General features: G+C 32.3%; 1 protein-coding gene across 2 annotated transcripts; it reads right to left on the bottom strand.

Annotated features, from left to right (window-relative positions):
• Positions 1-40,390: 40,390 nt before the first annotated feature.
• LOC143045777 (wings apart-like protein homolog) lies at positions 40,391-71,763 on the bottom strand. 2 transcript variants are annotated; one of them, XM_076218525.1, is made up of 17 exons: positions 71,664-71,763; positions 66,352-67,999; positions 64,687-64,770; positions 61,205-61,393; positions 58,888-59,024; positions 58,298-58,409; positions 56,528-56,776; positions 55,761-55,872; positions 55,105-55,208; positions 52,243-52,319; positions 48,493-48,635; positions 47,334-47,449; positions 45,465-45,605; positions 44,204-44,450; positions 42,785-42,873; positions 41,126-41,221; positions 40,391-40,711 (listed from the first exon to the last, which is right to left on the bottom strand). In XM_076218525.1, the coding sequence occupies exons 2-17, from the start codon at positions 67,990-67,992 to the stop codon at positions 40,646-40,648; spliced, it is 3,603 nt and encodes a 1,200-aa protein (XP_076074640.1). In that variant the 5' UTR covers positions 67,993-67,999; positions 71,664-71,763; the 3' UTR covers positions 40,391-40,645. The 2 variants fall into 2 exon arrangements, with proteins under 2 accessions (XP_076074640.1, XP_076074641.1); XM_076218526.1 differs by having other exon boundaries at positions 64,705-64,770.
• Between the last annotated feature and the right edge of the window lie 326 nt (positions 71,764-72,089).

Genomic DNA, 72,089 nt, shown 5'->3' with positions numbered 1-72,089 from the left:
GTTTGTGTAATGTACTAAATAAAGAATAAAGGGTAATCATGCTTTCATGTATTATACACGTTGCATGGATGCTTGGGTGTCAAACTAATGTGAAAAATATAAACATTCACAGATGCTATGTTTTTATGATTAAATTATTCATTGTGTGTTCCAAACTTTCTTCTAAGGCGAACATTGCAAATCACATGGCGTGCAAGGAAAACGGTACAAAAACCCTCAGTCAAGAGTCATTCAATGACGGCTTTTGTTGTTATATTTAGGCCTTTATGTTTTTTATGCTATCAATTGATTCATATTTTGCTTTCCCAAACTTCCAGTCTCGAGTGTGCCTGGTAAAGGTAATTCGGAATCACGTGTTGTACTCACGGAAATCGATATCATGAGTCAGCATGGTTCTAAACAAGACCAAAACCGGGTCTGGGCTTCCGTAGCTGCATGCGACTGATTGAGGTTATATGTATACTGGAGCATACATTAATTATTTCACTGATGCCAAGAAAACGTTGACGAACATTTCGATTTCATGTACAGTGAGTGTAATACAGTTTCAAATAAAGGCAACAGTAGTATACCGCTGTTCGAAAGTCATAAATCGATTGAGAGAAAACACATTCGGGTTACCAACTAAAACTGAGGGAAACACATCAAATATAAGAGGAAAACAACAGAAATACTAAAGTGCAACAAAAAAACAAACGACAATGCAACACACACAGAAACGAACTACAAGATTACAATTGCCATTTTTCTGAGTTGGTACAGGACATCTTAAGAAAAAGATGGTGGGTTGAACCTGGTTTTGTGGCTATCCAAACATCTCACTTCCATTGCAATGTTAAATATAACACCAAACTATCGCAAACAAGAAGTGGATGCACGGCAGATGTAAAAGTGCCTTACTTCCTACAACTCAAAATCATAAAGTTGCATTTAAAAAATCGGTCCTTTCATAGAAAGCTGTGACGAAAGTTTTTGTCCGGGCGGTAGGACGGAGTTGAGTGGTTACTAGACATGCCTTCTCCTTTATGTCCCTATTTAAGAATTAGAAATTTGATATGTTGCCATAGTCCATATAAGGTAAGGAAAAATGGTAAAAGGGGTTGTTTTACCAATAGAAGGCCCATTATGGTCAAAATATGTACAATTATCAGCATATAAAACGCATGTTTAGCATTCTTGCAAGCTTTTTTATATTTACATAAATGGTTCTACATAGACATTTTAGTCTTTTAAAAAGGTATGAGTGTGTCTGATGGCTATATATTACTTTGTTAATTTGTCCAGGCGTGAAAATGAACGGTCTGTTCGTCTTTGTATGGAAATAAATTTTCCCACCTTGGATATGTGTGTGGCCTCATCATTTCATATACAGATATGTTTGTTATTGTAGAAGATGACATATTATGATACTGAAACCTTTAGACATGGCTAGTAGGAAAGAATCTATTATCCAGTACATTATTGATGTGTTCTGTCATGGTCCTCTCTTTGTTGCTGACACAAGGGTTACCAGTAATTACATCTGTTATCAAAGTGTATAAAATGCATTCATCACAAAGTCGTGATAGTGAAATATATATATTTGTTGCACATTTTGTTAGAAAAAAATCAACCAATGCAAAAAATCCGAGAATTTCCAAGAAATTACGACAGAAAACTAAAAAAAAAGTATGAAGAAAGATGCTTATGTGTTATGCTAGATAGCTTAAAGTTACATACTTCAAATGTTTGCGTCAGTTAGTTTACAGTGTAGACTCTCAAAGTAGGAGAGCAAACTCAAATAAGGAAGATCGCCGCCAAGGTAAAAACCAAAGACTGCAGTGTGCTTCCCCACTAAGAATTAGACATTTTGGAGTAACATTTTGAAATGGTTATGTAATCCAGTAATTAACCCAGAGATTCGTGCAGCCTTTTGCTTGTGAATTTTATTAGGATTTGCAGAAAAAGTAAAAGTAAACAGCAACAGCGTCAATATAATGAAATTACAATGAAATCAATCATTTAAGGTTGAGAGTAATGTTTTGTTTGCATTGTTGTGCAAATAGTACGGTTTAACTCAAGTTTTCTTACATCATGATTTGTATCTTTGAATATAATATTATATTCAAAAGCTACAATTTCCCCCATTTTTCGACCATCGTTCGTACCTTTCGAAAGTATTTATCCTCATTTGTACCTAGATATAATTTAGTGCTGATTCTGAGTCACATTACTCTATTTTGGACTGAAATGATGCTTCATCTAGGGACATATACGTACAGATATCTATCAATCAATTCCTTTTATTTCAGTCTAGAAATATATTGTAGCATGATATACGTTTGTAATCATCAGCAATATTCTATTGAATTTTCCATCGGGAGACTAACTGCGTTTGTTTTTACCTTTCCTGAGCGCGATCAGCTGCCAATATAATGACAAAATACCAATAAATTATCTATAAACGTCTATATAACTTCTCCACTTTCCTATCAAATGGAAGACAATAAAAACAAAACTGACATTAAAATACAAAATTAATGAAGTAAGATGATGTATGGCCGAGTAGGAGACAATAATACCATGATAATGAGGAATTGTCAAAAGACAAATGTACATTGATATTAGTTTTTCCTTTGCGGCACAAAATAATATAATTTACATGCCTTTGTCGTTATTTGTGACGTATCATTTTGTATCTGAATCTTCAGGGGAAGTCCTTTATAGTACATGGTAATAAAAAAACTCCACATTTAGTATATTGCTGAAAGCAAGAAAAAGGTTTTATGGTAAAATGCACTTGAAAACATATATATAATAACAAATACGCAATGTTTCTGATTCATGGTTGTTTTGTGGATTTCCCAGAAACTTTGATTTAAAAAAAATACAAAAATACTGAACTACGAGGAAAATTCAAAAAGAAAAGTCCCTTATCAAATGGCCAAATCAAAAGCTTAAACACATCAAACAAATTAATTGATAACAACTCTCATATTCCTGGCTTGGTACAATCATTTTTTTACGTAGAAAATGGTGGATTAAATCTGGCTTTAGCGTAGCTTAACCTCTCACTTGCATGACATTCGCATCAAATTGCATTATATTGACAATGATGTGAGGAAAAAAAAACAGAGATAATAGTTAAAAAATGTCAAAACTAGGGATACAGCAGTCAACATTGTGTTACAATCTTAATCACTATAAAAACAAAAATATATGCAGCAAATTAGCACAAAATGGTATATAGACCAAGCATATTAGCAAACATTAAAGACAAGAATACGCAAATTTACCATAGAACAATAACCAATGGTGGAATGTATAAGTACAGAGCCCTGGCATATTTTTTTAAAAGAAACATAAAAAGGCATATAGACATAGCACATTAGCAAAAAAAAATAAAATCGTCTCTTTTGTCATAGATTCTGGCATTGATATAACCGTGTATGTTAAATTCGAGGTGTATGGCTAAAATAAGGCTGAGGAAGCTCTGGGGACATATCAAATGAATCCAAGTTAAACCATTTAAGATGTTCTATTCTTCTTCTGTATATTCTGACTCGCAGCTCATATGGCATAATTAAACAATTCAGAGGTTTGTGAATTCAGTTTCTGTGAAGACGGTCATTTTGTTTTATTTTGTATTTTCTTTAATTAAGCGTAATGTGAGCATAAGTACTCTCTTAATATGCTCATAGTAATTTCGGTTAACTGAGGTATCTGATGACAGTGTCTTCAATCCAAAATGGCTGCCAATGCATAAAATAAAACAAAGAACATAGGAAAAACCGTTTTCGAAGAAGAAAAAAATTACAACTGCAAATATGATTAAAACTTTAAGATCCATACATATTGTTCACCAAAATTGTTAGACAACTCTTTATAGGAGTTATTGACATTAATTGACTATTTTTTTTTTATATTTTTGAGATGTTGACTTCATTCTGGAAAACTATTAAAGTTAAAAAAAAGAAAGTATAAAAAAATCCTTCAAGTTAGTCAAAATGACCTATATCGTTAGTCGATTGCTTTATTCGTCCCTAAATGATGATTATATCAAATTTATGTGTATTTTCAAGCAAATGTATCTATAGTACATAGAGAGAGAGCTAGACATCATTTTGGCCAATATAATGTCCCTTGTATTGTATCAATTATATGCAAAAATGGTAGGTGATGGAACCATGCAGGCACCATGAAGTCTGTTTTTTCTTGTTAATCTTTAATTTTCTGTTTATTGTTCTTTTTTCGTCTTTTTCTATGTTACCGTGTGTTGCCTGTCCTTTTTTCTTATGATTATTATTGTCCCCAGTGGTTTTGTCTTAATTGTATCTTACTGTTATTGAAAAAGAAGACAATATTTAAGTGAAATTGATAACGTCTAATTTCATTTTATTGTCGCCATTTTATTCCTATCGTGATACTTAACCATTTGACATATTTACTTTTATTTGCACTTTCGTTCTTGTATATTGCAACATAAGTATTGTTCAACGGCTACTTTTTACCAATTGTTATCAAAGGTACCAGGATTTTAATTTAGTACACGCGTTTCGTCAATATAAGACTCATGTACGATCCAAAATTCCAAAAAAGTTGTGCCAAATATACGACTAAGGTAATCTTAGACTTTGCCTGGGATAAGAAAATCCTTAATTTTTCGAAAAGTTCAAAGTTTAGTAAACCGGACTCGAAATTTGTAAAATTACCAAATAATTGATATTCATGTCAACACCGAAGTGGTGACTACTGGGCTGGTGATATTCTCGGGGACGAAACGTCATCGACCCAGTGGTGTTAATAGTTATCAAAGGTACCATATTATTATTTAGTACGCCAGAAGCGTTTTTCGTCTACATAGGACTCATCAGTGACGCTCATACCAAAATAGTTACAAAGCCAAGCAAGTTCAAAGTTGAAGACCATTGAGGATCCAAAATGCCAAAAAAGTTGTGCCAAATACGGCTAAGGTAATCTATGTCATGGATAAGAAAATCCTTAGTTTTTTCGAAAAATTCAAAGTTTTGTAAACTGGACATTTATAAAAATGACTACATTATTGATATTCATGTCAATAGTTATCAAAGGTACCAGGATTATAACACCAAAGTGCTGACTACTGGGCTGGTGATACCATCGGGGTCGAAACGTCCACCAGCATTGACATCGACCTAGTGGTGTTAATAGTTAAGGTAATCTATGCCTTGGATAAGAAAATACTTAGTTTTTTTTTCGAAAAAAATCAATGTTTTGTAAACAGGAAATTTATAAAAATGACCACATAATTGATACACATTCTGTCATAAGTAAGTATTAAAATTTGTTCAAATATTATGATACAATTAAAGTCGAACACGATTTAGTACTGTTTTGCAAAGCTTATTTGTCAGTTAAAATAAAACGACAGGAATACAAAAGTGGTCTGTAGTCTAGAGATATACGTTGAGAACCGTATGTGGCAAAATATGCATTTACTTTCTCTAAATTAAACTTTCCATATTTATGCAGAAATATTCCAACAGCACATGCATATGTACATACAATGAATTTGACGACACTCTAGCCTACGATACATTTTCCAATGTATATCTAAAACAATGATTGTATTATAGGCTTTCAAAATATATTTGCTGTTTACGTCTATACGATAAAAACAAAATGCTGGAACCTTGATATCGACAACATTTTTTTAGTTTCGGTTTTCATGGGTACTAATGGTGCACGAGAACTGACAGACTTTTTTCAGTACTTATATGCAGCAGAAATCATACCATACCTCCCTAAAAATGAAAAAAACTAAACATCTTGCAAAGTTCTTTACTTTCACTTTCAGATAAGATATTGATGACATCATGTCACTCAATAACCCAAATTTCAGTGAGTGCTTGCATATCATGTATCCCATTTATATCCCAGAAGTGTATCATAAATCTGAGGTTGTGATTTTGAATCTCGGTAATGGCAGCTATGTTGGACTGTTATCTTAATTGACTAAGATTATTAGTTATATAGTGTGCTAGTGACCTAATACGGTATATATGGGGTCAGTAAATTCCATATGAGGTGAGAGCGAAGCTCGCATATGGAATTTACTAACCCCATCTATACTGTATTAGGTCACTAGCACACTATGTAACGAATTTATCTTACCGACTATCTTAACGTGTGAAATTTATAACTATCAAAATGAGCAAGTCTTCAATACTGTTAGCATTAAGAAACTACTTCCATTGATCCTACATAAACAGATACCAACAATAACATTTTGTTAGGTTTAAATGTGTTTTATGAATTTATTTCAATCTTAATCATCAATATCTTCGTCTGTTGAAACCTTTACGATTTTTTCTCAGTACATTTTTGTTTTTAAAAAGGGACGTAACACCACTACTAACCGTGTATTTAATAAGTCCCGCCTCCCTACTACCTTATATGGAATATAAAGGGACGTAACACCACTACTAACCGTGTATGAGATAAGCCCCGCCTCCCTACTTACCTAACATGAAATATATACGTTTTCCACGAGGGCGCTTTTAACCAATTACATTTCTAGAAATGTATAGGAGGTAAGATAATTGTAGTTCTCATGTCGAATATTCTCTCTGGGCACTCCGGCTTCCTGCACTAATACAAACTGGCCTTCATGATATATAGTATGGAGCGCTGAAAGTGGCTTTATGTCTTTAATTTATATCGAACAATTATAACCAATCAATCAATCCTATACTCCATTGAACTTAGATACTGCATGTAAAAATTCGAAGTTCTTCTTCCTATATCTGGATCCTCAGTCTGGATCTTTTCCCTGATGTTATATAAATATATGCTAAATGTGAAGATTTCAGCTACTCAAAGGTATGACCAATTCCCATTTCTCAGCCGTCCATACCCTCTATCCATTGTATGCTGTTTACATATCAGTCTCAATTAAAAGTTACGTGCGTATGTAATGCCATTATACAAACTTCACAAACAGGTGTACGCTCCTGACACAATACTGCTACAGTACCTGGTGATGAAGAAGAATTTTCTATCTCCTGTACAAATTTGTTGACCGACACGATGTGCCATTGACACAACTTAAAGCAACGTGTGTTTCCTATTTTGTTTTATTCCCTATTGTATTTTGACATAGCGTTGATTCGCGTGGCGGGTGATACATACAATGCAGGAAATCCCTCCGTTTTGAGTTCATGTTAATCCTCCAGGTTTTTTAAATTTTTAAATTCTAAAAATAATCTACAGTTGTCCCCGATCTAAATATAGTATAACAAATTAATTCTAGAACTGCATTATTGCGCTAACACGAACTAGTTCTCTCCACAATTTTAAAACATGACTTTGTACTTACAAATTGAATATCCCATCCTAAATTTACAGCGATGTTGTTTATAGAGATCGTAAGTTGAGATACGATCCATATTAACTTATTGTTCCCTTGAATAAACTCATTTGTAAAGGTTATCAGGTAAGTATTGTAGTATTAGATTTTTGATTACTTAGCAGTAATTTCGTCAGTACTACAACATTGATTTTATGTTTCGTAGTCTAATACATTGCAAAACGTATTTTGTTTTCCAGGAATAAACAATTATGGTCAGACCTACTGTTAATACTTGATGTTGGCAGTGCACATGTTCATATTTTTTTAGATCCATCAGAGGTGTGCTTATTGACATTTGATTCTGGGAAAACATGGTTTTGAACTAGAGTAGCCGGAGAACATGTACTCTTGGATCGGTCTTTGTTTTTGTTGTTATAAGTTTTGTGCTAAGTTGCCAATTTGTTGTGTCAAGATCTTTTCAACTGATTTTCAAATTATTTTGGACTTTTTGTATTAAGCTTATACGGCACGTTTATGTTTTTTTCTTATTGTTGAAGGTTGTAAGGCGACCGGCAAATTCTAAAAATAATCTACTGTTGTCCCCGATCTAAATATAGTATAACAAATTAATTCTAGAACTGCATTATTGCGCTAACACGAACTAGTTCTCTCCACAATTTTAAAACATGACTTTGTACTTACAAATTGAATATCCCATCCTAAATTTACAGCGATGTTGTTTATAGAGATCGTAAGTTTGGTGGGGTTCGTGTTGTTTATTCTTTAGTTTTCTATGTTGTGTCATGTGTACTATTGTTTTTCTGTTTGTCTTTTTCATTTTTAGCCATGGCGTTGTCAGTTTGTTTTAGATTTATGAGTTTGACTGTCCCTTTGGTATCTTTCGTCCCTCTTTTGAGATACGATCCATATTAACTTATTGTTCCCTTGAATAAACTCATTTGTAAAGGTTATCAGGTAAGTATTGTAGTATTAGATTTTTGATTACTTAGCAGTAATTTCGTCAGTACTACAACATTGATTTTATGTTTCGTAGTCTAATACATTGCAAAACGTATTTTGTTTTCCAGGAATAAACAATTATGGTCAGACCTACTGTTAATACTTGATGTTGGCAGTGCACATGTTCATATTTTTTAGATCCATCAGAGGTGTGCTTATTGACATTTGATTCTGGGAAAACATAGTTTTGAACTAGAGTAGCCGGAGAACATGTACTCTTGGATCGGTCTTTGTTTTTGTTGTTATAAGTTTTGTGCTAAGTTGCCAATTTGTTGTGTCAAGATCTTTTCAACTGATTTTCAAATTATTTTGGACTTTTTGTATTAAGCTTATACGGCACGTTTATGTTTTTTTCTTATTGTTGAAGGTTGTAAGGCGACCGGCAACTTTTCCCTTTGGGTCGTTGGATAGTTGTTGATTGGCAACAAATATGCTATATATGGATATACATTATACATTTCGCTATCTGGTTGGTGCCTTTCCTCGTTTTGCTGATCTAGCTTTTGTTACAAAAACCATAATGTATAGTAACGCGAAGATGGTACCTTCTATTAAACACATAAATTTGCCATCATTCCACCATCCAAATCTTTTATACCTTCCAATTAACGTGTTAAAACTATAGGACACGTTTTTGTATTAGATAGCATCAGTAACCTGCAATTTCTTTTTTGAAGTCTTTAGTTCAGCCTAACAACTGATTTTCCTAGGATCCTGTGAAATGTTTTTGTTGTGACTTAGTTGTCAAAATACAAAGCGACCTTTATTGTGTGTTGCATAAAATATGACCATGAACTACTGTAATACAAGACTTAATATTCAACCTTTTAATGAGTGTTTTATAAGCTTACCGATGTTTTGTTCTGTCACTGAAGAACTTTTGGTTCACTTCTCAACGATTTTTTTATTTCTATTTTTTCTAAATTATTTTAATATGGATCGCTAAAAATAATCTGTTTCATAAAAGGATAATGCTGCATTGTGAACTTGTCATATTTATTTTCATTTTGTCTTTCTGATTGTTGCAATTATATTTATACATTTCAATTATATTCTTGTCAAGCAAATATAAAAACAGTTCTATCAATGAAAAAATACATCACTTTAATGATATAAGTTATTAGCCTGTGCTTTAACATTGACATATTTCAATACGGAATTTCCTTTCATTAATCAGACACTTAACGTATTGTCTTGTGTCATATTATTCAAAGTGAAAATAGAATTGTCATCAAATATGTCAGAAATGAAAATATCGACTTGTCAGTTTTATTTCAGGCTGTCGTTGGTTTATTCCCCTGGAGTGTCGTTTCAGTAGTACGGTCTTCAAACCAGTGACGGGTTGTCTATCAACGTTTTCCGTTTATTAACCGTTTTGAGATCTGTTTCACTGACAATCAGTCAATATGTAGTCCCAGTGGAAGGATATCATTTACTTCGTGATTGACAGGGAGTGAAAATTACATGTTGTCATATTTGTCTTGTCAGTGTATTTCATTGAAGCTGATGGCTTATTTGATTAATGACAACTCCCTAAGGTACGTACTCAGCACGATACGTTCACGGAAGTTGCATTTAAATAGTAGCTCCGCAGTAAATGACAAATGTCTGTATCGACAGCTTGTTAATTGTTTGTATCAAATGAAAGTAACGCACAATAATATCAGTTATTAAATAGAGATATGGCCATGATTTATGTCATTGTAATGATGATATAACAAAATTACTTCATCAACAATGATCTTCTCTGAAGAGAAATGAGGCATAAGCATATAAATCGATCATGTTGACGTTATTACTACATTTGAAAAAGAAGAGATTCCATTTGAAGTATTATCAAGTTGGAACTTAAGCGACCCATAGAATCATTTATGAACATGAAATACATGGAATTTTTAAAATCAAAGCTAAGCTTGGTACATGTCAACGGTAACATCGTAAACAAAGGGTGCTTATCATGTCTGATACAAAAACAAAGTGCACTTTATATTATAGGTTTATATATTACAACCTTATATATGTATAGATTATTTATATATTTGATGAACATTTGTATGAATGAATACTTTATTCTCTTAAAACAATTGTTACAGAGAACATATATATATTAACAATATACAAACTTATATAGCATGTGTGAATTACATATACATATATAAAATGATACTAAGAAGTTCTAACGACCTTCTCTTGGACGTTCTTAATAAATTTACATAATTTTTCTAATACAATTACATTGTTGGAAGTAACTAGCTTTTCAAACTTATAAATGTTAACGTTTTCGTGACAAAAAGGCAATACGTTATCTTATACAAGTTGGAAAAGGTCACCATTTTCATAAGGATAGCATAAAGTTACATTATGAACTCATTTCCTGAGTACATGGAAATCAAAAATCTGTATCATGACCATGTGATCAGATACCGGTACTAAATGTAAATATATAGTTGTGCCCGCTTTTTTCTTCATTTCAACTGATTGCTACTAATATATAAGTTGATTTTATATTATTAAACATGTGTGTTGTCGGGTTTAAAGCAGAAAGAATAAACCCTAGACGCAAAAAAATCCATATTACCTCAAGAAATGGATGACAAAAATCACAGTCACATAGAAAACAGAAAATTAGGCGTCAAGCACTCAACTTAAACCTGGAGACGTAACCTCCAAGAGGACATAAGCAGTTTCATTCCACTAGTTGCAACTGAATAGAATAAAAATGACTACATTATTGATATTCATGTCAATAGTTATCAAAGGTACCAGGATTATAACACCAAAGTGCTGACTACTGGGCTGTTGCAGATGACCACGAAGTTATTTCATTGGTATCCATCACTGAAGTATTACGTGCAATCAGTAATACGACATTATTGAAGCAGGAACAGTTTACTTCTCTTGCGCACATAACTTTACTTCTTCTTTTTAGATGGATTCTAGTTGGCATTTTCGCCTCTTTTTTCATATCTAAATAGATATAAGAAGATGTGGTATGAGTGCCAATGAGACAACTCTCCATCCAAATCACAATTTGTAAAAGTAAACCTATTATGTCAAAGTACGGTCTTCAACACGGAGCCTTGGCTCACACCGAACTGCAAGCTATAAAGGGCCCCAAAATGGCTATTGTTAAACCATTCAAACGGGAAAACCAAGGGTCTATCTAATCTATATTAAAACGAGCAACATTTATGATCAATGTCAACAAACGACAACTCTTGAACATCAGATTCCTGACCTAGGACAGGTGCAAACAATTGCAGCGGGTTTAATTGTTTTTTGTACAAACCTCCACCCTTATCTGAAACAATAGTGTAACATCACAACATAGAAAGACACACTATAAAATATCATTGAAATGGCTTAACTCAATCAAAAAACATATTAAAACAATTGAACATACATTGAAGGAATAAATTTTATCTATGATACAATGAAATACAAAATATCAATAAAATAAGGGGTGAATAAATAAAACAAACAGTAGTATACCGCTGTGAGATGTTAAACAATTTAAAATAAAACAACAATAACTGTGAACAAAAATCCGCAAAATACAATACTATACACAGGTAAATGAAAATAATTTAGTTATTCAAAGTACGAAGATGTGAAAAATTAAAGTAATACCAAACATTTATCAAAGCTAGTATATAGACGAGATATAACCCTGAGTAAGTTAACATTTAATATCAAAAAGCATTACAAATAGTATCAATAGGTCAAATTAACAAGAACGTACGATTTGAGAGTACTCACAGTTACTGTCAGCTAGTTAATAGCCCAAAACAATTATTAATAAATAAAATCATGCATCAGAGTCTAAAATCAACTAAAACACATTCCTGGGTTGAGTATTTCAACGTTATGGACAGTCAAAAAAAGACATGGACTGTGCAATGTCAAAAATAGATGTATCGACAGGCAGAATAAATGTTTCTAATGAGTTAACTTCTTTTTAGAAAAAAACAAATGAACGTGGATGTGTCTTTATACATCCTGTTTAAAAGGAATACAAATTTAGTTATGTTTTAATTTCCTGATGACAAAATCGATATTTGTGCCCATGTGAACTTTATTCCAAGATCTAATTATATAACATTGGTAAGATAACTTTTAGTAATACGTTTGTATAAAGGTTCGAAGAGTTTACATGGATCACATAGTGATTTGCGCTTTTAGATTAATATTAACGTAACATTTAGAATATAAATAAAAATATATTGATAAGGTACAGTCAAATTTACTAATCAAATCTTTGTATCTATGAAAGAGTTTAATAAAAGTTTTAAGTAATTAAGGATAAATTCTATATTGTAAAGAATCACTCTGATTCAAACAAAAAATTCTCTGAAACTGACATTATCAAGATGTTTGATTTTTGATTGACAACATATTTGTTACGTTTGGAGGACATGCTTTTCAACAGACAGTCGGAATTCTAACAGGAATCAGTTGTGCCACTCTTCTTGCCGACTTGATTATTATTATGAGGCTGACTAAATACAGGTACTTCTTAGAAAGAAAGATAAGAAGTTAGCAACATCCTTTAACTTTACGTTCCGCTATATGATGATGTTCTCACAAAATAATACAACATTTGGTGACTATAATAAACGAATCTATCCCATCGAACTAGAGATAAAGGATACTATTTTAAATATATGAGTTTGACTGTCCCTCTGGTATCTTTCGTCCCTCTTTTATGGTAACGAAATTCCGAGGTTTTTTTCTACATATAAAAGCATTACTTATCCTTTTTGTTCCAAAAATCTCGCTTTCATTTTAAATTGTTTCATTCGGTCAAGATATAGAAATATCATCTTTTCCTATAATAGTTTCTGTCATTCTATTCGTCCGTTCGCTCATCTTTTGGTCTACGTTACATACTCTGTATTGCAGTTGCTTGATTTATTAATAGGAAGGCTCTATGCTGGATTTAGATTTGACTTTCGGCTTCTACCATTGAATCATAATATCAGAATTAGTTATTTTAGAAAAAAACATGTACATTCAATTAAACTCATCAGAGATACCAGGAATAAAATTTAATATTTACGCCAGACGCACGTTTCGTCTACAAAAGACTCAACAGTGACGTTCGAATCAAAAATGTTATAAAAGGACAAATAAAGTTCAAAGTTGAAGAGCCTTGATGACCAAAAATTCCTAAACGTTTTGCCAAATACAGCTATTGTAATCTATTCCTGAGGTAGAAAAAGCCATAGTTTTTTCAAACATTCAAAGTTTTGTTAACAGTTAATTTATAATTATGAACATATCAATGATAACTCAAGTCAACACAGAAGTGCTGACTGCTGGGCTGGTGATACCTTTGGGAAAATAAATCTCCATTAGCAGTGGCATCGACCCAGTGGTTGCAAATAAACTCATCATAAATACCAGAAATAAAATTTAATATTTACGCCAGACGCGAGTTGTGTCTACAAAAGACTCATCAGTGACGCTCGAATCAAAAATGTCATAAAAGGCCAAGTAAAGTTCGAAGTTGAAGAGCATTGAGGACCCAAAATTGTTAAAAGTTTTGCAAAAAACAGCTAAGGTAATCTATTCCTGAGATAGAAAAGCCTTAGTTTTTCAAAAATGTCCAAATGACAAAATTTTAAGCATAAATATATAAATTAATACATTTGTTCTTAAATGTCCTGTAACAAGCCAGGAATATGGTAGTTGTTATCGAACAGTTCGATTCTATGTATGTTGCATTTTCTTCGTTAGTTATTTTGTTGCACTTCAGTGTTCTGATGTTTCGTTGTTTTCCTCTTATAGTTGATGTGTTTCCCTCGGTTTAGTTTTTAACCCGGATTTCTTTCCTCTCAGTCGATTTCTGATTTTTGAACAGAGGTATACAGCTGTTGCCTTCATATAGATATGAAATCAAGTTTGTTTTTTAAGGATATTTGTAAAACTTCTCAATCTTTATTTTTTTTTTTTTTTTTGGCAGAATATATTTATATAATTTGTAATTCCCAGTATAACACGCATCTGGTGTACAAAATAACAAGCCTGGTATCTTTGATGAATTTTTACAATCACTTGTTTGATGCCACTATAGGTGGAAGTTTTCGTCACCGATTGTATCATCAATCCCAGTAGTCAGGAATTATTAGAAGCAATAAGGTTCTCACGTGTCATTTTTAATTCTTTAAACAAATGAATTCACATGAAAGCTTTTGTTTCAATATTATTTTTTATGATGTATGTAATTGAAGCGCAATATCTATTGAACAAGGCTGTTGAATAAAGAATTCATGTAACATAATGTCGCAAACACAAGTTTATCGTTGTTTGATGAAGCCTTTTGAATCGAGATGCGTCTATCAATTTTTACACCTGGCATTTATTGAGTTTAAAAGTTCCTTGGTCGATGCCACTGATGATGACTGTTTCGTTCCCTATTGTATACCATCGCTCAGAAAGTGTTTTGTCGTGAAATTTTATTTATATGTTCACGTTTTGTTAATATACTGTTGTAAAATGTTGAACACTTCTCAACACTAAGATTTCTCTAACTCGTTGCATATACAATAGCCTTAGACGTAATTGGCACTTTCTTTTCAGAATTTTTGTTTTTATTCACTTATTGCTCTTCAATGACGCAACAAGGTGATCTGGTGTTTTGTTGTTGGTGATGCGGTGTAAAGCAGTCGCCAATCAATCAATCAATTTCGCATTTGATTTTACCTTCCAACTGATTTGATTCAAGCGTCGTCAATTACATTTACGATTATGATTCTAATGTAAACGAAATTTACATTTAAAGCCATGCATCTTTGATAAGTTTGTATAGTGCATAACAATTTGAGATATTTTGAAACCTTGTACGTAATTGTTGATTTTTGTAATGCTTGATATTTCCTTAATTGATTGAAATGCCTGTAGAATTGTAAAATGAGTGTTATGGAAATTGTGGATCCAAATGGTGGTCTTTATAATATATGTTACAAAAAGATCATTGAAAATGTGTATCATTTTTTTTTTTTGGAATGTGATACATATGATGATCTGAGATGTAAATGTATTCGTGAAAAGGGAAAAAAGGGTTTACGACCTTAGAGTATGGTTTATAAAATAGTTCTATACCATGTATGTATGCCATAATCAGCTTCATTCTTTTTTTTATTATTGTCTATAGAATATCTTAGGTAGCACTCCACAGTTAGAAAATAAAATTAAAAATGAGCAACAAAATGTTTTATTATATCCTATTCCTGGATTTCTAATACATAAACCTAACTGTTTGTGTTGTACATGTGCATATGCTTGTAATCAGTATCTACCATAGATTTGATTTTCAAAGGTTAAAAGGGTGAAAAATAATTCCTTTTATATGTATCCATGGCAATATTCTGCATTTATTTACCATAAAATATTGCAAAAAAGGGGTGAACATGTCACATATCCCCCAAAATTTGGAATTTCGATACCTTTGAGTGATACCTTTTTAGAAACTGTTGACATACATCTTCCTAATGATCAAATAAAAAATGGGTGTCTTTCGCCTCATTTTTTCGTAAAATCTAATCAAAAAGACCGTGCGATAAACAGTTGGAAAAAAACATTACAATAATTGCCGGACCAATGTAGCAATGTATGGTACGGACATGCAAATACGGACTGTCATACAGAAAACAGCCTATATTACATACATTACATAATCTTAATGTTCATATAAACCCAATACGAAGGCTATTTTGATACTCGGCTATCCAAAAATGAATTTTATGGCAGACTAGCTCTCATATTTGAAAAATCCACTGGGGCCAAAATGCAAAACTACACACCTAACTGTGGAGTGCTACCTAAACTCTATACTTTGTGAATCAATAGTATTATTATTATGTCTTTTTATTTTAGGATAATGCTACGTCAATTGAGTTGGTTTTTTTTTAAAGATTGGAAGATTTTTGCAGTTTGTGATTCACAAAGTATTAATTTCAACATGTATTGTAATAGTCATTGTTTAGTAAAATTCTTATTTCAATCTGAAGTAATTTTCTTAATCTGACATTTTAAAATAAATAGTTTTAACTCTTATGTATTATTATAACCTACAGAAAAAAATCACTACGTGTATATATACTTAGCTGTTTAGATTTTACGTTAATACGATTTGGATCCAAAAGATATATTGAAGAAGTGTAAATAATAGTACAGTCCAACAGCATTACTTTCTTTTCCTATGTTTTTATTATTTTCAATCGCACCTATATACAAAATCAGACAAACACATTATCAGACTAATAACGTACGGTTTTCCCCAAAGTAGCTATAATGGATGGGAAATAGTTAAGAAGCATTCTAAGGGAGATAATGATTTGCTTTTTGTTAGGTGTTGTCATAACTATTTGAGTTAATTTAAATGACATATATTTCGATATCCCACTGAGTTTTAAATAGTTCTCGAGTTAAATTTTAAATTTGGCTTTTGTTTATGCATTTTACTATCGAAAATTGAGTGGCATTTGTTGTGTATTGTTCTGAAATGGACGTTAATGTTGTTTTAGTCAGATTACTTCCAATACATGTGCGAGTTTCCTTGTTCGGTTATTTATCTATATATAATAGGCCTCCGTAATAGGCTTGCTTAATTATGTACTGTCCTACACATATTTATTCATTCTATTATAGATATTTGGATGCCTTGGTCATTTTATGTATGTTTGAATTACTTTGTTAATTTATCGTACTATGGATATTTTGCTTAACGTGATCCTTATTTACAATATGGTTTTCTTGGCTGTCTTATTCATTTATTGTTCTATTGGTATTTTGTTAAACTTTATCGTTATTTACCCTATGGTTTCTTTGGTTGCCTCAGGCACGTATTGTCCTATAAATATGTGGGTTAATCTATCGTACATTTTCTTATAGATATTTGGGTTACTTGGTATTTTCATGTCCTTTGCATGTTTGGGTTGCTTTGATCATGTATTGTCCAATTGATATTTTGCTAACTTTGATCATGTATTGTCCAATTGCTATTTTGCTAACTTTGATCATTTGTTGCCCTATGCATATTTTTGTTTCTCATTTTACATATTGCCTTAATCATGTTTTGTCATATGGGTTCGTTCGATAGGCAATCATGTTATTTATTTTAACAACTGATAATTGATAATAAATGTATTGTGCTTAAGCTGCTAACAATAACCTTACTGCAATAGCTTTAATTGATGTTTTGGTTGCTTTGATCTTGGATAAAACTTTGGATATATTTGGCGTTTTTGTAATGTGTTGTGCTAATTATGTTCGGGGTTGTCTTGGTCATATATTGGCATATTGAATATAACGATTTTTCTTCGATAAATTTCGATATATAATTATTGAATTGTTTTATTGATATTTTGGATGCTTTGGTAGAATGCCATATAGAATTTGAGGAGTGAATTATCGTCTGTTAATATTTGTACTGCTTTGGTTATATAATGAATTTTGCGACATTTTGGTTGCCTAATTGAAAAGTATTTATTAAGTGTTTTAGGCCTCCTTGGTTATGAGTTTTCCCATATTTTTTTTTTTTTTTTGGGGGGGGGCGTATATTTAATCATCTATTATAATATTTATATTTTGATACCTTGGTCTTGAATTGTTCGATTGATGTTTTAGCTGTCCTGGTCGTGTACTGTCACACATATTTTGAAATCGCTTGTATGTAGTGATCTACAATGTGTTAAAAAAAAATTGAATATGAAAAGCAATGTACATGTACTCAAATTCCATAAAATATAAAATAATCAGTTGAAAACAGGCAACTGCATAGCAATAGAAGTTAATGCTGCATGTGAGATAGGATCTGCTCATCTTTCGTGTTGCTCATTCGTTTATTTTCAAAGGTGAGTTTGGCTGTTCTATTTCTTTTTGTTGTGTTACGTTATCACTAACGAATAAATAAGTATTATTACCTGTTGTATTTTACCTGAATTCCCTGTCAATAAATGCGCGCAAATGTAATCAAAAGTTGCGTGCAAACGTAATGCACCGGTCAGTTTATCATGGCCTTTTATAGCCTTTTTGTATCATCTTCACTTCTTTTGTTGAAGAGGATTCATGCAAAAATCAGATATATTAAAAAAAAATACCTTGTATGACAAAATTTATAACCCTGAATCATAGCATAAGCCTTATAACACAAAAAAAAGTACACAGCGATATATACACAGAAGTTAGTATAACATGAAATTGGAATACTGAAATTATTCGAAAATATGTGGTTGGATGTGCACATAAAACTGTTTTAACATTGGTTGCCTTGTCATTTGTTGTTCGTGTTTTTCTTGTTGCTTGTATGTATGTTTTTCGAAGGAATCTGGTGTTGGTGTTTTTTTTTAATTTTTGTATTTGCTATACTATTTTAATTCTCTTAATAACTGTGGCATGTTCTTTCAAAGGGTATACTTTTTGTGTATAAATTATTCTTTAATTATCGAGCATTTATTCTGCAATCGAAAACCGATGTATTCAAAATGTGTTAATTTTGGTTTTCATTTATAGGTTTTTGTTGAATTTTTTTGTATATTTTTGCTGTTGAATTCTTGAATTTTTATCTAATTTTATTCACATATAATCCTGCTGGCCACGTTATTACACATATAACACACATATAATCCTGCTGGCCACGTTATTACCGGTGACCTCAACATGGTTAATAACACTTCTCTACGAAATGTGTTATCGAAAGGTCCGAAATATCGTGAGCCTAAATCCATCAATTGGAAATACAACTTTAAAATTTTGATGGATTCAGTTGAGGATTATGCCAGGCAATGGGCTAAGCGCGAGAAGGAAGACGTAGACACTCTTTCCGAATGAATTAAGGCAGTGAGGTCGTTGATACAAATCAGAATTAAGAAACTGAATGGGTCTATAAATGCCCATGCTACGTCAATCTTTAAAGACCCAAATGTTGCAAAACACCTAACCTACCTCCATGACAAATATGTTGTTGGCCCCGCAGATAAAGCCCCAAACAACATCGTTTTTGTGTGTAAAACTCATTACATTAACTGCTTGATAAACGAATTAGGTATTGACAATTCACTTGGAAACTCAACATATACTCTCACGACACTTACCAAAGAGGAAATCCTGGATAATCATAGGTCTGTTCTGTGTTCCTTTGGAATTTCAACCAAAGATGAAGAACTGGATCTTCCATCACTGTATTGGATACCTAAACTACACAAGTGTCCTTACAAACAACTGTATATTGCTGGGTCTTCCAAGTGCTCCACGAAACTTCTTTCTAAATTATTAACATCTATTTTATCAGCAATCAAAGACGGGCTTCAAAGTTATTGTGAAACTGCCTATTCTAGAGGGGGCGTGAATCAGATGTGGATACTTAAAAATTCCAAAGATCTTTTAAAGTACATACAATCTAACTCTCTTTCATCTTGTAACAGTATTAAAACATTTGACTTTTCTAGTCTTTACACAAGTATTCCACATTCCAAACTAAGAGACAAATTGAAAGAGTTGGTATTGCTTTGCTTCATAAAAAAAATGGCCAACGTAGATACAAGTATCTTGTCTTAGGGAGGGATAAATCCTACTTTGTAAAGGACCACTCTGATTCAAATAAAAAAATTCTCTGAAACTGATATTATCAAGATGCTTGATTTTTTGATTGACAACATATTTGTTACGTTCGGAGGACGTATTTTTCAACAGACTGTTGGCATTCCAATGGGAACAAACTGTGCCCCTCTACTTGCCGACTTGTTTCTTTATTATTATTAGGCTGACTTCATGCAGGAACTTCTTAGGAAGAAAGATAAGAAGTTAGCAATATCCTTTAACTCTTCTTTCCGCTAAATAGATGATGTTCCTTCACTAAATAATTCAAAATTTGTTGACTATGTGGAACGCATCTATCCCATCGAGCTAGAGATAAAGGATACTACAGGTACAGTTAAGTCGGCCTCATATCTTGACTTACATCTAGAAATAGATGTGGAGAAGGATCTGCTTACCCTTCCGGAGCACCTGAGATCACCCCTAGTTTTTTGGTGGGGTTCGTGTTGTTTTATTTTTTAGTTTTCTATGGTGTGTCATGTGTGCTGTTGTTTGTTTGTCTTTTTCATTTTTAGCCATGGCGTTGTCAGTTTGTTTTAGATTTATGAGTTTGACTGTCCCTTTGGTATCTGTCGTCCCTCTTTTATTGTTTGGTTTTTTGTTTTTTTTTTGTTTTTTTTTTTTGTTTTTTGTTGTTTTTTTTGTTTTTTTTTTTGTTGTGTTGTGTTGTCTTGTTGTTGGATTTTTTATTTTAATCTAATTTTTGCTGTTTTTTTTTTTTTTTAATATTTTCAATTTTGTTTTGGGTTAGGGGCGGTCATTTTTAAAATCCTACTTACCAACATCAGATTCAAGGGTTTTTATGCAAGCAGATTAATAAATCGGAACAATTTAAAGGCTTCAATCGAAGATATTGAACTTGTTTTTTTTATTTGCATCCTGAAGACATTTTTTTACATACTTTATCCATTCACGATTTTGTTATGGGTTATCTGGTTTATGATTCACATTACCGATATTTTTACAGTTGCATTTAGCGTAATGCCATGGTGAACAATGGACAGCATATATACTGAATTGACACGGTTGTTAACCCTCAGAGTGTTAACCAGCAATAAAAAAAGAACTGCGACATCAAAAGAGAGATAACTGAAAATGTCTTAAATAGGAGAAAACGGTGGTAAGATTTTTATTGTAGTTCGGTACATCATTTGATAAGAACATCATAAGTTACTTAATTATTTTTTTTCCATTGTTCATACTTTTCCATTCTTATCATTACCTCAATTCCTTAGTGGTGTTTTAATACTCTGTATAATTTTTTTTTGAAAAATCTTATTGGGATCGTTTTGCTTTGGTATTTGTGTGTTTAAAAAAATCTTAAAGGGGCATTAGCTACGAATTCGATAAAAACAATAGCATATGATTTTATTTACCATAATATTTCGTTATTAGCAGTCAGTTTTGGTTCAATTTCAACAAAATGATTTTAAAAATGAATATCACTGTTGTATTATTATTTAAATATTCAAATTATTTAAATCCATAATTATTCAACCTTTAATCTGAACCTAAGAGGAGATGGTTTGCGCATATATTTAGCATGTAGTGGTCAATATGTTTATTCATTGTGTCGGCATTGAAAAGTGAGACAATAGGAATAACAATTTCGTTGACTAATCTTGCCCACAAAATTCATTCTAATACAGGTGAAACTATTATTTACACATTGTTTAACCTCAAACATTAATTCAACCATACATTTAAAAATCCGATTGCTCGTGCTCGCTATCTATTTGTATTAATATTGTTTATATCAGGTTATATGACCGTTGGTAGTCTTCTGATGTCATTCCAATGTATATTTAGATTGTGTCTGGTCTGAAATACATACGAAATAAGTGTTTCTTTAGGACTTTTTGTAGCTTTGATATACGTTTCAGTATATTATAAATAAAATATTATAGTTTAAGTCAAATCAGTGAACATGAATTTGACAGCTAAACGTTTTTTTTCGGGAAAGACCAAGACGAAAAAAGATGAATGGTGAAATGTATATAATCTAATGTGAACAATTCGTTATTACCGAAATGTTTTCTCTTCTTTTTAGTCAGTTGCTTTTGTCAATTACCTCAGCTATCAAATAAAGACAATATATAGTTATACTATGTATAAAATAACAAAGACGTGTGTGATTGTTCAAAAAATGAATTACACAGACATACCATCTCCGAGCTACAAAACACACTTCTAGTGTTATTTGCCTGTATAAGACGACCGGAAAGTTAAAGATATAATGAAATTCTTGTACAGTCGTAGCTTCGACGAAAAACATGATTTGGTGATGATAGTCCTAAATTAATCTGAAGAATTTCATCGTAAAATTATCTATTCTTTAGAATTATACAATAAACATTGCAAGTTTTGTTATTGATGAGTAAGTATTATCATTATTTTCAATATACACACATGATTTGCGAAGTTGTTATATACAGGCAACAATACAGCATGCATAAACCTATATTAAGTCGACGAAAAAACGCATCATTAATCTATTACGAAAAGCTATATTTGATATCTGTCAGTTGCTCGAGTGGTCCAAGGCGCTTAGCTCGGTACGGGTGGTGTAGATTTTATATCAGTAGGGATCAAATCTCGTTGATAGAAGAAAAAAAATGAGATTCGCCAAAAACAGCAAATTTAATATGTCTTAGGCTCAATGAAGTATATGAATTTCGGGTGTTTGTCATACATAACCATAGGTTATATGATAGAGAATATATGTCGTAAAGCGGTAACATAAATCAATGCATGGGTGGGCTTTTTTTGGGATAATAATCATAATAAAACTTCCATAACGATGTTGGTACACTGCAAATTAACTCATCATAGATACATCCTGGTGTTAAATTTTTCAACATAAATTATTTTTTATTGCAGTTTATAAAGTCAAGGGGTTTGATTATATACCGTATGTTAAAAAAGTTGCCAGAAATGTAACTTGCGTTGAATCTTTTCGAAAACTCCTTCTGCTTTTTTTTAAATTTTTTTACCTTAATATTATTAAAAAAACGCTATCAAAATTGCAAGTGTTTAACGATCTTTTCGGGAATATACTCCGAGAGGAACGAGATTTTACAGCTAATAATGTATAAAACCGAATAAAGGCAACAGAAGTATAACGTTGTTCAAAAGTAATAAATCGATTGAGAGAAAACAAATCCGGCTTACCAACTAAAGTTGAGGGAAACACATCAACTATAAGGGGAAAACTAAGGAACAACAGTAACACTGAAATGCAACCAAAAAAAAAACGCCAACGTACATAATAACAACTGCCTTATTCCTGACTTTGTACAGGACATTTAAAGAAAAATTGGTGGGTTGAACCTGGTTTACTTGCTAGCCAAACCTCCCACTTTATGACAATGTTAAAATAAAATATCGCTTAAATGAAAACACTCTGTGAAAGAAAAATAGCACAAACACACAAAGAATATTCACCACAGGAGACGCACGAACAAATAAAAATTGAAGCAGCTGGGCTATATGACAAAAAAGGCCTAGTCGTATACCAACAGTACTAATCTCTTGTTTTCTCGACGTATTGCTACACTTAAGAATGTTTTCCCGCTTCAATACTATGTTCCAATGCATAGTAAGATAATCCGACCCCAAAGGTTCTTTATGCACCTGTATAGATGTTACATGAATATATTTTATCAATGACAATAAATTTTTTTTTATTTTTGTCAAAAATACATTGTATCAATATTATACATATAGATACGGTAATTAGTCCATAGTAAAGTGGGGGAACTCAAGACAAACACATATAGTTGTTTCATTGAATCATTGACAAACTTATAAATAAATAATAATGGTAGTACATAGTAATGGTAAACATTCCATGCAGTCTGGATTAGGAGGATACTTTTAATATTTTAAAGTTAAGTTGCTTAATTTATTCTATGACTTGGAGCTCGTTGTAATGCTTTCTTCTTTTCAAAGATCACAAATAAATATACACTATTAGGTCAATGTCGGGAATATATAAACTTTTTTGTATGAGGCTAAGAAACTGGTGAAGGGTGAGGTTCTATCGATCCCTTCTCCAGTTTTGTGCCGAATACAATTTTACTTTTTTATATTTTCATGACATTGAACTTATATTGTTTTTATACTGCAACTTAAATTAATACATTGATAGCTTTTTAAATCGTAATACAAATGTCAAACTTATTTTCATTCATTAATGGACCCCTGATTGTGGAGAAAGTGTTCCATGATGAAATTGGCATTATAAAACATATAGCAATGTTACTATATTTAGGAAATAAACACAGCTAGTTGCATTATAAAACTATTAGTTCAATTTTTGTATGTATAAGCATCTATTACAATCTTCACATACGTCAAATACGTTTGGACAAATCCATAATGTGTTCATTGGTGTCGGTAGAGTCCATACAGAAAGAACATAATTATTGTTTTCTATAACTTCAATTTTGTAGAGATATTAATTTGTTTCAAGTATTTTATGAGTAATAATTTTTTGGGGAGAAACACTAATTTTTTGTTTTTTAATTATAAAAAATGGCATGCTTTACACTCTATTCCAGATAATATTATGCCTATTTGGGTGTGAGGACCACTATTCTTGTTATGTGATATTTGTGTTTTACAATTTATATCATTGTACGTGTCTTGACCCTTTTGTAATTTTTTTTTTCAATATTGCAAAAGTAACTGGTACAATTGGCTAATATTGCAAAAGTAACTGGTACAATTGGCTAATTAAACTTTAAAATCTAATTACATTTACTATCAAAACTTTTCATAAAAGATTAAAATGCTGAAATGACATCCTGATAAATAAATAATGTTATCAATATAATATGTTTTTTTTTTATTCTTGTCATATCATCAATTGTCCATCGTTATTAATACAGACTCCTTTTTCGGCTCATTTTTTTATTAATGGTGTTTGCTTACATTACCAACCTTGATTTGTTAATTATTCCAAATATTAGATTTGATCAATTCATATTCGTTCTTAACAGTCAATTGCATTTCATTTTTTTTCTGAATACATCAGCTCATATTTTCTTTGTATGTTGTTATGTTAACCATGCAAAAAAAACGAAAATAAACGATTAACAAATTAGTTTACAGTCAGGATTCTACTCCGTCAGAATTATCTCCCCATTACGCCAGTTCATTTTCACAATCGTAGAAATGGAAGCCATTGTAGGGATGACGCCCTACCAATTTTGCTCATGGAAACCGATAAAATTATCCACATTGCACCATTACGATCCTTATATGTCAGTTGTTTTTAAAAAGACAAATGTATCAACTTAGGTAATGAGCATCAGTTGATGATCTTGTCTGTATTGATTCAACTTAAAATTATTGTCTGATCGGTTGTCAGGTGGAATTTTCGAAAATTCATAAACATTTAAAAAAAATCTAATTAAAAATTTCGAGGAAGGGCAGACTAGATTTTTTTTAGTGTATACAGACTATAAACCCTAGTTTTCACACACAAAAAAATATAGTTTTTCAAAGATATGCATTTTCATCATCCAACTTGAAAGACTGTCGTCAAGTACTTTAGGTAAAAAAAATAGCTATTCGAACACACCTTATCTATTTTTGTGACTCATTAGATAGGAATTTTACTTGATCCATATATTTCATCTTTTAGTACTGTTATTTTTTTGTGTTATAAAGTCAATCTGTAGCTTTGATATATAAAAATAATAGAAACTGAAGCGCGACGATGTATGAAATAATCTTACTTTCTACGATATCAAGACAAAATATTCAACTCAAACACGCCCTAACATGAAAAGGTGCACTCGATTTTCTCTTTTCGATACAATTGTTACTAATAAATTGATATGTTTTCCGTCCGTGGTAATTTTTGTTCCAAAAAAATCGGATGTTATGCATTTTCTTCATCCAACTTGAAAGATACCCATGTCGTCGACTTGAAATCTAATTGTTCTGCTCAACTATGTACTAGATAAATTGAAAACTTATGCAAATGGTGTTTTAAAAATAAAACACCTCGTAATTGAGAAGAAAGTTGTAATTTTGTTTGTTTCTATTAACTTTTAAAATTTTTGTCACTATAGTAAACAATACAGTACACATTTATCGCCTTCTCTAACAAAGAGCTTCGATTCTTTTGTTCTATTTCAACCGGGTTTCCGACTGTTTAGTTATCCATTGTTTGGATTTGGTAATGTTAAAAATAATTAAGTAAGCTTTGAAATAAGTGGATCCCCATACAATTGGTCATATTTTCTTTTTCCAATCCACACTACATATTTTTCTAAATTCTTCATGTTTAAACCAGATCATTCAGTACATAATTCTAAAATACAAAAAGATACATCTGGTGAACCATCACAATTAGGTGTGGTGTCATCAGCATAATGTGATATCGAAAGTGCTGAGTCTTCAACATTAAATATTTTCGTGTTTTCTTAGTATTCCTAAAGTTTCATCACATAACAAAAATATAAGAAGATAAATGATCACCTTGTCTGAAACCTCTCTGAATGGTAAACACATCTGAAAGATAATAATTATGTGATACTATACCGTTGATTAAGTATTTGTAATTAAATTTTTTAAACAGTGTTTCATAAAATTTCCAAAGTTGAATCTATGTAAAGTATAAGATGCTTTTTTATAAAATTAAAATGGAAAATGCCTGGGATGTAACTTTCTACAGTGCAGTAAATCATATATTATTCTGATATGCTCAGCAATAAATATCATTTAGATTTGAATATACAGTCAAACCTGCCCAAGAGACCACCTGTATTAAGCAAAAGGCTGTGTTATAAGACCATTAATTTTAGATCCCTCTGTAGTGCATTTCATATAAGTTGAACCTATATTAAAAGCCCACCTATCTTAAGAAACAATTGTCTTGCTCTCCCTTAAGTGGTCTCTTAAAATATGTGTCACTGTACCAACAAAATTATGACACACTTGCGTAATTTCATTCTTCCATTATTGAAGCATTCCTGGAACATCTTCCAGAGAGTATTGATAAAAAGTAAAATCACAATAATACCGAACTCCGTGAAAAATTCAAAACGGACAAACATGAATTTGCTGTAACCAAGAGAAACGACAAATTAGAAAAAAAAATCTACTAAATAAAGCAAACATGCTTAATGATCCTTTCAAATGTGTTCTCTTTGCTGCATGTCTGCGTTCTAAATAATGAAGTTGAAATTATCCTTTCGTAAATTTTACGGACGCCATCACGAGTTGGTTGAACGTTAAGGAAGAACCGTTTCACAGATGATATCGGATATGTTTTTACATGAACTACAATCGCCTTCCTTTTTCATAAATGTGACCTACGAACTAGACTATTTACCGGGTTTGTAATAACATGAGCAACATGACGGGTGACACATATGGAGCAGGATCTGTTTACCCTTCCGGATCACCTAAGATCACCCCCATTTTTTGGTTTGTCTTTTTCATTTTTAGACATGGCGTTATCATTTTATTTTCAATTTATGAGTTTGACTCTTCCTCTGGTATCTTTCGTCCCTCTCTCTTATTAGAAAAGGAGAATAACATTAAAAACTAATGACAGAGTCAACAGAAATATATCCAAATAGCGAAAATATTATCATCACAAACAAACTGATTGAAAAAATAACTAAAAAGTATCAACCCATACAAGGTTGTTAAACCATATTACACAAATGACACTGAAAATACAAGTCAGTAAAAGAGCCACGATCATAACTATCATTTTACAATTAATTAATAACGAGAGGAACGATGACTTGGGAACAGTAAATGTAACATCGGCATACAAGAATGGCCAAACATACTTATAACCAGTTAATGCGAATGCACCCATACTTGCAATTAGGTCTCAGGGGGAAATGATGTTATTGCTCAACAACCAAAAAGTCTATCATTAGCGATAGACCCTGACATAAAGGAGATGATGAATTCATTTGCACGATCCATGTTGTGGACTGGACTCAAGACGTCATTAGAAGATATATCCGTCCGTAAGAATGTAACCATCAAAAAGATTTGATGAACTTAGAGTTGATATACGCCAGATAGAAACTTCATATAAGCCACATGCCATTAAGGCAGTAACCGAAGTTAATAAATTGAATGGTACATCGGCTAGTAAACTGGATGAATACTTATGTGGCAAACTGACAATAGATGCCCCAACAATAGAGAGGTAAAGGAAAGAAAATTTCACAAGGACAACAGATACAACAACATAAGACATCAACCACAAAAAAACAACAGAGATCAGTTTGAGTGTTGGAGATGTGGACAATTTGGGCGAAGAAAGTCATACTGCAATGTGAGGTTAGATGACAGAAAGAAGAATTTTCGCCTGGCTGTTACCAATGAAGCTGGAACAAACATCTGTTAAGCAAGACATCAAATTCCATGAAGCAAAAGAGTAAAGGCACCAGCAGGACATTTTGGACACGACCAGAAACACTTTTGCATGCTATTGGTAATACCTGATACAATGTATAGACTTAATAGATGACAAACCCTTCATTTACTTCAGCATCGAAGAAGTTATAACCCACTTTTGAAAGTTACTTGGCGTGGGAATATCAGGCCATAATTGGCGTACAACGAGGTTTGGTTAGAAAGGATGGCAACAGCCTGAGACTATGTGTTGATTACCGTCAGCTAAATAAAATCAGAAAAAAGGATACTTACAGCTTGCTGAGAATCGCAGAGCTCCTTGATTTTATTGGAGGAAAATATTTTCTTCAGTAACATGAAAATGAAGTCTGGTTATTATTAGGTAGGGATAAATGAACCACATTCACCGTTGGGCCAGCCCAGTCAACTGTTAACAGTTGATAATGAATGCTTAGCAGAGTGTAACCTTAGTGTCGTATATTCAAAGACATATGAGAAATTGTTTACACAACTTGAAGCTAGTATTACAGCGGCTACAACAAGCATATCTGAAGTTAACTCTGAGGAAGTATTCATGCTTCATAGTAAAGCAATAAGAGTTTTTTTAAACTTTAATTGTACTGAAAGAACACACACCTAAATTATATATCGATGGAATGAGGAAAGTGTGTACAATAAGAAAAGTTTGGTCGTAAAATAACATTTTTGAGGAAAAGTACTCAAAGGTCAAGCCTAAAAATATCAATAAGTCACCTACAAGGAAAAAAGAAGAAATTTTCTGATATATATTCATTAGAAATGCTACAAAAACGATTTAATCACAAGCATATGCTGCAAAGGATACTATTTATATGAAGAGCTGCATTTACAAAATGCCATTAATCTCGAACCTCCTCATTTGTTCTATTTATAACATAGCCAATGTATGGCATGGCCTTAACCTTTTTACATTCATTAACTTTCATTTGCTCATCATCTTTTACTACAGCATATAATAGAACTACTAGTCTTTCATATTTTTCAATATTTTTTCTTTCTTTGAGAAAAATCAAGCGTTGAAACAGACGTGTTTACTTTTGCATCCAAACTCAGAGCATCCAAAAGGGGGTGAATTTTTGAAAACTTAGTATCTGGTTATAGATAAATAAACATTATGTATTTGCACAGTCGTACAAATCATTATAACACAAAAAATATCAAAGTCAAACGATGCGAAGTTTATGAAAAATCATAAGTGTGGCTTGCATTGATACCGGTTGGTTTAGTGTAAAACAAAATCAGTAAATGCATGAACATTGTCTTGGATCATCCTGGTAAAATGTGTAGATTTCTTGACTCTTCACGTGTTTTGAATAAACCCGAACAGTCAGTTATCCCTGCGGAAGATGTCTTCATGACAATTGGGTCAACAAAACTACCCGCAAGATAACTTTTATGATTTTCTTCGGGCGAAATCAATTAGACATTCAATTGTATTAATACCCTTAATGTGCATTATCATATATTCTTGTTATTTTATGATTTGAGTTAAAGCAAAAGTAAATAAAGACCTATATACACAAGTCGGCACGAAACAAAACGTGGAGCCACGAAAATAAAAAGTGTAAGACTATAAACCAGGAACATATATGTTGCCAGTATAAACTCGTTGACAAAAATGTAAGCAAATAATGCTTTGTAAATAAAAAATGCATATGTGCTTTTTTAACTCGTTCGATACCTAGAAGTGGAATAAATGAGTGACCTGTTTCCTTCACTTGCGTCACCCAAGGGGTTGTTTTTGTTGAAAAGAGATATGCATTCTATTTGTCTTACTTAACCTATTAATTACAATTCATCGCGCCTTTTGAAAATGAATATTATGTTAATGTTAAGAAGGAGTGCTAACGTAAACCGTCCCGAAGTCGTCATGGGTCCGCACTTTCTAATACAATGTAATGACATGACGACCTTAAGACGCAATGTAAATAGGTAATCATACAGAAAAAATATTCAGAATTCGATATCTCTTTAGTATGAGGCCGTCAAACATTCGGAAATATGGTTATTTATCGTCTAAACTACACCGGGAAAGCCAGACGACTTCCGGACGGTCACGTCTATAAGTCGTCACATATCACGTCCATTGGTCGTCATGTAATATTAGCCCGTCTTTAGGTCGTCAACTCATTTCTTTTTTTAAAAAAAATAGTCAACACAAAATAAAATGAACTCTTCTTATTGTTCATTATTCACAAAATAAGTTTTGAAGCAAATATTTCAAAAAGTAAATACAATTTTCATGAAAAAGTCCAATCATAATTAATTATGAAGCAATTATAGAACTTCATGGGACTTGATGGGACTTGACTACTGTTCTAATTTCATCCTCACTGTTATCCTCTCCTTTAAAAGTTAGATGACACAGCTGCTGTGGCCCTGTTTTTCTTGATTTCACTTCACTCGACTCTATTGGTCTAATTACATAGCGCAACTTTGCCAGATTGAGTTTCATCACTGACGATATAACTTCAGCATATTCTTTCTTTAAGTTCCCAACCTTTCTAGAGCCATCGTAAATTGCAACTGCATTTGAGTAATATTTGTTTAACGGCTCTGCCTCCAAATGGTAATTACTACCAACCGACAGTTCCCGTCTACCGTAATGATGCATACCAACTGCCAACAATGGTCTGATTGTGAAATGATTCATTTTGGTGTCCTGGAATACAAAAATAAAATAAAAAGTCAAAAGTCAATGTATCAATAATTTGAGTAATAACAGTTGATAGCAAAATGGACACGATACAGTAGAGATATAAGTTGGTATGCAGCTTGCATGGAATACACGGCTGCTAAAACAACACATAAACGGAACATTGGATTCAGTGACGATATGTTGACACACAAAACATGGGAATACGTCACCGCATCTGTTTGATTTTTTCAACTGTTTCTCATTCTTTGCTGTTTTACTTTTAATTTGTTTAAGTTCTCTCAATCTTTTCATTTGTTCCTGTTTAGCCTTTTTTGTTTCCTCCTCAATAATTTTCCCTGCTTTTCCTTTCTCTCGAAGATCCTTTCGTTTCAACTTGTTTTTCTCGTCTTCTTTTTTCTTTTTTTCCTTTGAGTCGAGCTCTTCTTGAATCTCTTTTGTTGATAAAATCCTTTTCCGTCACCTTTCCTCCTTTTGGTTCTACCACTTACTTCTTTTGTTTTTGGCACGACCAAGACCGAAACCAGATCGTCTGGAATAAGTCCAGCTTTAACTAAAGGATGAGATGATGGTTCAGGACAGTAGGATGGCTGCACATCATGATTGAGAGATGAGGACGACATTGAATTTATACTTTCATTCGACACATTAATTGCAAAGTAAAATCGCTTGAAGAACTAGACATAGTACATGAGATCTTCAGGTTTTTCCATGTATGAAATACAACGTCACCTTTAACCATCGTATTGCTGGAAAATGCATTCTCATATTTACGCTTCTTACGAGGTGTCAAAGCGGATTCAATGGCTGATAATGCTAGTTCTGGTGGCCATATAGTTGTACTAGATGGCTCAATTTCGTTTGACGATTGTGTAGCCTCAGAGGTAGTGTGGATTATAGGAGATAAAATACCGTCGGCACCAACTTTCTAGGTCCATGACGGTTGTTACGCCCGTGTTACTTGTAGATGGCATCCTTGATACTATGTGCTCTGGTTCGTTTTCTGTATTAGATGTGGTATTGTCCTCAATAGCTGACAGTTCGGATTCGTTCGTTGGTTCGTCATTTAAAGACAAATCAAGGTCATCCGGGTTGACATCATTGCCCCCTCTGAACAGCAAAGTCTTGTCAATCGCGTTGGGATCAAAAAGATATATGCCACACTTTTTGAATCCATCCTTGTGTAATGCAGGCCATAATGAAACTTCTCTCAAATATTACCTTAAAGGTTGAGCTGACATTTTTCTTTGATACCCACAGGTCGGATTTAAGCATTTTTGCATTACTAACTTGTTTTGCGGTTTCAATTTTCATATTTTTGTATACTGCCACATCCAAAGGTTGCAAAATATGTGTTGTTTTAGAAGGTAGGCAAAGAAGAATGACGTCATTCTTAAGAGCACTATCAATAAGCATCGGGCTGATGTGAGAGGTAGCACCATCTTGCAATAGCATAATCGAACGTTCCTTTACACAGTGTTGCAAAAAGACTTTTTCAAACCACTGAAAATAGGTTTCCTTGTCCATGAAACCGCTGTCTGTTGTAGCGTACGCAGCGTTGATGGGCCCGTTTTTATGGTATGCTCCTCACGGGTATCCACCACTAAAGATAAGCATAGGTGGTAAAGAGTGTCCTTAGGCATTGACGCAGCAATGTACCGATATATGCTCACTTGTTGCCATGCTTATGGAATGAGAGTGCTTGAAACGTTTTGGCACAACGACACGTTGACCAGAGCTTTTGTTTAGACTGAGACCTTCATCATCGCAATTATATAACCGCTCAGACTTGTCCTTTAGATCATTAGTTTCAAGAGTTGATTTAAGGAGCTTAAAATAGTCTCTCATAGTTTCAACATTTCCCATTGCAGCTCGTCCACGATCTAATGGATCCGGTCTTCTAAGTGATATTTCGGGTTGTCTTTTTTTAAATCCCCTCCACCATTTCTCTGTGGGTCCAGACTCATTAAAGACTCTTGGGCGATGCACCAAGCAAATCCTATGACCTGGGATACGGACAGAGGGAATCCTCGTTTTGCCATGTATTCAATGTAATTAACGAGTGATATTTCATCTTCGGACGTCAAAATCGTAGATGCACCCATTTTAGCATTCATGGCAACTTTTCCCTTTACTCTATCGGAGAGAGTCATTCTAGGTACGTTGTACGTTTTGCTGGCCTGGGCTATTGACATCTGTCCTAACTTAGCCGCCTTATAAGCTTTGGACATATCCTCTTGGTTCCACTGACAAAGTTTTTTTGGCTTTTGTTTCTCCATTGCCTGAAATCAAAAGACATGTTTAGGCGGAGTTTGGGATCCAAAATGGGGGGGGGGGGGGGGGTGATATGCCAAAGAAAAACACAACCAAGGAAATAACACTAAAGGAAACAAGAAAAGCCCAATCATATGGACAGTTTTAGTTGGACGTAAATGACTTTAACAAAACAGTATGACAGTTCAAAGAAAATTTCCTCCGAACAAATCAATAAAGAAAACAGGTCTTACAAATATTTCTCTTCAAGACGAACAGAGGGACTATTGACTTAGGAAAAGCTTCTTAACGATAATGTGAAGTAAAAAACGTTATTTGACTGTTTTCTTGTATATGTGTGACGAATTGTTGGACATAACTATTGAACAAAATTGGCAGCCTTAAGTCGTCAGTATCGTCTAAAAGTCGTCACCTCAGTTTCAGTCTATTTTTGGCTTGTTTGATGAAATTAGAGAATTCCATTTTTGTTCTAATTCAAGACAAACTTTTTTGGATAGAATAAACTTGGAAGAATGTCGTCACGTTTCAAAATGGCATCTTACGATACCATCGCCCAAAACATGCAAAATTTCAGGAATGCGTCGCCCAGCATGCCATCAATGCCATTTTTCCCCGGCCCCAAACATCGTACAATGAAGGCTACATGAAGCTTAAGTATAATAAAGCATTAATATGGAAAAAAATAGATACTTACGGCTTCAAAATCAACCGCTTCTGAACTTTGCCTCGTGTAGTATTAAGCGAGAATAATGCGTGATTTCCGGACGACGACTTTAGGCCTGTGGCGACATAGGGACGGTGTACGTTAGACATTCCCTATAAAATGACATACGTACGTAACTTGAGGTACGAATATACCTTCAATAGCCCTCCCTTTTTTACTTGAGTAGATTCATAACAAGTCTGATGGTGGAAGATTCAAATCGTTAAATTGACAGCAGTTTAAGATACTTTTGATACCATTCCATGAAATTCTCTAGTCCTAAAAATCTTTTACAAAAATTAATCATACAACAATTTACCCTGCTTTCATCAACTCAAATGCCTGCGATTTCGCGGGTGTGTTCTTCTTCTGTTGAATAGGGGAGAAGACTCCTAGGTTAGGAATGTAAAACTTTCCGGAACTTGTGTGCTATGTACATATTTTAAAATTAATACTAGTACGTTAATAAAGGAAAAAGAAAAAGTCTGTAGTATAAGATACAAGTCCTTCCTGGTTTAAATGCAACTGACAAATGGAAGTTTTTAACGACCTTGACTGGCTATACAGCCCTTGCACGGTCGGTGGCTTAAATGAACATTACATTTTACAACAGTTCAGAGGACTTACCTTGTTTGTATTGGATACCAAAGCTTTACAAAATTCCGTACAAACAACGGTACATTGCCGGCCCATCTGTATGTTCCACTAAAGAATTGTCCATTAGATTGACTCAAATTCTGTCCGCAGCGAAAATGGGTCTTTAGAAATACTGTGAAACTGTTTAATGGAGTAGTGGTATTAACCATATGTGGATTCTTAAAAGTTCTAAAGAACTTCTGAATAATTTTAAATCTCGGTCTTTTTCTGAAATTAGTTAGGGTAAAACATGCTACACAGAAGAACAAGTGATCAGTATGCTTGAGTTTCTTATCGACAACATATTTGTTGAATTTGGAGGTAGAATTTTTCAACAAATTGTCGGCATTCCTATGGGAACATACTATGCGCCTCTCCTTGCCGACCTCTGTTTATTTTCATATGAATCGGAGTTCCTTCAGACACTTTTCAAAAACAAGAAGATCAAGGAAGCCAGATCATTTAGTTTCACTTTCAGATATATTGATGATGTTCTTTCCATTAACAATCCGAACTTTTCTGATTGGATTCCATTAATATATCCCCCAGAACTAGAAATTAAAGAAACAACAGACACGGCCTCCTCCGCCTTTTAGACTTATACCTCGAATTTGACATGCACAGTCATCTCAGTACCAGAATCTATGACAAAGAGACGATTTTGATTTTGAAATTATTAATTTCTCCCACCTTAGTAGCAATATACCAACTTCACCTGCATATGGGATATACATTTCCCAACTTATTCGATATTCAAGAGCTTGCAGCTCCTACTCAGGCTTTGTAAAACGTCACCAGTGTCTGAGCATAAAGTTGATGAACCCAGGGGTATGTCAAAGAAGTCTCGTCCTTTTTCTAAAAAAGTTTATCGGAGGGTAACAAGACATTGTGGATAAATATTCCGTGTCTTCACAAATAATACATGATGGTCTTGATGTATAGATTCTGCGTACTGACGTTGTTTGTCATCTTAATAACGTGTCATATTGTTCTTTTGTTTGTCTTTGTTCTATTATTATTACGTTTACTGCTTGGTCTGTTTTCTTTGATATCCATTTGACGTGGCTCGGTACTTATACATCCCTTCAGTGTTGTTTTTATTATCTTTCGTTTTTGCTGGTGTGTTTTGTGCGTGTGATTTTTGTGTTTCTTTGGTACATGTGACGTGGCTCTGTGCTTTTAAAGATCCCGGCATTATTTTATTGTTCTATTATAATGCCATTGTTTTATTGTTCTATTATAATTTTGAAAATACTTTGAACGACAAAATTATTTTACTCGCGTAGTGATATTAACCATTTGTGGATTAAAAAAAAAACTTCTGGTTAATTTTAAATCTCGGTCATTTTCTGAAATAAGTTCTAACAAAACTTTTGATTTTTAAATTTTGTTTACCACCACTCCCCATGTGAAATTATAATTTTGAAATACTTTGAACGACAATATTATTTTAAATTTTTCTTCCTGTCTGACGCTTACATTCTGACGTCAAACACTTGACTCTTCACTAGAGTAGATGTGAACACAGTCACAGGACTTCAAATATTTCAATCCTTTATGGGTTGATTTAAACCACATATATAAGTAAGCAACGAATGTAGTTGCTAAATTTGATAGATGCTTTTTTTGCTTTTTTGTTCTGATTGAGATCGTGACACAGTGATGGCTGTGATGTCCCTGTTTTGACAGTATTGTGTCCGGTTTTTTTCATGCATTCTTGTAGATATGGTGGAATTTGATGCGACTGTCGTGCAAGTGAGAGGTTTAGCACTGTAAGGCCAGGTTTGTTCCACCATTTTCTACATTTGAAAAAGTCTGTACCAAGTCAAGAATATGACAGTAATGTTGTTGTTCATTAGTTTGATGCATTTTATAATTTGATTTTGCCATTTGATAAGGGACTTTCCGTTTTGAATTTTCCTATTTCAGTATTTTTGAAGGCAGTGGCTATTTGACCAGCACCGGCAAAATAGCAAAATTGCTATTTGACCGGCACTGGTTAAATTTGCTATTTAGCCGGCACTGAAAAAAACTGTCATGCAAGTGATCAAAAACAAAACAAACAAAAGAAATCTGTATCATATACCCAATTGCCTGTGCTTCAAATGCCACTTTTGAAGGATTCCAGGGTGTAAGACACACTTAATGCACACAAAGAGAATTCCAGTCAGAAATAGTGTTCGGATAGAAAGAATATTTACAGAAGCCTTTTTTGGTTGTATAGCCCTAAATTTATGTTTCTCCCTAGCACATCTATCAGATTTTGTAAATAGTCCTTTGGAACCTCTACTTACTACCTAGTTCTATTAATTCTAAAACTCCAACTCTCTTCACAAATATCTTTTGATTAAAATTACTTGAAGGTCTTCAGCCTTTTAGTAGCTGATTTTTTTTTGTAGGATTATTTATTAAATGATTGCAAAAACTGCAGTGCTCCTGATAAAAATTCACAAATAGGGGTTTTTACTCACCAATTTTGATGTAACTGAGAGAAAGTTTTTTTTTCAAGTGCATTATCTATCCCTTTTCCATTAATGTCGCGTTCACTAGTACATTTATTTTGAACTGAATTTAAATCAAGTCTTTACACTGCTGATAGCTGAATATTTATTGTCCCTTTGTGGCTTTTAACACTTGTGCATGTTGTCATTTGGCGTCTCAGCAGCTTGCATTAAGACTTCATTCTTAGCAATATATATGAGACCACCGTTTAATCAATGTCATTTAGGCCATGAGTTCTTTCTTTCCTAAGAAAATAATTTCTTATCTGACACTGTTCCACTTGTGAGAGGTTTAGCTAGCTATAAAATAGGTTGTTAAGTCCATTATTTCTATATAAGGAAATGCCTATACTTCGTTAGGAATATGACAATTGTTTTCCATTCGTTTGATATGTTAGAGCTTTTGATTTTGTAAGAACTTTCTCTTTTGAATTTGCCTTGGAGTTCGGTATTTTAGTTAATTCACTTTTTTGTTAAATTGAGAACTATTTTCATCAAAGGAAAAAAAGGCCACCGTCCATGATTTGGTCTGAAATGTCTCATATATTAGGAGTTGTCAACTACTCCCTTGAGGAATTGATAATGTGACTTGAGTACTTATGTGCTTCCTCGCAGCAGTCTGTTGTCAAATAGTTCAACAGAATATACAACTTTGTTACTAGGTTGCTTTTTTCAGCATCTCGGACTCGTGGTCTACCAAATTACATTTTATAAACTGGTTCCTTATGTTTACTGGGGATAAAGCTTTGAATAACAGATAATTCCCTTCAACAGGGACCCAAATCAGATATTTGATGTCTCCATTTTTAGAAAGAGAGATTTCCTAATGTTATAAAAATAGATTTACTTGACAACAATTTAATGATTAGGATGATGGCCACAAGGGTTGAGAACTACTAGTTTAGACAAAAAAAATAATTCTTAGCATGAATTAGGGCTTTGAACGCTACCATTGTAAATTGAATTTAGTTTTTCAATTGTTTTTATTGCGTTATCATGCTAATACAAAGCTTTTCTGGAGCTCTGGTAAGAACCCTTTGAAATTTGAATCATGTTTTCTATTTGTTGATAAGTTATGTAAACTTCTCGTGGAGAATCGTCGCATTGGCAATCATACCACATCTTCTTTTTTAAAATTAAATGTATATGAGTAGATGTACAGGGATGTGTGATCTAGAGTTATGTGAGCCATATGTGCATTCAAGAAGTTATTACAAACAAAAGTGCAAAGTATTTTCATATTTATTAATTTCATTGATGTTAACCTAACACATGATGAAATCTACCATTTACACAATGGAAAATCTTGCATACAAATTTCATGATTCTTGAGGAGTTAAACTCACGCTCTTTTTTTTAACTATACATCACATATAAAAGTCATTGATATATAATTAACAATAATCAATTATAAAGTTTTTGTATGAGGAACTGAATTTGTACAATTTCACACATTTAATAGGTTATCATTTCAACCCTGCCAGAAATCTATTGCTGCCCTATTAACTTTATTAACTTTTAACAAATATCTTTTGCTTTAAAAAATGTCTTATTTTAAGAGCAACGCCAAAAATTTATATAGTATGTATTCTATTCATAGTTTTGAAATAAGCAGAATTTCATTTTTAATGATAACTATTGCACAATACAAGTTCAAGCTGTTTCTATTAAACATAAACAATAAAAAAAAATGAATCAACTGTTTCTGCTTACCTCCTGAAAAGTATACTTCACTGGCTGTCACATAGATATAAATGTCTTTGCAACAACAACTTGATAAAATGCCATGACCAGCATGCCTTCATACTCATCCACTTTATTTATAAAACATTTGTGTTTTAAAGTAAACTTCATTCAAATTCAGTCTTAGGTCTTTCATTTGGCATGAAAATAATAAAGACATATTTCTAAAAATGCCTTATAAATTTCTCAAACTTTTTTCAATTATCCCCAAAAAAAAATCAACACAAAGATGGATACTCAAATGAACGATGCATGCAATCAGGAGAATATTTTGATATATTTTTCTTGTTATGTTTATCTAAATGGATGTGCAACAAATTATCGCATTTGCATGGTTTCTTTTCCTGAGACCATCTTTTCAAAATGTCATCGGTGATACCACATACATTAAATGTAATAATCCTTATTTCATTTATACAAATCAAACTATTTCATTTGAAGTTTGTACATAAATATTTAATCAGACTATTTACACAACAATCTCACTCCTAAGTAAAGTTTTATGTTTCTCATTTTATCATTAGTGCAAGGGCCTTTCGTAAGCTATAACCATTATATCATGTGTTCTTAAAAACAAAGGATAGAAGTCCACATCTCTAAAAATGTTTTAAAATGTTTATGAAAATAAACCATTGATGTTTGATAAGAGAAAAACCTTTTTAGTTATTTTTAAGAAAAAAAAGGTGTGACAAGAAACAAAGGCACTATTGCGTCAAATTTGAATAATTATATTCATCTATATTGCAAAGAATATTTTTACTTTTCTTGTTAAAAAGTCTTCAATTCAAGTGTTTGATTAGATGTTTGAAAGACATCTGAAAATAAATGAAAGTGTTATTCTGATGGCAATAAAGTGATAACAGACATGCTGAAGGCAAACTTATGTTACTGTATTGCAAGGGCTTTGATAACTTACTGATGTTTCAGGAACTACTTTTAATATATTAGAATAGCTTTACTATTATGAAATTTAGTGTTAAAATAGAATTTTTCCCAGAACAGTCAGCACTGATTTTTGCATCTTATATTAAGCACAAATATGTACTTTAAACATAATGAAAAGCATTGGAACTAAGTATAAACTACCTCAAATTATTTTTTATGTTATACTACTTACTACAAATGAACAAGGTCATGTGTCTAAAACAGCAGAATTATGCCAGATATATATCAAAATGATAAGCATATATGTTAATTCCTTCTTGAACCAAGTAATGAAATGATTACAAAATTGATATTTACAAGAAAACAAATATTTACACAGATAAACAAACAACATAAGAAAAATTATGATACATGAATTTTTGTGACAAACCCGATTTCAACAACAAAAACAATAAACAATGTTGTTTGCACACTTCATCTCTCACATAAAAAATGCTATATTAAAACATATGACATATTGTGTGTTATTTTACATGCTAAATGTGTGATTTATGAGGAATAATTTACCATGTGTGACTTGCTAATGTTTGTGATGAATGATTAAATAAAATTCATACGACTTTCCAGATCTATCAAAATATAAAAATTTCATCAAACATCATTTTTGTGTAAAACCACCTATTAACAATATCTATCATAACTTGGATTCACCAGAAATACATGTTATCAATTCTAAAATGCATATTTCTGTCAGAAAATTAAAAAAAAACAATAAATCCTTCAGAAAAAAACTGTTTGTACTTTTACAGGAATGCCTTTGTATGGCATGTAATAAACTGCTTGTTGGTCCATTTTATGTTGATATGACACCCAGTACACAAATGTTAGCAACTCTCCAGAACTTCTATCACATGACCTATGGATTTCCCTCCTGAACTTCCAACGGCAGTCTGAAAAAGAAAAGTACACATTCTTTTACATATTTCCCATAGGCTATACTGTAAATCAATAAAACATTTTTTTCATGAAACTAAAATAACTTTTTATGAAAGATAGTCACAAAACTTGCCCTTGAAAAATCACTCTCTTCAACCAATTTTCATTTTTTTTCAACTTCTAACTATTCCAATTGTATTGGATGAAAGTGTGGATATTAAATATTCAACAGGCAATCATTTAGAGGGCAGTGGATAGATGTGTGGATATCAAATATGCTTCAGGAATCTTTATATGAAAAAAAAAGATATATGTCATGTATGTATGGATGTTAAATATTGAATATGAAATTATTAAGTGTACTGTGGACGTACAACGTTCCACAAGACTGATGAAGGAGGTTAATTGAATTATAAATATAAACTTACCGTTAGACTCATAAAGGATAAAAACTTCTTCAGTATCATTATCATATCATCAAAATTACCAGATGGTAGATGTTCCTTCACTTGATTAACAAACACCTGAAATATACAATCAAATCAGTCAAATTATGTCTCAGTATTTACTTTAAATTTTGATTAATTATAACTTTTTGTTATATTGTGTGAACATTTTTCTAATATGTAAATCATCACATGTAAAATTCCGGTTCACTGAAAATGGTAAATCTGTGAAAAATGAAAATGGAAAAACTCTCTTCTTGTCACACACATAATGATAGTGGACATACCCTTTTTCGGTAATTCAAACCAGCTAAAACAAATGCTCTACCATGGTAAATAAATTAAACTTGTACAAACGAAAGGACATGATACAGCTTTTAAATAACCTCAAGTGACATTGTTTTCAGTGATCATTTAGATGTAACAACAAAGTTGCATGAGATGTTGTACAAAATATACCCCACTCCTCATTAACCAAAAGTCATGTCTTATTGAATAGGACAAAGACCTTTCCATACATAAAGTTACTTCCAGGCATATTTGTTGACAATAACATAGTACAACAATAAAGCTATATACATACAGTTTGATCTTACTTCAAACAACCAAGTCTCTTTTTACCTGCACACAACAATAACACAGCTATGCACTAACAGTGTGATCTGGTTTAACCCAACCCAGTATTGAAGCTATGGACTTACAGTGTGATCTGGTATAGCCCTACCCAGTAATAAAGCTATGAACTCAGTCTGTGACCTGTTTTAATCCAACTCAGCATTTAAGCTATGTACTTACAATGTTATCTTGTATTACATAACCCCGTAATAAAGCTATGTACTTACAGTGTTATCTTGTATTACACAACCCAGTAATAAAGCTATGTACTTACAGTGTGATTTGGTATAGCCCTACCAAGTAATAAAGCTATTTACTTACAGTGTGATCTGGTTTAATACAACCCAGTAATAAAGCTATTTACTTACAGTGTTATCTTGTATTACACAACCCAGTAATAAAGCTATGTACTCACAGTGTTATCTTGTATTACACAACCCAGTAATAAAGCTATGTAATTACAGTGTGATTTGGTATAGCCCTACCCAGTAATAAAGCTATGTAATTACAGTGTGATTTGGTATAGCCCTACCCAGTAATAAAGCTATGTACTTACAGTGTGATCCGGTTTAACACAACCCAGTAATAAAGCTATGTACTTACAGTGTTATCTTGTATTACACAACCAAGTAATAAAGCTATGTACTTACAGTGTTATCTTGTATTACACAACCCAGTAATAAAGCTATGTACTTACACTGTTATCTTGTATTACACAACCAAGTAATAAAGCTATGTACTTACAGTGTGATCTGGTTTAACACAACCAAGTAATAAAGCTATGTACTTACAGTGTTATCTTGTATTACACAACCCAGTAATAAAGCTATGTACTTACAGTGTTATCTTGTATTACACAACCCAGTAATAAAGCTATGTACTTACAGTGTTATCTTGTATTACACAACCCAGTAATAAAGCTATGTACTTACAGTGTTATCTTGTATTACACAACCAAGTAATAAAGCTATGTACTTACAGTGTTATCTTGTATTACACAACCAAGTAATAAAGCTATGTACTTACAGTGTTATCTTGTATTACACAACCCAGTAATAAAGCTATGTATGATGCTACTATGCTGTTTTCCATATGCTTGCCAGCTTTTTGTAATGCTGCAAAAAAATCAAAAAGTCTAATTACTATTATAATTTAAAACATTATTCATAAATTAAATATTGTAGTATATAAAAAAAAAATTTAAAGGTAGATCTTTTATTCTATTTCTCTAACAACTATACCTCTTCTTAATTCTTTAAAAATAAACATGAATACACATCCAATATTTATGGCATGTCCATCAGATTTTATGAATTCTTTAAATTATCACTGCTGAAATTGTGACTATACTTTTTTTAAATGATGTTATGTCCCTTTGAAGTTGAATAAACTCATATTAAGTTAAAAATCTAAACTGATAATTACATACTTGACCAAGGATCCGGAATTTTTTTACCTAATTTTGGTCATTTAGTAATAACTTAAAAATTGGTGCCCTTTTTCAAACAACGATTGTCGAAATCACATTACAGTGTATGCTCATACAGTCATACTCGCAGCATCAACAAACTTGTTAAACTGTTGCATCGTATTTACTTCATGAATTTTCCTATCATTTTCTTAAAAATCGATCTTGAGCAATTCAGGGAAGGCAACAGTTTAGAAATGAAATAATTATAATGACTCATAACAATAAATTCCTCAAACTTCACTCACGTCTTTGGATTTTGAAGACAGAATTATAACCCGATAAGTTGTGACAATACTAAAACTCCGGCCTCATTTCCGGGATTAGTTTAGTTTGTCAAATTCACAGGAAATCGTTGGCTTTTTAATTTTTTACCTTAAATAGTGTTTGAATATTAATCATAATAGTTGGACTTGTTAATTAAGCATGAAATCATTTTGAATTTACAATTTAGTGTCTAATCTGCGGAAGAGAATTTCAAGTATGCATATTACTAGTAAACAAAGCATGTGTGTTAGTGGTGAAAAAATTTTTTTTTCTAGGTAAATTAAATCAAGTTTTAATTTAATTTTGAATCAGAATTGGCAATTGTCTAAGCTGAAAAGTGAGTAAATAATTCACAATTTTTATGGACTTTTAATTGCTTTATAATATTAGTTCTGAGCTTGTGATCAATAGACAGGTGTGGATTAAAAACACAGGCAAAGACATTAGGGATCATTGGCCAATATTTCCCTGAGCATTAATATAGTTATTAGGAGGGCCCACAGGATTATAACACTATACTGGAGTGGCAGTTTTATTACAGGAAAAGGACAACAAAACAAAAACAAGTCCAAAATGGCGATTTAGAAACTCGATCTCAACGAAATTACCAAAATTATTTCTGTAAAAAAATAAAATTTGTCCTAAATCCCAATCACTCATTCTGGACCCTTGTACTTGACATAGCTACAGAGTAAACAATCATCATGTACCTTTAGCAAACGTTTCTTCATCAGCCAAATCCTCTTCTTTGCTGCCAGGTTTTAGTCTCTCCTCTACATCACCATTTGCTTTCTGGTCACTTTTATTTTTCTTTGCTGAATTAACTATCCATTCCACTCCTGACTCTGACTCCTTCCATTCACCAGACTTGTTAGGAGACTGTTGAGGTGTTGTAGACTCCTGGGAGAAATCTTGTTCGTCCATTGTCTTTGCTGTTTCAAATCTCTTACAGAATACCTTAAAATAAAACAGAAACTTAAGAATGATATTATTATAAATAGATAAATATTTCCCTAACTGTATGGCAATTTTAACCCTTTCCAGACCCGTTGTTCAAAAATTCTAATCAAAATGAGGATTGCAGATGATCTCAGAAGATGTTAGAAGTTTAAGTGTAATAACCTTTTTCACTGGATAAATCAAAATGTGTCAGTGATAACAGATGAAAATGAAATTGACAACTTTGCAGAAGGTGGAAGGATAAAAAATGAAAATTTATTAATTTCTGGCCTTTGTTAGTCTTGTATGATTATTAATTTCAGTTTTTTTGTGTGTATATTTATGAGTTTAGTATAACGTCCATTATCACTGAACTAGTATACATATTTGTTTAAGGTCCAGCTGAAGGACTCCTCCAGGTGCAGGAGTTTCTCACTGCATTCAAAACTCATTGGTGACCCTCGGCTGTTGTCTCTTTGACACATTCCCCATTTCCATTCTCAATTTTTTACACCCCTTACACTAGCAAGGTCATAGTATAAAACAAAAAGTCTGTATTTAATTTAAAACATTAATGGTTTGTTATTTTTTTTTTAAAATCTAATTTTCTTTATAAATATATCTCATAAAAGGAAATCTTTATGCTTCTTGATGCTTTGCTCTAAACAAAAAAAAAAAGACATGTAATATAGAAAGGAAAAAGTTTTGAGATGTTGAGTTGTAATTCCAGGAATATAAGGTTCTCCTGAACATTAGCCACATCTGAGTTAACACATGTATGACAAAAACATATAAAGTAATTTGTGGAGTGTATTTAGCAACTCTTAACTCCTTAAAGAAGTCTTATTTTTGTGTAAGTTCAAATGAAAACTATTACTAAGTTTGAGATGAAAGTTTAGTCATCTACAACCCTATTTGATATAAAATATAACTTACATGTTTTAATTGTGTCTTCAAACAAATTATACATATCAATTTTTTTTTATCTATAAACACATTATAAATCATAGATTTAAATATCTACATTCATACCTCAACCAGAGCCTTTGCTGCAGGAACTGTGTTTTTATTGCCAAGACAGTCAAATTCAAAAGATCTATGTGTCTTTGAATCCAGGACTTTTCTTCTGTTTACACCACAGTGTTCCACCAAATTAATCAATAAACCCAGAGACTGAAAAAAAAATAATTTGATTACAAAAAAATAATTAGATGTAAAGTTACTTTGGATATAAAATTACATTTCTCAGTTTTTTCAAGTAACAAGGACAATAACTGTTACAAATGAGGTCAGGAATTATTCTACGCTTTTATATTTAACTTAAGCTTTAAAGGAAGAAAAGGTTTATGTAAGGCATAATATACATGTCTTCATCTTCAATAAAATCTATATTTCAATATTTTCTTTGAAAATTGTTCTCCACAGCAATGTTCTGTTTGTTTGAAGTTATCAGAAACAACTTCCATAAATAGCTGCTATCTGGAAATATAGGTAAATGTTAACAGATCCCATTTCAGATAGAATAAGGCTACTTTGTGTTTGCTGATAAAAAAAAAATGTTTGACCCTTTTTTAAAGTATTGCGTGAAACACTAAGAATAGGTAGATACGTACAAGTATAAGGATACCATATCTGAGATCTCGTGGGACATACTGTGGAGTCTGTAAGATGTAATAGGTAGATACTGACAAGTATAAGGATATCATATCTGAGATCTTGTGGGACATACTGTGGAGTCTGTAAGATGTAATAGGTAGATACTTACAAGTATAAGGATATCATATCTGAGATCTTGTGGGACATACTGTTGAGTCTAAGATGGAATAGGTAGATACTTACAAGTATAAGGATATCATATCTGAGATCTTGTGGGACATACTGTGGAGTCTGTAAGATGTAATAGCTAGATACTTACAAGTATAAGGATATCATATCTGAGATCTTGTGGGACATACTGTGGAGTCTGTAAGATGTAATAGCTAGATACTTACAAGTATAAGGATATCATATCTGAGATCTTATGGGACATACTGTGGAGTCTGTAAGATGGAATAGGTAGATACGTACAAGTATAAGGATATCATATCTGAGATCTCGTGGGACATACTGTGGAGTCTGTAAGATGTAATAGCTAGATACTTACAAGTATAAGGATATCATATCTGATATCTTGTGGGACATACTGTGGAGTCTGTAAGATGGAATAGCTAGATACTTACAAGTATAAGGATATCGTATCTGAGATCTTGTGGGACATACTGTGGAGTCTGTAAGATGTAATAGGTAGATACTTACAAGTATAAGGATATCATATCTGAGATCTTGTGGGACATACTGTGGAGTCTGTAAGATGTAATAGGTAGATACTTACAAGTATAAGGATATCATATCTGAGATCTTGTGGGACATACTGTTGAGTCTAAGATGGAATAGGTAGATACTTACAAGTATAAGGATATCATATCTGAGATCTTGTGGGACATACTGTGGAGTCTGTAAGATGTAATAGCTAGATACTTACAAGTATAAGGATATCATATCTGAGATCTTGTGGGACATACTTTGGAGTCAGTAAGATGTAATAGGTAGATACTTACAAGTATAAGGATATCATATCTGCGATCTTGTGGGACATACTGTGGAGTCAGTAAGATGTAATAGGTAGATACTTACATGTATAAGGATATCATATCTGAGATCTTGTGGGACAAACTGTGGAGTCTGTAAGATGGAATAGCTAGATACTTACAAGTATAAGGATATCGTATCTGAGATCTTGTGGGACATACTGTGGAGTCTGTAAGATGGAATAGCTAGATACTTACAAGTATAAGGATATCATATCTGATATCTTGTGGAACATACTGTGGAGTCTGTAAGATGGAATAGATAGATACTTACAAGTATAAGGATATCATATCTGAGATCTTGTGGGACATACTGTGGAGTCTGTAAGATGGCTGTTAATACTGTACTTATGAAGTCCTCTTGCTCTCCAACTTTTGTACAGGCAAATTCTGTGGTAAAAGACATACAATATAGATGGCTTTGTAACCAGTGAACTATAAAATTACAATTCATCTATTATTATTCCTCCCCCCAAAAAAACATAAAAAAATATAAAACTGTACATGACTGATATTAACTCATATTATTTACTTTTATGATCCGCTGTTGGGCAATTTATTATGACTGTACATTACAGTACATTATGGAGGGAAGTAATGCCCTTTACTGTCAGGCTTCAAATGGGCATTGTTGGCTACCGTTACCGTCAAATTGGTTAAAATTTTACCGTGATTCCTTAAATCCTTATCTTAATCTGTCAGGTCTCAAATTATTATCCTTATTTTTGGAAAAAATTAACATGATTCAAAATCAAGCAATCATAAGAAAGGGTACATTTTATCGTTATCCACCAAAAATTACTGAAAACGATAATTGGCCATCATTTTTACCATTATTCTTCATGAAGGTACCCACCTTACGACTCTGATTATAGAATTAAATGTCATATAAATGAATTTCATTGAATTGTAAACTGAAGGGACCCACTCACAAACAACTGAGGGGGAGAGCACAAAAATTCATTACCCTATCCAGATATTCCCCATTTTGTACCACAATCATAAAGCTATTTCAAATAAGAAAACTTAAAATCTTTTTGATCTAAAAAAAATTTACAAAGGAAGGTTAACAATGTTATTCAATATGAAAGCTTTTCTGACTAGCAAAAGAACCAAAAGGCAGAAGAATTGAAACAATGGACGCCATATGTTCCAGCAAGCATTCTTTTAGTGAGGAATATATTTGGTGCATCCTTTTCTTTAATTATTTAAAGTTAAGTGTTAATCTGTTCACATAAAAGATGTGAGAATGCAAATAGAAACACATTTCTTATACACATAGTCAGGACCAAATACTGAAAAAAATATTATTAATTGTAGTGTTCATGTTTCAAAATCAATCTATATGTCTGATATAAATATTATTAATTGTAATGTCCATGTATATCTGATATATATATATATATATATATATATATATATATAAGATTTACCATTTTCATGAGTTAGATTGAGTAGCACTGAGAGGATTGCTAGTATACTTTTATACACAACATATCCATAGGACTCCTTGTCTAGTTTCGGTCCATCTGGTAATGGATAAATGGGTAAAAACTTCTGACAGATTTCTAGTGCTCTGGAAAACAAAGATGTAACAATTAAGATGAAAGTATCGAAATAAAACAAAGCAACGATAAATTTAATAACCTTAGCTGCGGAACCGTAGCTCTTAAGTCCTTATCCAATTTAGGACTATTTCATAGAGCTACAGATTTGTTCGGAATTGCGACCCAGGTTCAGGTCGCACTTATTTCCCAATAATTATTGTTTATAATCCATGCAAAGCTTGTCAATATATATAGTTCGTTTTGTTAGATATTTTTCTATGATATGACATACCAATTTATGTTTGGATATTCATTTCCTTGACACTATTATCAAATTATTTCCATTTGTATACATTCTCCACTTATTTTGTTAGGCCATATTGAATCTCGTGGTGACGTCATGAAAATCAAGAAAAGATAACTCAAATATCCTCGATCTCCTATGTTGGAGGTGAGGAACGCCTACGAAAAACAAGAACAGATAACTCTTATAGAAAAACATGTGTTGGTTTGTCTACTTATTTCTAAGCGAGAATCGAGTGTTTATAAGACTTTACAATATTTATTCATACTGAATATTTAAATTGCTAGAAAGAATTATTATTTCCGTTGGTATCTAACTTTAATTAAACGTACTTTCATTCAAAAAGTCATAAAAATAGGGCCAAAATTAAAAATATGTTTGTTTCCCCTCCCCCCAACCGGGTCAAAAATAAGCCCCCGGGTCAAAAAATTATTTTCCACAAAAAAAATCGTAATTATTTTTTTCCTGAAAATAATTTGTTTCCATTTTTGGAAATTGCTTGAAAGCAGAAGGATTGATAATCTAAATAAATACACTCAAATTGAGCACAAACAACTGATAAGTGGCCTGGACTGGACAAGTCAAACCATTCATGTGACCATGCTATGACAATCACATCCAGTTAAAAAAAAAAAAAAAAAGAACCTGCCTTCCTGGTCTGTTTACAAAGGGTAGACCCGGGGGAGGGGAAACAGACATTCTTTTAAATGTGGCCTAAAATAAAAGACAACGTAAACAAACTAACACGTGCTTTCCTATAAGAGTTATCTTTTCTTGTTTTTCGTGACGTCACCATGAGGTTCAATATGGCCTAACAAAATAAATGGAGAATGTATACAAATGGAAATAATTAGATAAGGTCACACCAATTTAATTTCTTGTTCTACGGATTTTTGAACTCCAAAACATGGGGCGAGCGAGCGATTTGAAAATTTTTTTTTTAATAAAAAAATATTTAATTTGTAAATTTTTGAGGCAAAACTTGAAAAGTAAAGGCGAGCGATTATAATTTTTTTTTGTAAACATAAAATAGTAGGTTTTGACAATATTAAAACTTGATTTATCACTTGTACTTTGACATTTCTTTAATTTCTGAAGTATTTTTTCCCTGTTCACCAAGAAATAATTAAATCTGGTCTATGTATGTGTGACTGACAATGAGACAATTCTCCATCCAAGTTATAATCAGTTTGGGGGCAACCCCTTAATGTTATAAATATTCCTTTTAGATGTTTTATGAGGGATCAATACAAGTTATAATATATTTGTTTGTACAAAAGGGCTCATATTTTCTGAAAGAACTATATATCTATCTGTTATTAAATAGTCAAAACATGTCCAAGAATTTTGTAATATTCCTGGATTTTAACCATGTTAAATTAACACATTTACATTAACAGTTTAATATTATTCAAAATAAGTGGACCCCTCTTATAGAAAAAGTTGTTTAAAATATGACTAACTCTCCTCTTTTTGAGTACAAAATTCTAAGTTTTCAAAGGTTTTGTATAGAAGAACTATACAAATCCTTGGTGTTTCTATTTTCTTTTCTACATCAGTAAAATGACCCCTTGTCTGAGGGAGGGTTGTCCTCAACCTGATAATAACAAACACAGGTCAAAGTACGGCCTTTAACACAGGGCTTTGATACAGACCAAACAGCAAGCTATAAAGGACCCCAAAATTATTAGCGTATACAATTAGAATAGGAAAACCAACGATCTAATTTATAAATCCAAATGGGAAAATACCAATGAACAACATCAACAAACGATAACTGCTGAACGACAGGCCCCTGAATCAATCAGGACAGGTGCATAAACATCCAGCGGCTATGGATAGTTTTGTTTCGCCAGCATACAATATAATTGCAGTTGAAGGCAAATCCTTCAGAAGTTCTTTGTACTTTATTCTAACAACGAACATTTTTTGATAGGGAATATAAGTAAGGGGGAAAGAAACCAACTTTTGTTCTTTACAGGTATTTCTGCTGTTATAAATTTATATCGAGCACTCCCACTTTGGATAAATAGGTTTCATGCTGAAAAAAATATTCTCACAGATATTTACACAGTGTGGTGGGGTGCTTTTATGTTTAAAATCGTTATATACAGGTTAGACTGTGATTTTAAAAACAAATGTTGATATCTTTTTATAATATTTACAAAAAAAAAAAAGGAGCGGGAAATGGACATGATAACATTTCCGGATGCTGGAAGCGGGAATATAAAAAAATTAAAATATTCTGTCTTGAAAAAAATAGGTGCAGTCGGGTCCGTCGAACAAGGAATCAAATTGGTGTGGCCTAATAGTGTCAAGGAAATGAATATTCAAACATAAATAGGTACGTAATATCCATAGCTCTATGGTCTGCAAATAGTCAAAAAATAGCATAAGGACCTAAGAGCTACGGTCCGCAGCTATAATAACCTCTGTTGGATACTATTTCTTAAATCTTATTCAAGAAATTAAAACTGCAATTTTTGTTTGGTTTTAAATTTCACTAAAACCAAAATCATAGTTTAAAGAGAGGATGACTTAAGGGCATACGATACAGTTACAGGGAATGTAATGATGTTGCTAACGTAAAATGTTATTTTCGCGACGTCAAACTCTGACATATCGGGGAAAAGATGCATTTTTCGACTGATTTTTATCATTCAAACTGATTTAATTTGAAAACGAGTGCATGGACCCCTATTTTTTAAAACAGCAATTTGTTTCATTTTGCAAGGAGATTATGTGACCCAAATTTTATAAAACTGTAAATAGCGCAATTTTTTTAATTTTGATAAGCATGCAGCAAAAAATTACGTTTTTTACTCTATTCATGAACATTTGATAAATATAGAGTTATTTCGGAATAAAAAGTGCATAATTTTTAATGATACTTATAAAATACAGAAATTACCGATTATTTAACAAAAAACATTTTGTGTTTATCTTTTAAAACAAAAAAGTTATGTCTTTCTTTCGAAAAAGAAAATACGGACACAAATTTGAATTTTGAGCAAATATACAAAATTTCGAACTCATTTTACTCAAAAAGTAGCACATGAAGGTATATTTTTTATTACATATTTGATTTAATGAGGTAAAAAATAGCCTATATGCAAATTTTCATCAACTTGTAAATACAGGTTCAATACTGTATCGTATGCCCTTAAGGGTATGAATACTGGCATGTTAAACTGACAAAATGTTACTAGTTTAACAGGAAAATGTTCAAATATTTGGTGTTATAATTATAATTGTAGGACTTGTAAGTCAGTTAAAAAACTGAGTCGAATATTCAAAAATCAAAATCTGTAAACTTTTATCTGAATGCTAACCTGCAACAAGATGAACCAATAATTCCTGATTTGTATGACATTAAATATGTCTGATTCTCTGTGTTCACAAATATCACCTGAAAAACAAAAGTTTTCTGTTAAATCAAGTGCATGTTGTTTAAAAATACCACCAGACATTCATAAACAAGTGAAACTGCGAGCTACTGCTCACTGATGATACCCCCGCCGCAAGTGGATAATATTAATAGTGTAAAAATATGCAAGTGTTCGGTAAACAGGAAGTTGTCAAGTGATGAATCTGAAAACGCATCACACGGTATAGCTGGCTTATATAAATCCTGAAACCAAATTTCAGAAATCCTTGTATTGTAGTTCCTGAGAAAAATGTGACGAAAATTTTCAACTTGGCTATCATGTGTAAAATCATACAAGTGTTCGGTAAACAGGAAGTTGTCGAGTGATGAATCTGAAAACGCATCACACGGTATAGCTGACTTATATAAATCCTGAAACCAAATTTCAGAAATCCTTGTATTGTAGTTGCTGAGAAAAATGTGACGAAAATTTTCAACTTGGCTATCATGTGTAAAATCATACAAGTGTTCGGTAAACAGGAAGTTGTCAAGTGATGAATCTGAAAACGCATCACACGGTATGGCTAACATATATAAATGTTGATACCAAATTACAGAAAGGGTGGATGTGTAGTTCCTGAGAAAAATGTGACGAAAGTTTCATGGGACGGACTGACTGACGGACTGATGGACGGACTGACGGACGGACTGACAGACAGAGGTAAAACAGTATACCCCCCCTTTTTTAAAGCGGGGGAATAATTATAAATCATTTGTTAAAATTTAATAGAATGAAATTCAAAACAGTGTGGCTGTGGCCATTGATTGACACGTTAAATTCATCCATTGACTGGGACAATTAAGGTGAACGTTTGTATGTAACGACCACTGCTCACTATGTACTTTTTAAAGACACTTAAACTATGGGGTCACCAAAGGTTCTCAACACCTTAATAAAGTAATTCGAAAAATTAATCGGAAATAACTATTATCAATTATATAAATCAAAACATAAAGGTTATTCCTGATTAATTTTTCGAATTATTTTATAATTAAAGGCGTTAAGAAACCTTTGGTGACCCCACAGTTTAAATGTCTATCGCAGGTACGTCATGAACAGTGGTCGTTAAAGACAAACGTTCACTAAATTGTCCCAGTCAATGGATGAATTTAATGTGTCAATCAATGGCCACAGCCACACTGTTTTGAATTTCATTCTATTTTTTAATGTACCTAAATTAAATCACGGTTTTCAATAGATACCATATATAAGAAAACAAGAATGTGTCCCAAGTACACGGATGCCACATCCGCACTATCATTTTCTATGTTCAGTGGACCGCGAAAATGGGATAAAATCTCTAATTTGGTATTAAAATAAGAAAACTCATATTATAGGGAACATGTTTGCTAAGTTTCAAGTTGATTGGACTTAAAACTTCATCAAAAACTACCTCGAAAAAAAACTTTAACCTGAAGCAGGACAGACGAACGGACAGACAGACGAACAGACCAGAAAACATAATGCCCATAAAAATGGGGCATAAAAATAACCAATAGTTCAGTACGAGGATTTAACAACAGACATTATCAGGGCTCACTCTTCTAAATAATCGTAGTCAGAAGTGACATTTCTTTTTGTAACTGAATGTGAGAAGTGGTGACACTTGAAGAGAAGTGTGTTTGCTCCAACCATATGTTTGATTTTTACAATTTCTAATATGATATATTTGTTATAACAAATAGAATCTAATAAATTTTCTATGCACATGTATTAAATGCATATTCTTTACTGTTCAACAGCCCTAAATTAGCTGCTAGTATTTGTCTGCAAAATTTCAGTAAAGAAATAACTAATTTAAAATTGTTATCCTCAGATTTTTTGTTATCAGCTGAAATAGATAGTAGTTAACTGCTACCAATTGCTTCATCCAATTTTTCACAGATTGTTCAATATGTGATTTAGATATAACACATTTTTCAAACCTCATTGGAAATATTTCTTAACAAGAATGTGTCCAAAGTACACGGATGCCCCACTCCCACTATCATTTTCCATGTTCAATGGACCGTGAAATTGGATAAAAAATATAATTAGGCATAAAATTAGAAAGATAATATCATAGGGAACATTTGTACTAAGTTTCAAGTTGATTGGACTTCAACTTCATCAAAAACTACCTTGACCAAAAACTTTAACCTGAAACATGCACTTTCATTTTCTATGTTCAGTGGACCGTGAAATTGGGGTCAAAAGTTTAATTTGGCTTAAAAATTAGAAAGATCATATCATAAGGAACATGTGTACTAAGTTTCAAGTTGATTGGACTTGAACTTCATCAAAAACTACCTTGACCAAAAACTTTAACCTGAAGCGGGACAGACGGACGAACGAATGAACAGACGAACGAACGAACACACAGACCAGAAAACATAATGCCCCTTTACTATCGTAGGTGGGGCATAAAAATGAAGAGGAGTTGCAACCATCAAATGCAGATTTATACTGCAAATAGCATTTTCCATGGAACTTCTCTGAGGTGCTAGTAAAAACTGCATTTATGACAATCAAATGCCACTTAATGGAGACAACTCTTAAAATCCAATGCAGTCATTCCTGAATCAAACATTTTTTTTCTCAATGAACATGTGGGATTATTTTACACAATGTCATTTTTTGCAAAATAAAAGTTGTTACAAAATTTTTAAATATGTCAACTATTAAATATGACTGTAGTAAAGGATGACAAGACTAATATGGCTGTATTTTTTTTAGATTGTAAGTAGTTAGTTTTAACATTTTTAAAAGAAAGAAAGTGTTCCCTACATTTTCCAATACTCGTAAACATCTGTCTGTTTTCTTAATATTTTCTAGAGTACTATCATACAGTAAAGTTGTATCATCTCCTATGGCCTGAATACAGGAACAAACTGGAAAATAAAACAACAAGTAATACATAATGTCTCGTCCATAAAAAAAAATCAAACCATTTCACTGAAAGATTTCACGTATCAACTATTGTTGTGTGAAGAAGGCTGCTCAGATTTTGCAATATGATATCTTGACAACATTACTCCTTCAAAGTCTTTCTCAAGTCTATTTAAGGTTTCAAGCTTACATATCAAATTAACCCTGCCACATTCTTTATGTGCATGTTCTAAGTCATAAACCTTAAATTCACTAGTTTTCTTTTTTGCTGTCTGTCATATTTGTTTTTTGTCATAAATTGGGTCTTTTGTTTTTATCTTAAATTGTTTTACATATTGTCCTGTGAATGCATTTGATACCTGAGTAGATTGTATATATTTTGCTCATTGTTGACAGCTGTATGGTGACCTATTGTTTTGACTCTGGTGGATAGTTGTAATTCATACATCTCCCTTTTTATAATTAATATAAATTGAGTGTCCATAGGACACAAATAATTACCTCTCTATCATTTAACATTATAAAGGGCCATAACTGCCCTTAATTATATTTACCTGTATCTACAATATGATCTAAAGCACCAAGTGTTCTTAATTCTTCCTTAAACCATTCTCCAGCTCCCCGTGATGTCAGACTTAGTAATGACTCCATTGCAAGGTTACCAGTCTGAAAAAATAAACAGAGCTTCATCTTCCTGTTTTTAAGCAATTTTTAAGCCTCAGACTTACACAGTTCTAATTCCCTCCTCTTCTCAATTGAAACCTATTGAGTGATCAAACTTAATTTTAGATTGTATTAGATTTCTGGTCAACTTTTAACTAAATCTTATAAAAAGTATACCTTGATAAAAAAAAAAATCTTTCTCTTTTTAACTTATAAATACAATAGGAATCTATAGTTTATTTAGAGGAGTAGCTTTTTAGTTCTAGATCCTTTCCATAATATGACTCATCAAAAAGACACTCACTATATATATCCATGGCTACATGCATTTAATTTATACAAGTGAAACTCAAAAAACTCTTTTAGATCATTGTTTTTCTATGTGTTTTTTTTTTAAACAATTGAGGGCTGTTCAATAAAAATAAACATAAGAACGAGGGAGCGCACTTTGATATCCAATCTATGGATGCATGTTTTGGAACAGTAAAAGAGTAAGAAAATAATAATATAGCCTCTATAGATGTTTATCTAAACTTCAAAGTCCCTCCCTTAAATACAATGTATGTTTTGATTTAACAATCTTTTTGAAGATCTGTCCCATTTTGATTTCAGAAATGCTCCATTGAAAATTAATATTTCCTTCTTTCATTTGACTTACAGAAACACTTTCAAGATCAGTTTGGTTTTCTTTCCCTTCTTCCTTCTGTAACTGGAAATAAACTTCCTTAGCACGTTCAATATTTCTGTTTAGGGCTCGTTTCCCTGCAGCGGTCATTCCTCCATCATTGTTCTGGTTATCGACCTCCATAAGTCTTAACATCAAATTTAGACTAGACTTGTCTAGATCCATGTTTAATCTGTCTCGACTCAACATAAACATCATCAAAGCTGTACATAAGGCTAAACTCTGTAAAATTTTGAGGGAAAATATAATATTCTTCATCAAAAAATGTGCCCTGATCATAATTTAAATATATGTTTTGTTTACTTCAGACTTTAAATTGTTAACAATATAAAAGCATAATCCAGTGGCGGATCCAGAAATTTTCAAAAGTGAAGGCCCACTGACTACCTAAGAGGGGGCCCGTTTCCTTCATGATTCCCTATATAATCAACCAAATTTTTTTCTCAAAAGGGGGGGCCCCTGACCCCCTGAAAAACCCAAAATCAAAATAGGTAAATTTCAATAAAATACTGCTGAAAATATCAAATGTGGAAAATAGGTAAAATTTTAAAAAATATTCTCAAAATATGAAAAATTCAATAAGTTTTCCATTTGTAACAATAACAATAGTGACACCACCAAATTTCGAACATATTTGTAATATGTGATAAAAAGCATTGCGTATTAGTTTCATAACATTTGGTTGAGGCAAACTTCAGTTAGAGAACGGAAATGAAAAATTCATCAATTTTTCCATTTGTAAAGTGGCGAAACTCTAGAATGGTTATAGTGATGCCACCAAAATTGAAACTTGATTTGTGTGTTTTGTTTAAAGCAGTCTGTAAAAGTTTTATAACATTTGGTTGAGGCAAACTAAAGTTAGAAAAGGAAATGCCAAAAATTCAGCAATTTTTATGTTTATAAAGGGGCATAACTTAAGAACGGTAAAAGTAACACCATCCATATTCAAACTAGATCTGCATTATGTGGTATTCTGACAGCAATGTGTGTAAGTTTCATAAAACTTAGTTGAGGTAAACTTAAGTTCGAGAACAGAAATGATAATTTCAGCAATTTTTCCATTTGTAAAGAGCATAACTCTAGAAATGTTATATTGCACCACCATAATTCTAACTTGATCTGTGTTTTATAGTAATAAGCAATGTGTATACCTTCCATAACATTTCGTTGAGGCAAACTTAAGTTAGAGAACAGAAACCAACTTTGGGACGTATTGACGGACAACATTAAAACTTAGTGCCCCCCCCCCCCCCCTAAAAATCAGGTGGACATCTTAATGTCTGTTTAAGCATTCTAGAGATGGAGTATGAATGTTAAGTTGCTTAGATCTTAACCTAAATAAAACAGAACTGAGGGACAATTTCTTTTGTTTGATCACTTGCTGATTTTTAATCATTTATGCTACATCATGTCCTAGCTAGCCCAAAATAGAGGGACAACTAGCCCTACTCTGCCCTTTCTGTGCACCCTATACCCCTTTAGTCCTGGCCTACACATTTTTATTTTCTAGAGAAAAATTAATATTTTTCAGAGCAAAAGAATAATTTTAACTCCTGGAAAAAGCTTTTTACAACCCAAATATACTTAAAACCACCATAATATAACAATTTATCTTTTTTTTTTACCATCATGATCAATTAGTTAGTCTAAAGACTATTATATCCCCTAATAAAATCTTAACACTGTGCCTCTCTGCCCTTAATTCCAAACAAGAACATTGCCCTAGACTGGTATCTTACTTACAGGGTCAGAACCAGCATCCTGTAGACTACCAAATATAACAGTCACAGTACCATGGGCCCTCAGATGCATTCTAAATGATGCAGATATACACTTCTGTGCTAGTCCAATACAGCTGAAAATATAAAAATCATCTCAGTGAAAAAGAGCATCTCAATTCAGGAGAGATATATGTTCTTTATACAATCATACTTTTAATAGAGTTTTTTTCTTGTTCTAATAATAATTCTGAATATGAGACAGTATGTAACTTTAAGTTTAAACAGGACTGATATTGTTGAAAATAAAAATTGATATATTTAGGGTGTCCAAAGCCCTTCTTATCTCCATCAGGAAAACTCAAACCACAAAATTGAAAGCTAAGGATGTATACATACTTCAATACTATGCTATATGATCAAAAGGACTTTAAAATAATATTTAAATCTACAAAAGTTAAATCTGCATGAGGAAGATGGAACCTTAGCTTCTTGTCATTTCTAAATTAATCAACAGGATTTTTTTATGAAAAGTATAAAGGCAAATAGGACAAACTCATTGAACTTGGTGTCATAGGAGAAAAGATATAAAGCTGCAGGGTGTTTTCCACTAACCTTAGACATCTTGTAGACATAGGTTCTCCTTCTTTTAAACCTGCTAACAAATATTCAATATCATCAGCAAACTCCTGTGTTTCTCCATGTTCCTGCACTTCATGAGCTTCTTTTACATTCTTTACGACAGTATAAAGCTGTAATCAATAGTTAAAATATGTTAATTAAAGAAAAACTAATCAATTGGACGTCTAATGATTTGAATTTATTTGGTGGTGGATTTATGGCCCAATACTTTTATTAATTTTTTTTGTAACAAACATTTTTATAAAGCAAGTTTTATAAAGCTTGAGGGAAATTTTGTGCCTGTTCCAAGTCAGGAGCCTTTGGCCTTTGTTAGTCTTGTATGATTTTTAATTTTAGTTCATTTATATGTTTTGGAGTTAAATAACTTAATTATGACGTCCATTATCACTGAACTAGTACAAATTTTTGTTCAGGTGAAGCACACCACTGGTTGTAGTTCTTTTCTTTTTGAAGACCCATGGTGGCCTTTGGCTGTTTTCTATATTTGATCAGGTTGTTCTCTTAGAAACATTCCCCATTTCCACTCTCAATTTTACATATTTCTCCAAATTTTTTTCTGATCTTTTTTTAGAAATATTGTCCAATAAAAGCCAAAAAGTGAGCATACTATATAACAATATCATGTGCTTCTACATTCTGAAGGTGGCTCGTGGGTACAAAAATTTCAGTAAAAAATTGAACCTTTATTTTTTCATTACAAATTTTATTTATTACACTATTAGTTATTACTTTATGATATGGAAAAAAATCGATTCGGTTTGGCCCCAGATGACTTTTAAAATGTTTATATCATTGAAAAAGCTCCAAATTATCTCCCTTTGGTGCAAAAATGCCATTTTTTGGCATTAAATTTGAAATATCTCTTTTAACTCAACAGTGACCTATATTTTTTATTATTGTTTTCATATAAGCTGTACATAAACTAAATAATTGTAAAATTTAAGTGATTTCTGTATTTAGGTTATTTTTTTATTTCGATATTACCTCTATTTCTCCTATTAGTTCAACAGAATAAGGACATTAACAAAAATGTACGCTTCTTCCGGAGGCAGATTGTGAGCTTAAATGAACGGTGACCCCATTTTTTTATTTCATTTTTCTTTTAAGTATATGATAAAGTTCATTTATAAAAAAATATAGCGAAATCCTATATTAGAAAAATAAATTGATTTATACCCAGGAGCCCCCTTAATACAAAATAAATCTTTGTTTCAATTGAACTACTTACATAACATGATGATACAAATAGTTTATTTTTGTGTTTCTTATGTACATAAACAGGGAAATAATTAAAACATGTGTGCAAATCTTTGTGTTTCTTATGTAATTGAACACAAAAATAGTTGTAACCATATGTGTACCTCTTTGAGTTCTTTATGTACATGAACAGAGAAATAATTATAAGTGTACCTCTGTGTTCTTTATGTACATGAACAGAGAAATAATTATAGGTGTACCTCTTTGTGTTCTTTATGTATATGAACAAAGAAATAATTATAGGTGTACCTCTTTTTGTTCTTTATGTACATGAACAGAGAAATAATTATAGGTGTACCTCTTTTTGTTCTTTATGTACATGAACAGAGAAATAATTATAAGTGTACCTCTTTTTGTTCTTTATGTACATGAACAGAGAAATAATTATAAGTGTACCTCTTTTTGTTCTTTATGTACATGAACAGAGAAATAATTATAAGTGTACCTCTTTGTGTTCTTTATGTACATGAACAGAGAAATAATTATAAGTGTACCTCTTTGTGTTCTTTATGTACATGAACAGAGAAATAATTATAAGTGTACCTCTTTTTGTTCTTTATGTACATGAACAGAGAAATAATTATAAGTGTACCTCTTTGTGTTCTTTATGTACATGAACAGAGAAATAATTATAAGTGTACCTCTTTGTGTTCTTTATGTACATGAACAGAGAAATAATTATAAGTGTACCTCTTTGTGTTCTTTATGTACATGAACAGAGAAATAATTATAAGTGAACCTCTCTGTGTTCTTTATGTACATGAACAGAGAAATAATTATAAGTGTACTGCTTTGCGTTCTTTATGTACATGAACAGAGAAATAATTATAAGTGTACCTCTTTGTGTTCTTTATGTACATGAACAGAGAAATAATTATAAGTGTACCTCTTTGTGTTTTTTATGTACATGAACAGAGAAATAATTATAAGTGTACCTCTTTTTGTTCTTTATGTACATGAACAGAGAAATAATTATAAGTTTACCTCTTTGTGTTCTTTATGTACATGAACAGAGAAATAATTATAAGTGTACCTCTTTGTGTTCTTTATGTACATGAACAGAGGTGTAAGCATCATCACCATCTCTGTTGCCCCAGTGTACAGCTCTGACTAGGTGTGGCATCTCTGCAGGGGAACCCTCTCTTGATGATGTTGGCTTCTTAGCTGTTTTACTTGGGGGTGCTGGTGTAAGCTTTGGTGGTCCGTCAGCCTCACGCTTTTTCTGCAAATACAAAAATACTGTTATAAAATTTGGTTTCAGTATTTCAGGTACAATGATGCATGACTTTCAATATAAATAAACATATAAAGATTCAGGTAAGTGATACATAGTTGAGATAGTATATGAAGAAGGCTGAGTATTATATATATATTGTATATGTTTATATTGATCAAAAGAAAATATCACAATTCCAGAGAAGTAACTGATCAGTCTTTGGAAGAATAAATACATGAAAAAGTGAAAATTTCATAGAATATTTAAATCAAGAATAAGAATGTTAAAATATATTCAACAAGTGTCCAAACACATTTATTCATGAATGCACATAGCACGCAAATGAATTTTCAGTTTTATTAAGCACTGAGTTGCATATTTCTAATATATAAATCCATGTATTAATTTTTACTTCTTACAATGACTTATAATGCATATAAGATTAAGATAATATCTTTTCCTATACATCTCACAATCAGTAAAAAAAAATGTGAACATTTTTAGTATTTATCAAATTACTTTAAATTTTCTGAAGAATGAAATTTAACTACATAGATGTTTTTATTTTGGATAAACCTTTGTCAGTTTTTGTGTACTCATTTTATCCTTCAAAATTTAACTTCATGGTAACAACCTGTAAATAAAACTGACTATTACTTGAATTCAGTCTTATGATTTTGAAGAGATATACCTTTTAGAAAACTTGAAAATTCACTGATTTTAATTTTCTATTGATTGATCACTATGTTTAATCTGATCTGTTTATAGGATCTTGCAATCTTTTCTCAAGATTGATAAATAAAGTTTAATAAAGATACAGGTATGTTGGGCCAACATTAAAAATATCTTTGTTTCCCCTCACCCGACTGAGGTTGTTAGGGTATGGGTAGGTAGGTAGGCAAATCATTTTATTTTATTCCTTGATATGGTTTTCTATATTGAATTTGTATAAAATTCAACAGGTAAGGCTCAAGTCAAGAAAAGTGGGGTATTCCCTGTATTCTAATTCAGTGTACACCCCAGTTTTCTGGTGTTAAAACAAAACATTATACAGGAACCTCCTTTTCTCCTATTCATTTAATGTAATGAAATCTACAAAAGCGCATATTCTACTTGTGATAACAATGCTTAATGATAGCAAGTGTTTTTTTAGTTAAAAAATCAAGTTTATTTCAAGTCAAATTTGATGCATAACTCACAACAAAACAATTCCTTTGTTCACCAATTCATACCTTAATCATCAATTATGAGATGACAAAAAGATACATGTATGTTAATCACTTGGGAATTAAAATTCAATGAATACAAATTTTCAATAGAAGTGAACACATTAAGGTAGCACAATACAAAGATTTTGTTACTCCCAATCAGACAACTTTAAACTGATGTAATTCATTTCATTGATTGGGGATGAAAAATCTTTGTATTGTGCTACCTTAATTTAGTTATGTTCAGTTACACCTGGATCATGCAGCTTGGTCAATTGATTCCTAAACAAAGATTTGTATGTTTTTTTCGAGTTCTAGAAGAAACACGGCTTCACTTTATATTCATGTTTTGTATTTCCTAAAATACTTTTAATAAGTATTTCAAATTCTACGGATGCAGTTATAACGTTAAAACGTGCCCTTTTGTAATGTTCATGCCATAAATTGAATAAGGAAATCCCATTTAAACTGTTTTTTTTTTTACACCAGAAAACAGGGACGTTCCCTGAAAGCAGGGAATACATGTATCCCACATTTCCTGACTTGTGCCCAACCTGTTCAAAGACAAAGTAAGTAGATAGATTTTAAAGCACGATTCAGGAACAGAGGTTAGATACAAAACAAATTAAGATGCACTCAGCGGGTTGAAAGATGCTTCAGACTTTTTTATATTTTCAAAAAATATCACCCTTGCACACAAATCGTGTGGCTTTGTTTCCTTGATTCCGAATCATGTAGACGCTTCCTTGCAAAAATGCCTTGATTTGAAACGCTCGTTGACTACAGCATCATAAAGGTATCACAAAAAACCAACGATCGTTGACTACAGCATCGGAAAGATAACACCAATAACCAACATAACAAAAAAAAAAAAATGGACAAGAATGGCCAATAAAATTTTTCGGGTCGTGGTGATTTTACCGGGTCGGTCGTGTGAGGGGAAACAAACAATATTTTATTTTTGGCCCTGTTATGTTCAAAATGCTAATGTATTCAACATGATTTTTTTTTTATTGGAGTTATGTTTTCTGATAGATTTTTTTTATCACTTAAATGGAAAAGAAAATGTCATTAAACAAATTTGAAAAACATGGAACAGCATATAAAACATGACAGAAATGCATACATATAAGCAATCATTAGGAATACTTTATAGTCATTAGTAAAATGCTGTACATGTGTAGTTTTACATAAATGGTACATATATAACTTGTAAAAATGTGAAAGTCTAAAATGGACAGAAAAAAGTTCAAACAATGCAGCTTAATACTAATCTCAGAGAGCAAGGCAATCACAAATGTCTACTAATTTCAAGAAATAAAGAATAAAAGCTTATGCAAAAATTAATGTTCTTGTGTTAGCAGAGAAATAAACCACAACATTAAATTTTCTAAATACTTTTTCTAAATCAATGTAATTGGAAATACATAAACAGGTAAAAGAAAATAATTGTTATATATTATATCCATGCATGATATAAACATTTAAAATCATCATGCAACTTTACAAAAAACTCTTATTTGTTGGCTCATAAAAAGTTAATCTAGAAGCAATCAACTTCAAACTATGGCCTAAAACTACATATTTTATATAATTTGGTGTTAAAAGATACATCATTTTAACTAAAATATTGAGCTGAAGGGAAGAAAATCAAGTAAATCTTGATGGAAAAAGGGCAAGTATCAAATGGTAAGAGAAGCCCTTGCTTTAAAAAAAAAACATATATTGCAAAAAACATTAGATCCCTTATATTGATCACTTTTAACATACCGGTAATTCCTGAGTTATTTCTATAATAAAACTACTTTTCATTATATCTTCATATTAAAACAATTATACAATAGTGTCCAGAATAACCTTTTCAGAAAGATGAAATCCATTTAACTTATGTACATGTAATTTCATGCACTGAACAAGATGTGGCTGTGCTAGAGGATAACCATTTGTTTAAGTAATAAACATGATAAAAAACAAAATATAGAATACAGCTTTACATTTATCACCCTCCCCTGGTCTAATTTCCATAATATTTTATTTTTCTATTCTGAACACCACTGATAACACTAAAAAGCCAAGCAAAGCAGTATGCACATTTTTTTGTGTTGTTACCCGCTCCTCTTCATCTATATCTGCCTGCCATGTGGACCTCACATTATACACTGCCTTCGACGGGGACTGAAATATACAGTAGAATATCAGTTCTATAAGACTGAAATACATGTACAGAGTAAAATCTAATGTTATAGACAGTCTTCAACAAACTGAAATTTAGAGTAAGATCTCATGTTATAGACAGAATTCAACATGGACTGAAACAAAGAGGAAAATTTCATGTATGTATTTCATTTTATGTCTCAACACTAGCAGGGTTTCCCCTGGGTCAATTATTTTTTTCGCCACCTCTTTCGCCAAAACAATATATTTTTCGCCACTTTATTATTTTTTTCGCCATATGACACAAATATATCTTTCTTTTGAATTCCCCTCCTTCAAACCTAAATAAGATTACTTTGCCCCATTGCTTTCTAAGATTACTTTCTAAACCTATTCTTACGGTCTGTATTGTAATAAATAAAAATACTAAACATTTACCTTATAAAAAAAAAAAGAACTGTATAGGGAAAATTGATTATATTTTGAACAACTTTAAAAGAAGGGGACCACTTATTTTTGAAATTAAAGAAGATATAAATCCTGGAATATAATCTTGGTTACATGAAAATGTCACAGTTCTTTGGGAAAGTTTTAAAAAAAATAATAACATGTGTCCTTTTGTACTATGAAGTGTTTTTTTACAACAAAACAAAAGACTGAAAAGTTTTTTTATCACTTGACATTGATCCCTCATGTAAGGTGTAGTCATAACATTGAAGGGTTATTTTTATTCGAGGGGTTGTTCCCAACCTTTTGAATAAATTTCTTTATAGAGACAGTTTTCTTTTCTATACCATCGCCAATACATGTGTAAGTACAACTATGCTTGAAACATGTGTGTCACTGAAACGACTTGAAAGTAAATGTACCCACTCCAATCAATTATCAATATCAAAGTTAAATGATAAAGTTTTAAATTAGAGACCTTTCTTGCTTTTGAACATTATCCTTCATAGGCAAGTTTTCTTTTCTGGACTATCATTAAAAGAAGGAGAAGAGTCGTCAAAATTTTGCTTCAAACACGTGCGTCGCAAAGTCACGTTAATAGATCCTTTAAGTGACATGTAACGAACGCCATTCTACCATATCATTTTCTCATTACAATCAAAACCTTTATTAATTAGTCCTTTGATTATTGATTTTCTGTCAAAATCTTAACGAGTTCAAGGTGAATTCCGATTATTGTCTGACCAGGTAAAGACCGAGAAATCCGAAAAAAGTAAACAAACAAGATGGTTGAAAATAAATCGTTTTATATATTTCTTTCGCCAAATTCTTTCGCCAATGACGAATTTTAATCGCCACAATTATTATTTTTTCGCAAATTGCGAAAATGGCGACCGCCAGCGGAAACCCTGAACACTAGAATATTTCAACATGCCATCTTATAACTTTTAGATAGAAATATGAACAGTAATATAAAAGATCACCAAAGCCTGATGCAACCAAATATTGTAATATTTATGAATAATATTTTGTCATCTAACAAAATTGGTTTTAAATTTCCCTTTCCCTATACATATACCTTGCTTAAGAGACCAATGTTTGTTATATACATATTTATTTATATATTTACAGTGATTAAAATGTTGTCAGTATTACCTTCTGAAGTGTTGGCTTTTTCTGAAGTTCTGCCACTCTTGCATTCTTGGATCGGAATATTTTCTTCACCTTGACTGGTTCCTTGGATTTAGCTGAGTCTTGTGAACTATCTAAAGATCCCTGACTACTGGACATGATATCTTGTGAACTACTCAGGTCTTCCATTGGACTGTCACAAGTTTCTTGGGACTCCTGAGAACTCTGTATTGGGGTAGGTTCCTGTGAAATTTCCATACTTTCAGCTTGTTGTCCTACAATATCAGGCATTTCAGACTCTTCACCATCATCAAAACCAAATGAATTCTCAGCAGGATTTTGCTGTATGTTTTCAATTTCTGCTATAACTTCGTTCTGTAACGGTGGAGGTGGTGTCTCTTCTTTAACTGGTGAATCTTCACGCTTGATTTCTTCTTCAGGAAGGTTTCTATTTTTACTTTTAAATATTCTATTGACTCTAACAGCTGAACCCCCTGAACCTGAAGATGATTTTGTCTTCCTGCTGAAGGACCTAGGAGGAACAGGGTCGGCTGAAGTAAAGTTATCAGAATTTTCTTCTGTCAAGTCAAACGCTGAGTTAGTATTTTTATTCAGGGTCTGTATCTCTTGTTTTGCCAAAATTGCTGCCTCAGCTAAGTTTGATACCTGATTGAAGCTGGACACAGGATCTTCCTGACTGGCTTTTGGACCTCTAGGCTTTTCTTTCAGATAACTTTTCAGTCCTGGAACAGGAGGAACCTTTGGGGAACAAACCACAATGACTGTGGAACCCTTGCCATGTTTGATCTCTGATTTTTGTAGAACTTTACTGTTATTGAGTCTTCCTACAGGGTCATCATTATTTGGGGTGTACTTGAACTGACTATAAACAGCAGGATCCATGTAATGACTTCTGAAGTTTAGAACAGTTAACCCTTCTTCACTGTCTTCTTCTGAATGTAAAACATGAGTTTTACTAGTGATCATTCTGGGAACATTACCTTCTTTACGCCTTGTGTATGTTCGTGTAGTTTTCTTTTTACTATTTTGGTCTGCAAACGGGTCCTCTATTTCTCTTTCAGGAGAATCAGAAAACACATCCCTTCTCTGTGGCCTTCCTTGAACTGTATTTTCTTCTTTGGTAACTGCCACAGACTGATCACCTGATTCTTGGTCATCATCGCCCCCTTTTTTCCTACGTGAATATGTACGTACAGGTCGTCTAGAAAAATTAGACAAAGGAATTTCATCTTCCTCCTCTTCTGTTCTTTCCTCTATATTCTCAGAATTATCAACAATTTGCTCTTGTCCTTTATGTGATACCTTTAGATTAGGGATAGCAGGACGTCCTAATCCACTCCCTGAGTTTGAAGTTGGAGGGGGTGGTAAAACAGGGGCCTGAACAACTTCTTTTTTCACTGTCTCACCATCTTCAAAATCAAAAGAGAAAGGATCTGCAGATTCTGTCTCTATTTTGACTTTTTTACATGTGACTTCAAATGGATCATCTTCTCTTAAACGACTGAATGAAGTCTTGCCCCACTTAGTCTGTGATGTTGACCTGTTCGCTGCTGAATTTGGTTTAAGAGCATCATCAAATGCTTTACTCTGAGCAGCTTCTCTGTTGGCCTTACCATAGGTTTTAACAGCAGATTTGGTAGCCATGTTGTATCTAAAATATAAGTATATAAAAACATGAATATTGAATTTCAAAGTTCATTCAAGCCTGGAAAATTAATCATTAAAAATCAAATTCAGATTGAAACTAATTATTGTTTTTTTTAGTTTTTCAGTAAAATATTCAGAAGTTTACTTTTTTGCATAACAGATTCAGTTCTTCATTATCCACTATAATCCCTAAGTTCAAGTATGTATGAAGTTAATAAAAATACCAAACATTTCCACAGAACACACACAAAACATGTGAAATACGACTTTTCACACACAATAAGGATAGACTTCATGAGCATTTGCTGCCACATTCATGTCCACACGTTTCTTTGAAATTATCAAGTTGAAAAATAACGTACATGTACTGAAAAGAATTTGGCATAATTAAAAAGTAACACAGGAAACAAACAATTATCTGATTGGGGAAAATCCTCATAAATGGGTACCACCTTATTTTGGGGTAAAAATTGTATTCATTTATTATACTTTACATATATTTAATTTATACATACAATTCTAGTGGGTAACATGTTATCACGTGACATGGAATAATTCAGCTAATTTTCATTTAATTGCAAGGAAGGACGAATAAGCCTAAAAATTCATAACAGCTGAGAATAACCCTATTAATCACTGGCAAGTATTTATTACATAAGTTATCTCCCATGAAAGAGATGTCACAGACGTAATTAAATAAAAGGGCAAAGTTTACTGGAAGCCCATCGATCAAGAGAATAAGAAATAAGAATTTGGCAGATCATCTTGTGCCGATGATATCTCTCATAAATGGTCCTTTGCCGTGTTTATACTGTACAAATCATTGGTTGTACAAACAAGAATTCTAAGACACTAATGTATTTTTGAACATAAACTTTGTATGTCTACTGACTAAAGTAAGTAAGTGCTCTTAGTGATTCAAAATCCCCTTCCACTGTTAGTTTGGTATAATAAAACAATTGTGGCCCCTTAGAAGCGATGAATGTCAAAATTGTCAAACCTTCAAAATTATTATACTTAAACTTCTTGTGTTAACAGTTTTAGATGTTCACCTTGTCTATGGATCATTACTGAAAATTATACCCAACAATTGAAAATAGAGTATCATTTTACAATGAGAAAAAAATTAACAGCAAAAATATCTTGAAATCAAAAGTTACATCACCGAAAATTAATATATGTTCAGGGGAGTATCAGGTTCGTTTGCGCCCAATACACTTTCGCACCCTACACGTTCACACCTTGCATGTTCACACCCAAGGTCTGTTCGCATACAATTCCAGTTGAATAATTAGAAAATCAAGTTTGTTGTTTTTAATTGATTTGATGTAAATACTGCCATGACTGCATGTATTTAGCTTGGTATGAGTAAACAAATTGAGGATTTTAAATGAAAAACACTAAAAGATTTTAACTGCTTGGCTCCTTTGATCTGAAACAATGAAACAAAAAAAATCATAGTAATGCACTAACCAAAACATGCTTAAAATTTATTCAACACAAAAAAATACCTTGTTATAGTCTCAATTTATTTTTAAACAATGAAATAAAAGTTAGCAATACACTTAAGTTAACCAAAAAAAGATTAAGATTTATTCAACACAAAAAACATGTTGTCTTAATTTAATTTAGGACAATGACAACAAATATACTTCAGGGCTCAAGCTACCAGGCGACTTGGGCGAAGTCGCTGCTTCCCTGACCGTCACTTCGCTTTCCCCGACCCCCAATGCGAAAACAAGTCGCCCTGTGCTCTGAAGCTTCCGTCATCGGACATTTTCAGTTTTTACAAAGTTGATGAAACATCAATTTTTTTATTGATAATTACAGAAATTTAGACATAAACGATTCATTATTCTAAGAAAAGAGGTTGGAGCATTGTCTTTGCAGTGTGTAGCAGGTTATTTGATAAAAATACAACTTTTTATCACTTCGTGCATTTCCGCAAGTTCCAGTGCTTGTTATTTGAAAACGTACATCAACCTAAATTTCGGCAGCAATATAAGTTTGTTACTTCATTTAAACATGATAAAAGTTGCCTCCAGTAAATGTTCAATCCATTTATTGCATTAAAAACGTCATGTTCCTTTCCAAATGACTTGTCAAACATCGTTTATTTTTGTAAATTTTCTTTTCGTCCGCCATTGACAGATTTCTAAACTACGGATCTGAACCGGACTGGCTATGACCGAAAAACCGTACTTTTACAATAATTACTATGGACGCACGGATGGAACAGCTGACAGAAGAATATTGATCCCAAAGGGGAAAATTACGTATTCCACACGCATTAACAGACTTTTGGTTACATCTAATTGATAGGTCATATAATTCCCTATATTTTTATGGATTGTTTCAAAGTTGCTTAACTCTGAGACTATTAATTATATTATGGCCCAGCTTAATAACTTTTATATTTTTTTATGAGAAACACTGAATTTCATACACGAGATAGATTTGAATTAAATTGTAATTGATATATTATATTTTCTTAACATTTTTTAAAATAAAAAAAAAATTTTTTAGTGCTAGATATTAAATATTTAGTTGGTAGTTTCTCACAAGAACCTTAGTAAAACTTAAACAACTTTTAATTTGAAATGCTACTTTAATTGTATACTCAGATATGAATTGAATAATATAAAAAGAACATTATTTACATATGACCCTTTATACTATAGTAAAATCCAAACATTGTAGCGCACCGCGCGAATGAGCACTTCTCTTTCAAATCTCACCACTTCTCCCTATCAGTTTCAAAAAGAGAAGTCACTTCTCCCTTTAATTCTGAAGTAGTGTGAGCCCTGATACTTATAGGAATACACTGACTTGCCAAAACTTGATTACAAAGTTTTAAACACAAAACCAATAAAAATTGGATGCGAACGTGTAAGGTGTGAAAGTGAAAGGGGGCGAACGGACCCGGATTCGTTTAGGGGTATAATACCAATACACCTTATTGCTATTTAGAAATCTGTCCTGCTTGACCAGAGAATCGGACCCTTCTAAACTATTGACGTCCTTCCACAATCACTTTTCCATTGTGGGCGTCAGATAATTTGTATTTATTATATCAAAATTTTAATGGAACCTTTGAGATGTACAGTTTTGGCAAACAAATAGGTATTTGCAATACATAATTTGTTTCCCAATCCACTATAAATATGTTTAAAGCTAAGTGGTGATAATATCCAACTTGAATATTAACAGCTGTAGACTAGTCCACATTCATCTTGACAAAATACCTAAATAGTTGTTGTAGTAAAGGTAAAAGATTTTTTTAATGTATGAATTATGCACAAACAACATGCCAGGCCATATGCCATGATCTGGATTTGAAAAATATAAATTATAATTTATACGCAATACAACAAGATCTTAGTTGATCCTGATGTAGCTGCGAGGAACTATATAATCGTCAATTATTTGTTTTTTACAGAAAGTAGTTTAATATCTCAAAAAAATAACTCTAAACTAGACATAAATCAATGGGCATCTCTATCAGAAAAGGCGAAAAAAGATTGATCATTTTGAGGAGGTAAGATAACTCGTACAAGAGAAAGATTGCGTTCATTCGTCCATCTGAGAACGTGTCGCGCCAAATTCTTTGAGTAAAATGTTGCGTAAATGCATAATATTGTAATGAAAAACTCCCATTTTCAATTCACCTGTTAAAAACAAATCTGCATGATATACAAACACAATCGGCAGCTATCGCCTGTACAGCGCCATTTTGAAAATTCTAACAATAACAGTTGTACGCAGGCGCACTCTCATCGCACTTGTCTTTCAGGACAGATTTTACAGGCATTGTTTCGTAAATCAAAGGGGAAATAACTTTAAAAATAGTTCAACTAATCTGTAAGTGTTATTTCCCTTTGACCCATTTTTTTTTCCAATTACCTGCACATTATTAAATAATGATTAAAAGCACTACTGTAAATAATTAAAGCAACATTTAGAACAACATACTCATGAATTGGTAATATATTAAATTTTATCCATGGAATGGAAATCATTTTTTTTTTAGATATTTGTCCTTTAAAAGAAAGAGTCACATGTAAAATATGTTATCTGTAAATATTCGTTGACAT

This window comes from Mytilus galloprovincialis, chromosome 9, assembly GCF_965363235.1.
Source record: "Mytilus galloprovincialis chromosome 9, xbMytGall1.hap1.1, whole genome shotgun sequence".
In the NCBI taxonomy this organism is placed as follows: domain Eukaryota; kingdom Metazoa; phylum Mollusca; class Bivalvia; order Mytilida; family Mytilidae; genus Mytilus; species Mytilus galloprovincialis.
Note: the sequence above shows the minus strand (reverse complement) of the source record. Positions and strands in the feature narration are given on the sequence as shown.

Bases quoted from the DNA above. Each gene is read 5' to 3' on its own strand.
- LOC143045777 (XM_076218525.1), bottom strand. From the start codon at position 67,992: ATGGCTACCAAATCTGCTGTTAAAACCTATGGTAAGGCCAACAGAGAA. The intron at 64,771-66,351 runs GTAATACTGACA...TGTATATTTCAG, and splicing joins AAAAGCCAACACTTCAGAAG to TCCCCGTCGAAGGCAGTGTA. The intron at 58,410-58,887 runs GTTAGTGGAAAA...TTATATTTTCAG, and splicing joins ATGTCTACAAGATGTCTAAG to CTGTATTGGACTAGCACAGA.